We start from the raw sequence: 72089 nt of genomic DNA, 5'->3' as shown, positions 1-72089 counted from the left end.
ACCCCGGTCCCTATATGATGAAATCAAAGATGAGATTCCACCTGCTGAGTTAGAACCCATTGATGTCACTATTACGCTAGCAAATAGAGACACTATCTGCCCTCTAGGAATTGTGAGAGACGTAGAAGTCTTGTGTGGTAAGACGAAGTATCATACTGATTTCCTCGTCCTTGCTACTTCACAAGATAGCTTTTGTCCCATCATATTTGGTAGACCCTTTCTCAACACTGCCAATGCTCACATTGATTGCATTAAACAGACTGTCATTGTTAGTTTCGAGGGTGTGTCTCATGAATTTAACTTCTCCAAGTTTGGAAGACAACCCCATGAAAAAGAGTCGTCTGGTAGGGATGAAATCATTGCTCTTGCCTCTATTGCCGTACCTCCTACGGATCCTTTAGAGAAATATCTGCTTGAACATGAAAATGATATGCATATGGATGAAAGAGATGAGATAGATAAAATTGTTTTAGAACAATATCCTATTCTCAAGAATAATCTACCTGTTGAACTGCTTGGGGATCCTCCCCCACCAAAGGGTGATCCTGTGTTCGAGCTAAAACAGTTACCAGATACTCTTAAGTATGCCTATCTTGATGAGAAGGAGATATATCCTATTATTATTAGTGCTCACGTCTCTAATCACGAAGAGAAGAAGTTATTAAAAACTTTGAGGAATCACCGTGCTGCTATTGGATATACTCTTGATGATCTTAAGGGTATTAGTCCCACTCTATGTCAGCACATGATTAAAACCGATCCTTATTCTAAGCCTGTTGCTGATCATCAACGGAGATTAAATCCGAGGATGAAAGAGATCGTGAGAAAAGAAATATTAAAGCTTCTGGAAGCAGGAATCATTTATCATGTTGCTCATAGTGATTGGGTAAGTCCAGTACATTGCGTACCTAAGAAGGGAGGTATCACTGTCGTTCCTAATGATAAGAATGAATTAATCTCACAAAGGATTATTACTGGCTATAGGATGGTGATAGACTTCTGGAAACTGAATAAGGCAACCAGGAAAGACCATTATCCTTTGCCGTTTATCGACCAAATGCTAGAAAGGCTATCTGAACACACACACTTATGCTTTCTAGACGGTTATTCAGGTTTCTCGCAAATACCTGTTGCACAATCTGGTGAGGAGAAAACCACTTTCACCTGCCCCTTCGGTACCTTTGCTTATAGACGTATGCCTTTTGGCTTGTGCAATGCACCTGCCACCTTTCAAAGATGTATGATGGCTATATTATTTGACTTTTGTGAAAAGATTGTTGAGGTTTTCATGGATGATTTCTCCGTTTACGGTTCTTCCTTTGACGATTGCCTCAGCAACCTTGATCGAGTCTTATAGAGATGCAAAGATACCAACCTCGTCTTGAACTGGGAGAAGTGCCACTTCATGGTTAATGAAGACATCGTCTTAGGACACAAAATCTCTAAGAAAGGCATTGAAGTTGATAAGGCTAAGGTTGATGCAATTGAGAAAATGCCTTGCTGCACTGATATCAGAGGTATACGAAGTTTCCTAGGTCATGCTGGTTTCTATAGAAGGTTCATTAAAGACTTCTCTAAGATTTTTAGGCCTCTTACCAACCTCTTGCAGAAGGATGTTCCTTTTGTTTTTGATGACGATTGTGAGGAAGCTTTCGAAATACTTAAGAAGGCCTTGATAACCGCACCTATTGTTCAACCACCTGATTGGAACATGCCCTTTGAAATCATGTGCGATGCTAGTGATTATGCAGTTGGTGTTGTTCTAGGACAAAGAGTTGACAAGAAGTTGAATGTCATTCACTACGCTAGTAAAACTCTAGACAGTGCCCAAAGAAACTATGCCACCACGGAGAAGGAGTTTTAAGCAGTCGTGTTTGCATCTGAAAAGTTCAGATCTTATATAGTTGACTCCAAAGTCACTATTCACTCTGATCATGCTGCTATTAAGTACCTTATGGAGAAGAAGGACGCTAAGCCTAGGCTAATCAGATGGGTTCTCCTGCTACAGGAATTTGATTTGCATCTTCTTGACCGAAAGGGTGCCGATAACCCTGTAGTAGATAACTTGTCTAGGCTAGAGAATGTCCTTGATGACCCACGACCGATTGATGCCAGCTTTCCTGATGAGCAATTGAATGTCATCCGCACGTCACATAGTGCACCTTGGTATGCTGATTACGCAAACTATATCGTAGCCAAATACATACCACCCAGTTTCACCTCCCAGCAAAAGAAGAAATTCTTCTTTGATTTGAGACACTACTTTTGGGATGATCCTCGCCTTTATAACGAAGGAGTAGATGGTGTTATTAGACATTGTGTGCCTGAACATGAACAGGGACAGATCCTGCAGAAGTGTCATTCTGAGGCCTACTGAGGACACCATGCTGGAGACAGAACTGCTCATAAGGTATTGCAATCAGGTTTCTATTTGCCCACTCTCTTCAAGGATGCCCGTAAGTTTGTCTTGTCTTGTGACGAATGCCAAAGAATAGGGAATATCAGTAAGCGTCGGGAAATGCCTATGAACTATTCACTTGTCATTGAACCATTTGATGTCTGGGGCTTTGATTATATGGGACCTTTCCCGAGTTCCAATGGGTATACTCACATCTTAGGTTCTGTGGATTATGTCACTAAGTGGGTAGAGGCTATCCCTACTAAAAAATGTTGATCACCACACCTCTATTAAGATGCTTAAAGAAGTCATTTTCCCAAGATTTGGAGTCCCTAGATATCTGATGACTGATGGTGGTTCACACTTCATTCATGGTGTTTTGCGTAAGATGCTCTCTAAGTATGATGTCAACCATAGAGTTGCATCTCCTTATCATCCTCAGTCTAGTGGTCAAGTGGAGTTGAGTAATAGGGAGATCAAATTGATCTTACAAAAGACCTTCAATAGATCTCGAAAGAATTGGTCTAGCAAACTTGATGATGCACTATGGGCTTATAGGACTGCTTATAAGAATCCCATGGGCATGTCGCCGATAAAATGGTTTACGGTAAGGCTTGTCATTTACCTCTTGAGCTGGAACACAAAGCTTATTAGGCAATCAAAGAGCTCAACTTTGATTTCAAACTTGCCGGTGAGAAGCGGTTGTTTGATATCAGCTCATTAGATGAATGGAGGGCCCATGCATATGAGAATGCCAAGTTGTTCAAGGAAAAGGTTAAGAGATGGCACGATAAAAGAATACAAAAACTAGAGTTCAATGTAGGTGATTATGTCCTGCTATACAATTCTCGTTTAAGATTCTTCGCATGCAAGCTTCTCTCTAAATGGGAAGGTCCCTACGTTGTCGAGGAAGTATATCATTCCGGTGCCATCAAAATCAATAACACGGAAGGTAATTTTCCTAGAGTGGTAAATGGGAAAAGAATCAAGCATTACATCTCTGGTACTCCCATAAATGTTGAGACCAATATCATCAATATCATAACTCCAGAGGAGTACATAAGGGATGTTTATCAGCCTGTTTCAGACCCATAAAACGAAGAGGTATGTGTTTCGGTAAGTAATTGGACTCCGGAACTTTTCCAATAGGAAATTTCCTCCGTTTTGGAATTTATGGAAATTAGGAAAATAAAAAGCAGTCCGGAGAGCGCACGAGGCGGCCACAAGCTTGGTTGCCGCGGCCTCCCCCCTGGCCGCGGCAACAGGGCTTGTGGGCACCTCTTGTGCATCTCGGACCCCGTTTTCTTGCGGAGAACTCCTTCTGGTCCAGAAAAAATCATTATATATACGCCCGAGGGTTTTGATCTCCGTATCACGCAGTTTTCCTCTGTTTTCGTTTCGAGCCTGTTGTGTGCCGCAGATTTAGGTCAAGATGTCTTCTCAAGATTCAGAAGAAGAGATCTATGTGGCCGATGACCGTGCTAACTCCAGGATTAATGGGGACTTAGAGCCTTATGGTTGGACCATAGATGAGGAAGAGGACCATGAACCAAAGGGGAAGGAGCAAACAAGCTCTAACGAGGAGGAGGCTCCTCTACCTCAACCTGCAAACACCCATGTGGAGTTCAATAAGTCAAGACTCCCCAACTCCAGGAAGAAGCCTAAGACCATGTTTATCCCTTCTCGTTTCTTGCAGGAGAGTAAGCAGGAACTTTGCCATAGAGTGTTGAAGCTTGAAGAGGAAAATGACGATCTGAGGGAGCAGAACTTTATGCTCAAGTGGAAATTAGACAAGCTCAAGACTGCAGCAACAACCCCACCACCATCACCACCAAAGGAAGACAACTAAGCATTGGTATGGCAACTCCCTTGGCTTAAGCCAAGCTTGGGGGAGTTGCCCTGGTATCGTATCACCTTTATATCTTTTTCTTTTACCTTTGTTTTAGTTCTTTCCTTTTCAGTTTTTATTTCTTCTCTTAGTGGAATAAGTCTTTAGTGTTTAGTTTGAGTCTTTTGCCTTGTGTCTCCCCCGATGTATTCGAGCTTGTGAGCTATATAATAAAGAGTATCTTTGTCAAGGGCTTTGTTTTGTGTCGTGATCAAAAGTATGAAAAGAAAGATAGCATGAAAGATCATGAGATGATCTTATGAAAAGTGATAGCTTCACATATAACAAGTATGATGATTGAAATTTGTTGAGAGTAGACCAACATAGACCTCAGTCATTGTTGCAATTAATAAGAAGTAATAAGGAAAGATAGGTTCACATATAAATATATCATCTTAGACACTTTCTATATTGTGAGCACTCATCAAACTATTACATGCTTAGAAGTAGATGTTGGACAAGGAAGATAACATAATGAATTGTGTTTGCTTGGTTCCAAACAATGTTATATGATTAGAGATCCCTTAGCATGTGACTATTGCTTCCACCTCACATTAGCCAAAACTCCCGCACCAAGTAGAGATACTACTTGTGCATCCATAAACCTTCAACCCAGTTTTGCCATGAGTGTCCATCATACCTACCTATGGATTGAATAAGATCCCTCAAGTAAGTTGTCATCGGTGCAAGCAATAAAAATTGCTCTCTAATATGTATGATCTATTAGTGTGTGGAAAATAAGCTTTGTACGAACCTGTGATGAGGAAGACATAAAAGCGATGGACTGCATAATAAAGTTCTTTGTCACACGAGGCAATATAAAGTGACGTTCCTCCGCACTAAGAGGACACGCATCCAAACCTCAAAAGCGCATGACAACCTCTGCTTCCCTCCGCGAAGGGCCTATCTTGTACCTTTACTTTTTTCCCTTGTAAGAGTCATGTTGATCTTCATCAATTTCTTATTTCGCCTTTATCTTGGCTACCGTCATATGCTTGGGAAAGATCTATATTCATATATCAACTTGGAGATGAGTACTTATGCTTTATTATTGTTGACTTTACCCTTGAGGTAAATGGTTGGGAGGCAAAACTATAAGCCCCTATCTTTCTCTGTGTCCAACTGAAACTTTGATATCATGAGTACCACGTGAGTTGTAACAATTGTGGAAAACAAAAGAGATGATTCAGTATGTGGATTTGCCTTACAAGCTCTTATTTGACTCTTTCTGATGTTATGATAAATTTCCATTGCTTCAATGACTATGGACTGTTGTTGGCTACTTCTCGGTAAGGTTTTTGTTTCATACTTTGCTTTGTGAAGGAATTGTTACTTTCCCATAAGAATCTCTATGATGTATTGTTGTTCTATGTGTGATCATGATGCCCGCTTTATGGACTGTTATTATACTTTGTGGAACCATACTTATGCCTTTTCTATCTTATTTTGCAAGGTTTATTTGAAGAGGGAGAATACCGGCAGCTGGAATTTTGGACTGGAAAAGGAGCAAGTCTGAGTCCTCTATTCTGCGCAACTCCAAATGCCCTGAAAATCAACGTGGATTTTTTTGGGAATATATAAAAAATACTGGGCGAAAGAAGCATCAAAGGGGAGCAGCCAGGGGCCCACAAGCCTGGTTGTCGCGGCCTACCCCCCTTGCCGCGGCAACCGGGCTTGTGGGCACCCTCGTAGCCCACTGGCCCCCCTCTTTTGCTATATGCAGGGTTTCGTCCGAGAAAAAATCAGGGTGGAGCTTTTTCGTGGATTCGCCACCGCCACCAGTCGAAACTTGAGCAGATCCAATCTAGAGCTCCGGCACGACGATCCTGCAGGGGAAACTTCCCTCCCAAAGGGGGAAATCTTCGCCATCGTCATCACCAACACTCCTCTCGTCGGAGGGGAGTCATCTCCATCAACATCTTCATCAGCACCATCTCCTCTCCAAACCCTAGTTCATCTCTTGTAACCAATCTCCGTCTCGCGACTCTGATTGGTACTTGTAAGGTTGCTAGTAGTGTTGATTACTCTTTGTAGTTGATGCTAATTGGATTACTTGGTGGAAGAGTTTATGTTCAGATCCTTGATGCTACTCATTACACCTCTGATCATGATTATGATTATGCTTTGTGAGTAGTTACTTTTGTTCCTGAGGACATGGGATAAGTCATGCTGATAATAGTCATGTGAATTTGGTATTCGTTCGGTATTTTGATATGTTGTATGTTGTATTTTCCTCTAGTGGTGTTATGTGAACGTAGACTACATAACACTTCACCATATTTGGGTCTAGAGGAAGGCATTGGGGAGTAGTAAGTAGATGATGGGTTGCTAGAGTGACAGAAGCTTAAACCCGAGTCTATGCGTTGCTTCGTAAGGGGCTGATTTGGATCCATTAGTTTAATGCTATGGTTAGACGTTGTCTTAATTCTTCTTTCGTAGTTGCGGATGCTTGCGAGAGGGGTTAATCATAAGTGGGATACTTGTCCAAGTAAGGGCAGTACCCAAGCGCCGGTCCACCCACATATCGAACTATCAAAGTAACGAACGCGAATCATATGAACATGATGAAACTAGCATGACAGAAATTCCCGTGTGTCCCCGGGAGCGTTTTTCCTCTTATAAGAATTTGTTCAGGCTTGTCCCTTGCTACAAAAGGGAGGGCCACTTTGCTGCACCGTTGCTGCTACTTGTTACTTGTTACTTTTCGCTTGCTACGTTTCACCTCACTACACCATCACTTGTTACCGCTACTTTCAGTGCTTGCAGTTATTACCTTGCTGAAAACCGTTTATCAGAGCCTTCTTCTTCTCGTTGGGTTCGACACTCTTACTTATCGAAAGGACTACGATTGATCCCCTATACTTGTGAGTCTTCAATGGGCAACGCGCGCGTTCGTCTCATGCGTGCGCCCATGCAAATGAGGCTCAAATTTGGGAAGAATAAGTCGGTAAGTGGACGAAAAGCGGACACACGTCCGTTTATGTTGGTGTGTTAGGTCGCCTTTTGTGTGTGTGTTAACTGAAAAGGGATACAAATGGATGAAATGGGTCGTTGGAGTTGCTCTCTCGTGAGCTTCATATCTCTACCTTATAATAAAACAAATATTGTTTATGTTCGTACGTCGCTGACGTTTTTGCAAACAAGTCCTTGTCTTCTCAAGTAATTAACCCGCAGTCCTTCTGTAAGTCAGGTCAAACCGTTTGTTTTTTACATTTTATGCAAAACCCCCTATATTTAATCCGAACTAACCCGCAGTCCCTCTTTTAAGTGACTATGAACCATTTTTTCAGTTTTACGTAAAACCCCCTAATGTATGTGTTAATCATGCCGCATCTACTAACAATTAATATATATTCAAATAAACATATCTCTTAAACCATAACTCAATTTTTGCAAGTTACATATAAAATTTGATTAGAAAAATGTGTAAAATTTGAATATGGCATTATTTTACATGTTCATTATTTTAAAAATGTAATTTAGGATGCAACTTAATAGATGATACATGATACATCTTTATTTCGTACCGACGTTGGTTGGCAAGGAGCGAGCGAAGGAAAAAAAATATAGTCCTTGACAATGCTATATTTGCATGAGGTTCTCTATTTATACATGTTAGGCGATCTAAGACCGTACGTATATATCTTATTTTTGCGAAATACATGCGTACTTACCATCAGACTATACTATCTTTTTGTAGTGAATATATAAGCAATTTTGTGATGTACATACACTTATAAATTTATGAACATTATAAGTACATGATGGTTTATTTTAAAAATGTTTGAACTATTTGTCTGATAGTCATGGACGCTAATATTAGACCGATAAGTACGATCTTAATTTATGTTTCATTCGGTGTATGTGAAAATAATACATATAGACTTTCTTAAATAAAGTTAGTTTATAGGTCGGCCTCGTTAATATAATCATAAGTGCACGCCATTAATTTGATGAGTCAAAATCAAAATTAAATCAAAATTAAAATAATAGCTTAAATAAAATATATGTGTTAATCACCCCGCATCTCTTAAACCGCAATTTCAACTTTAACATGTTATATATGAAATTTGATTAAAAAATGTGTAAAATTTGAATATGGCGTTATTTTACATGTTCATTATTTTTAAAATGTAATTTAGGGTGCAACTTAATAGATGATACACCATACGTCTTTATTTCGTACCGGCGTTGGTTGGCAAGGAGCGAGCGAAGGAAAAAATATAGTCCTTGGCAATGCTATATTTGCATGAGATTCTCTCATTATGTATATACCTTATTTTTGTGAAATCCATTATATTCATGAACATTATGATTTATTTTTAAAATGTTTGAACTATTTGTGTGGCAGTCATGAACGTTAACATTGAACTGATAAGTACTATCTTAATTTGTGTTCTATTTTGTGTATGTGAAAGTGATATATATAAGCTTTTTTAAATAAAGTTAATTTATAGATCGCCTCATTAGTATAATCGTAAATGCACGCCATTAATATGCCGAGTCAAAATCAAAAGTGAATTGAAATTAAAATAACAATTTAAATAAAATAAAATGTTTACTCTCTGTTGCAACCTACAGGCATTTTTGCTAGTATTTAATAAAAAATGAAAATACGTGCTCCTACACCAGACTTGTAAGGCCAACTCAACCGCGCGACCCCATCTTGTCCGCGCGCGTCCGATTGGAATAGAACGGACGAATACCGCGGCCCAACGCGCAGACCCAAACGGACAAATGTTCGGATTTCGTCCGTTTTCGACCCATCCCCGGCCCAAACATGCTCCAAGTTTGGGAGAAACGGACGTCACGCGGACGCGCTCGCGCACGCCCTTGTCCGTCGGTAGCCCGCGTGTCGGGGCCACAAGTACTCCGAGAAATTCCAACGCCTCCATCCCCTCTCCCGCCCCGCCCCGCCAACGGCGCCGTCGCTGTTCTCCGGCCACCTCATCCCCCGGCCGTCCATAGAAAACCACGTCTCGCCATGGCCGCCACCATGCCCGCGCTTTCGACGTAGTTTTGGCGTCGATTGGAGAAGGTTTGGCCGTCGTCGTCGTAGCCGGCGGCATAGTGGATACTGTTGGGGAACGTGGTACGGGAAACAAAAAATTTCCTACGCACACACAATACCTATCTTGGTGATGTCCATCTACGAGAGGGGATTTCCGATCTACGTACCCTTTTAGATGGCATAGCAGAAAGCGTTAAGAAACGCGGTTGATGTAGTGGAACGTCCTCACATCCCTCAATCCGCCCCGCGAACCGTCCCATGAACCGTCTCGCGATCCGTCCCACGATTCGCTCCGATCTAGTGCCGAACGGACGGCACCTCCGCGTTCCGCACACGTACAGCGCGACGATGATCTCGGCCATCTTGATCCAGCAAGAGAGACAAAGAGGTAGATGAGTTCTCCGGCAGCGTGACGGCGCTCCGGAGGTTGGTGGTGATCTATCCCAGCAGGGCTCCTCCTGAGCTCCGCAGAAATACGATCTAGAGGAAAAACCGTGAAGGTATGTGGTCGGGCTGCCGTGGCAAAGTTGTCTCAAATCAGCCCTAATACCTCAGTATATATAGGAGGGAGGGGGAGGGCCTTGCCTTGAGGCTCAAGAGAGCCCCAAGGGGTCGGCCGAAGCAAGGGGGGGAGGAATCCTCCTCCAATCCTATTCCAACTAGGATTGGAAGGTGGAGTCCTTCCCTTCCTTCCCACTTCCCTTTTTTCTTTTTCTCTGATTTCTTTATCTTCTGCGCAAGGGCCCTCTTGGGCTTGCCCACCAGCCCACTAAGGGCTGGTGTGCCCCCAAAAAACCTTTGGGCTTCTTCCCGGGTGGGCTGGCCCCTCCCGGTAGAACTCCGGAACCCATTCGTCATTCCCGTTACATTCCCGGTAATGCCCGAAAACCTTCCGGTAACCAAATGAGACAAACCTATATATCAATCTTCGTCTCCGGATCATTCCGGAAACCCTCGTGACGTCTGTGATCTCATCCGGGACTCTGAACAACATTCGGTAACCAACCATATAACTCAAATATGCATAAAACATCGTTGAACCTTAAGTGTGCAAACCGTGCGGGTTCGAGAACTATGTAGACATGACCCGAGGGACTCCTCGGTCAATATCCAATAGCGGGACCTGGATGCCCATATTTGATCCTACATATTCTACGAAGATCTTATCGATTGAACCTCAGTGCCAAGGATTCATATAATCCCGTATGTCATTCCCTTTATCCTTCGGTATGTTACTTGCCCGAGATTCGATCGTCAGTATCCGCATACCTATTTCAATCTCGTTTACCCGCAAGTCTCTTTACTCGTTGTGTAATACAAGATCCCGTGACTTACACTAAGTCACATTGCTTGCAAGGCTTGTGTGTGATGTTGCATTACCGAGTGGGCCCCGAGATACCTCTCCTCACACGGAGTGACAAATCCCAGTCTTGATCCATACTAACTCAACGGACACCTTCGGAGATACCTCTAGAGCATCTTTATAGTCACCCAGTTACATTGTGACGTTTGATACACACAAGGCATTCCTCCGGTGCCAGTTAGTTATATGATCTCATGGTCATAGGAATAAATACTTGACACGCAGAAAGTAGTAGCAACAAAATGACACGATCAACATGTGAGTCCATTGAAGGCAAAGGAAAATCTGTGATTGAAGAAGGCAGTAGGCCCCTTGATGGCCAGTTCAGAGAGCCAGAAGCTTATTCTTCATGGGATGATACTGAGACTCGTCCGGCAAGCCCCGTTCCTCCTCGCGTGATGAATACGAGAGAGCTCCTCCTCAGTCTTCACCAGATGGTGGATCGCAACCACAAATGGGTCAAACGCCAGTTTGGTGCCATTGTGAAAACCCTCACTGAAACACAGAACTCTGTGAAGCTCAACCATCACTATCTGCATGAGGTTTTTGATCGCACCTGGGCTACACTTGCACATCTGAACACTCAGACTGAGCTTGAAGAAATGGACTTTGAGCGAGACTTTGACTGGTCGTGGCCTCCCAAGAAGAAGTTCAGGCCCATTCCAGTGCCAGACCTTGAAGACAGCTCCTTTTCTTCATTTTGCACTGCTAAATCTGATGAACAACAGCTCGACACTGCTACCGGTCCAAGGAAGAAGACTACTCCCAAGAAGCATCACGGCTCTTCCTCAACCGCCAAGGAGTGAAGTCTTCACGGGCGTTAGTCCTCAGTTTGTCCCTTTTTGTGACTTGATGACAAAGGGGGAGAAACTTGAGAGTTAGTAATCAAGCGGGATATTTTTGGGGCTTATAAACTATATTTAAGTTACAAACTCTTGGATCTTCTGAAGTTTTTTTTGTAATGAGTTGTAACTTAAGCCCGATGGTACTCTGACGCTTTTGAACGTTTTTCTTCGCATGCTTATTCCTCAAGTTTTAATGCACGCATGCTGGAATTCGTTAGATACCATTTGTCATCATGCATCTTCATTTTCTTCATATGATATATTACATGTATGCATGATTTACAAGACTCAGGGGGAGATCTCCATGATATAAATCATCAATGTGCATTTGGTGTAAAAATCAAAATCCTCAAGATATGCACATCTGCAGGGGGAGTCTCTCTGAATCTTGATTTCAAATTCCTAAAATGAGTATTTACACTCCATATTTTCTATCCCTGTTGAAGACTTAACCTAATTGTCATCATCCACCAAAAAGGGGGAGATTGTAAGTGCATCTAGTGCCCCTTAGTGATTTTGGTGGTTTGAAGACTTATAGGTTAAGTATCTAATGTGTTTGTGAGTATACACGGGATCTATAAGTCATTGAGGAGTTTGAGATATTTGAAGAATATCGACCCCTAAAAATATATGTCTTCAGTTGAAGAAATTGGTCTGAAGTTGAAGAAATGAATCGCGAGGTATCTCCGATGAAATTGATATTCCTCATGAAGATACTGATATTGAGAAGTCCGGTGGTTCCTGAAAAAAATCACTCTGAAGAATTTGAAGCAAGAAGATTTACACTTTCTGTTTTACTTTCTTCGCATTTGAGTAATAGGAACACCGTACTGTTAAAGGGGGTCGAAGTTACACTATGGAATGAATTTCCTCATGATGCTCAACCTAAGCCTAATCCTACCAAAAGCCTCAAGTGAGGAATATGAGTGACATGTGGACTCTCACAGTTGAGGGTTCCGACCGTTTCGATAGCCACGCCAAGTCACTGGTCTTATCCACTCCAACGGTTATATTATTTAAGGGCTTTAGTGTCAAATCATGTCGGGATGCTCCCAGGCTATAAATAGCCACCCCCCACAACCACTAGCTGGTTGGCTGCTCCGTTAGAAACTGACACTTGTCATAAGAGCAACCCAATTCCTGAGAGCCTTCGAGAGTAATTCATCAGTTGGCTGCTCCGTTAGAAACTGTGTGTCCCGGGACTGGGTGGCCTTTGGTTTCAATACCAAGCCGCTCCAAACCAGATGTACGACTGTCACAGGAGTTGGAACTGGGTCATCAACGACTGTCTTCACTCAAAAACGGGTTCTAATTCCTCAACTCCTTACTTTCATCGTATTATGTGTTGATGACTTTCACTGCGACTGTTTGAAGAAGTTGTTGAAGACTTTCTCTGAATTTCCTCAACCCCAAATTCTTCACGTCAGTTAATCCTCATCTGTATTCCGCGTGCCTGCTCACAGTGCAATCTGTTTTCACATTCTTCACTCTGTAAGACTGCTGTTGTGAAACTTTGCACTTCTGATCCTTTACTGTTTCCGCCGTAAGTTAGTCATCAGTGAGGAATTTCCTCAAAAGGAATTTCCTCAGTGATGAAATTCTAAAAATCTCCTATTCACCCCCCTCTAGTCGATATAACGCACTTTCAATTGGTATCAGAGCAAGGTACTCCCTTGTTCTGTGTGATTTTGGTTTAACCACCTGGAGTTTTAGTTATGTCGACTGCAGGCATGTTTAAGGTGACTGCAGCATGTCCTACCTACGAAGGAAAGAACTTTCCCTACTGGAAGAACAAAATGCAAATGCATCTACAAGCTATTGATAATGATCTCTGGTATATTATGGAAAATGGCGTCCCCATCATCTCTGCCAGTGTCACTCTGGCTGATGTGAAGAAATTCAAGCAACTCGATTCTCAAGCGAAGAACATCATCTGTGGCCATCTGAGCCCAAGCCAGTTTGGAAGATTAAGTGCTTTGGGCTCTGCAACACTAATCTGGGAGAGACTGTGCAAGGTAAATGAAGGAGTATCAACCCAGCGTGACTCTCGTGTTGATATTCTTCGCAATCTCTTCAATCGCTTCAAGAGACAAGACAATCAATGCTTCCAAGACACCTTTGATCGCCTCACTGACATATCAAATGAACTGCAAGCACTGGGAGCTCGAGACATCACTGATCACGATGTTGTGAAGAAACTGCTGAGATCTTTGGATTCTTCATTTGATACTTTAGTTCTGATGATTCAAGAAAGACCAGACTACAAGATGCTTGATGCAGCTGATATACTTGAAAGGCTAAATACTCATGAATTACAGCTAGAAGAAAAGAGAGATCTATATGGACCAAGCTATTCCAGAACACGTGCACTGAAGGCTAGAGCAATTTCTTCATCTGAAGAAGAAGACACAGATGACACCATTTGTGACCCTGAAGAATTTGGACAGGAGCTTGCAATGCTCGTGAGGAAATTCCAGAGATTTACACGACGTGGCTAGTTCGGTAAATCTTCAAGAAGAGACATGAGGAAATCAGAATCTTCATCTGAGGACTACAAGAAACGAACCTCTCACAAGTGCAAGAAATCAGGTCATTACATCGCTGATTGTCCCCGTTGGGGAAAGGAATCAAAGAAGAAGAAATACAAGGATGACAGTTCTGATGACTCGAAGAAGAAGAACAAATCTTCAAAATCCTCATCTTCAAAGCCCTCATCACACAAGAAGACTAGTTTCAGAAAGGCTCGGACACTTATTGGCAAGGAAATGGACTCCGAGGCAGAATCAGAGGAATGTGATGAAGAAGAGGGTTCTGATGAAGACTCAGAATCCGGACAGGCTAGTCTTGCACGAGCAACCACCTTCGTCGGCAAGTCAATCTTCAATCTTGAAGAAAATGATTACACCATCCATACTGATGACCATGCTGATGGCTTCGCTCCAACCTATTGCTTCATGGCAAAAGGTTCAAAGGTACCAAATAATGCCTCCTCCTATGATTCAAGTGACTGTGAACCGAATGATTATAAGAAACCCAGTTACAGTAAACTTGCTATCATTGCCACTAGACAACAAACTGCTCTGGAAAAGCTTCAGAAACTGCTACATAAAAGTGATGATCTGTTGAATGATGAAATGAACCTTACCCAAATCCTCACTGATGATGTGAAAAGTCTTCAGTCTAGATTTGATAATCTTCAGGATCGTTATGATACACTCCTCACTGATCATGAGAAGCTTTCCTATGAATTTCTTCAAAGGAAGCTTGATCTTGAGAAGCTGAGGATGTCTCATGATGATCTTCGTATGGAAAATGATTCATTACTAGCTCAACAGATCAGCGCTAGTCAAGTTGAATTTATTCCTCCATGTCTTAAATGCATTGAACGCGAAACTACTAATTCCTCACCAGAATCATCAAATGCTACCATTGCTACAAATTCTTCAACTGCACCTGTTGTGTCTATTTCCTCACTTGAGGAAAACACAAATGTTACTGATGAAAATGCAGGGTTGAAGGAATTGTACGTGGCAGGCATGTACAAAAGCCTCAAAGGACATCAAACCCTTTGTGATGTGCACAAAAAGCAGATCTTGAACAGGAACCCGAGGAAAGAAGGAATTGCCTTTGAGAGGAAATTAAATGCTGATGGATCTTATTGGAAACCTGAGCAGTATCCCAAAACCTCATGGGTTGCTGCTACTGGGCCTCCTTTTGATCCATCTAATCTAACTGGATTTTCATGTGAATTATCCTATTCCTCAGATGAGTCATTCGACTCCAACTATAAATTGTTCAAAAATCAATCTGGTGAAGTATTTGCTCGATATGTTGGAACTAACTACAGGAATAGCCCTCCTCTGAGGAAAATTTGGGTTCCCAAGAACTGTCTTGAAAATCTTCTGGTGAATGTCCTCATGACACCACCACTGAAGAATCTGAACCCCAGATCAAATTCCTCGGGAGGACCAAAGTCTTCAAGAGGATCAAAATCCTCAACTGGTCAAAACTATGCTCGTACCCGTGCTAATGCGTCTAACATGCAGGGAAACTACAAGGAATATGAATATGAGCGTTACTCCTCAAATCATTATGTTCATAAATCCTCAAACCAGTTCTCTGCATATTCATATGAGTACTTTAATCCCCCTACTGTTAAGAGAAGTGCATTGGCTTCAATGCCACCTTTCTCATATAGTGCTCGCAGGATGATGAATGCTTTGCCACCCCTTCAGATGTGAGTGGTGAAGAAATCGAACTAATCACTTCTGCAGGTCAGGTCTCCAGATGAAAATCATCATCTGACGAATTTGCTGGAGACCTGAGGAAATGCTTGATAGGACGCAAGCTAATGATTGATGAAATAGAAATATTTCACACGTCCTTACATTTCTGTTATGATGAAATTACTGATCTAATGAAATTAGTATCATATTCTTCAAATATGAAGCATATGAGATGGTAAGTTGTACTAATTCATCTGCAGGATGACAAACACAACAATACTGAGAGGGTTCTTGATAGTGGCTGCACACATCACATGACTGGTGATAAAAGCTTAGTGATGAATATGCCACTAACTCCATCACCTCTGAAGCAAATCACATATGCTGACAAAGGTAAAAGCAAGGTATTTGGACTTGGCAAAGTGGCTATTTCCAAGGATAGGCATATGGACAAAGTGATGCTTGTTGAATCCCTTGGTTTTAACCTTATGTCAGTCTTGATGCTTTGTGATCTTGATATGATTGTTATCTTTGGTAGATATAGATGTGTAGTCGTCATGGAATCTGACAGATCCAAAGTCTTCGAAGGTGTAAGAAGAGGGGATTTGTACATTGTTGATTTCTCTATAGGTCCTCAGCCAGCCACTTGCTTACTAGAAAAAACCTCAGAAGGATGGCTATGGCACCGAAGACTAGGTCATGCAGGCATGAGGAATTTCCACACGCTCGCGAATAAGAAGCATGTCATCGGCATCGAATCGGTCAAATTCCTCAAGGATCATCTCTGCGGTGCTTGTGAATCTGGGAAAATGACCAGATCCAAGCATCCCTCTAAGACTATCATGACCACTACACGTCCATTATAATTGCTTCATATGGATTTATTTGGACCTACTCACTATGCCACACTAACCAATGCAGCATCTTTATATGGCTTCGGCATAGTTGATGATTATTCCAGATATACTTGGGTGCATATCATAGTGTATAAAACTGAAGTGCAGGAAATCTTCAAACGATTTTCTTCAAGGGCCTCGACGAACTTTGGCATCAAGATCAAACATATCAGGAGTGATAATGGAACTGAGTTCAAAAACACTGGTCTTGATGATTATCTTGATGAACTTGGTATTACTCATGAATTATCTGCTCATTATACTCCTCAGCAGAATGATGTCGTCGAAAGGAAGAACAGGACTCTAGTTGAAGTGGCAAGAACTATGCTTGAAGAATATCAGACTCCTCGTTGCTTTTGGCCTGAAACAATCAACACTGCATGCCATATCATCAACAGGGTATATCTTCACAAATTCCTCAAGAAAACCTCATATGAACTCCTCACTAACAAGAAACCCAATGTAAGTTATTTCAAAGTCTCCGGTGCAAAATGCTGGATTAGAGATCCTCACCATAGCTCAAAATTTGCACTAAAGGCACATGAAGGTTTTATGGTCGGTTATGGAAAGGACTCGCACACTTACAGAGTCTTCAACAACTATCACAATAAAGTTGTTGAGACTATAGATGTGCGGTTCGATGAAACTAATGGCTCGCAAAGAGAGCAATTGCCTTCTGATCCAGATAAACTGTCTCCTGAGGAAGCAATAAAGCTCAAGCCTACTAAAGAGATTGTCCCCACTGAGGAAATTGGTGAAGAAACAATCCCCATCACTGATGAAAATCAAGAAGATGCTCCTGAGGAAATTGCACCAGCACCACTTCCTCAGCCCCGACAAAATCCTCAACCAGCTCATCCAAGGATTGCAAACGAAGTAGAACTTGACAAAATCCTCAACGACATCAACGCGCCAGGTCCTCTCACTCGCTCAAAAGCTTCACACTTAGTTAACTTTTGTGGGCATTTTTCCTTTGTATCCATCGCAGAACCCTCAAAAGTTGTTGAGGCTTTTCTGGAACCGGAGTGGATCCAAGCTATGCAAGACGAACTTCTTCAATTCAAGCTGAATGACGTATGGGAGCTCGTCAAACGACCAGATCCTCGCAAGCACAACATCATCGGCACCAAGTGGATTTTCCGAAACAAGCAAGATGAGGACGGTCAAGTGGTGAGGAACAAGGCACGACTTGTAGCCCAAGGCTACACCCAGGTTGAAGGAATAGATTTCGATGAAACTTTTGCACCTGTTGCTAGACTTGAAGCTATTCGAATACTACTTGCTTATGCTAATCATCATAACATCGTCTTATATCAAATGGATGTGAAAAGTGCATTCCGCAATGGTAAGCTTGAGGAATAAGTATATGTTGCTCAGCCCCCAGGTTTTGAGGATCCAAAGAATCCAGACAAAGTCTTCAGACTCAAAAAGGCTCTTTATGGTCTCAAGCAAGCCCCTCGGGCATGGTATGATACATTGAAGGAATTCCTCATGAAGAAAGGCTTCAAACCTGGTTCACTCGATCCAACTCTTTTCACAAAATCCTATGATAATGAGCTATTTGTATGTCAAATATATGTCGATGATATCATATTTGGCTGTACTCACAAACGATACAGTGATGAATTTGCCTACATGATGAGTGAAGAATATCAGATGTCTATGATGGGGTAGCTGAAATTCTTCTTAGGTCTTCAGATTCGTCAACAAAGCAATGGAATCTTCATATCACAGGAGAAATACCTCAAGGATGTTCTGAGGAAATTCGACATGCATGAATGCAAAGCTGCCAAGACTCCAATGCCTACCAACGGCCACCTCGGCACTGATGAAAATGGTAAAGACTTCGATCAGCAGGTATATCGTTCTATGATTGGCTCTCTATTGTATCTATGTGCATCTAGGACAGATATAATGCTTAGTGTTTGCATGTGTGCACGTTTTCAAGCAAAACCGAAGGAATCACACCATAAGGCTGTGAAACATATTCTTCGATACTTAGCTCACACACCAACACTAGGATTATGGTATCCCAAGGGCTCCAATCTTCATCTGGTAGGGTATTCTGATTCAGACTATGCTGGTGACCGTGTGGATCGCAAGTCAACTTCTGAGACATACCATTTCCTCGGAAGATCACTAGTTTGCTGGTCCTCAAAGAAGCAGAACTGCATATCACTCTTCATTGCCGAAGCTGAGTACATTGCTGCTGGTTCTTGCTATGCTCAATTGCTATGGATGAAGCAAACTGTAAGTGCATCTAGTGCCCCTTAGTGATTTTGGTGGTTTGAAGACTTATAGGTTAAGTATCTAATGTGTTTGTGAGTGTACACAGGATCTATAAGTCATTGAGGAGTTTGAGATATTTGAAGAATATCGACCCCTAAAAATGTATATCTTCAGTTAAAGAAATTGGTCTGAAGCTGAAGAAATGAATCGCGAGGAATCTGCGATGAAATTGATATTCCTCATGAAGATACTGATATTGAGAAGACCGGTGGTTCCTGAATAAAATCATTCTGAAGAAATTGAAGCGTGCAGATTTACGCTTTCTGTTTTACTTTCTTTGCATTTGAGTAATAGGAACACCGTACTGTTAAAGGGGGTCGAAGTTACACTTCGGAATGAATTTCCTCAAGATGCTCAACCCAAGCCTAATCCTACCAAAAGCCTCAAGTGAGGAATATGAGTGACATGAGGACTCTCACAGTTGAGGGTCCCGACCGTTTCGATAACCACGCCAAGTCACTGGTCTTATCCACTCCAATGGTCATATTATTTAAGGGCATTAGTGTCAAATCATGTCGGGATGCTCCCAGGCTATAAATAGCCACCCCCCACAACCACTAGCTGGTTGGCTGCTCCGTTAGAAACTGACACTTCTCATAAGAGCAACCCAATTCCTCAGAGCTTTCGAGAGTAATTCATCAGTGAGGAAATACACCACCCACCGAAACCACAAACCAAACCTAGTGATTGAGCATCACTAAAGAAGTTGTTCCTGTGTGGGACTGAAGCCTTTTACCTCTGAGGACTGTGCATCCTCCAGACGGTTAGGCGTCATGGTCTAGAGCAATCCAGCAGTCAATTGTGGATCGCCGAGTGAGCAAGCTTGTGAGGGTTTGGAAGTCTGCCCTGAAGACTTACCATGAGTGTTGGGCGAGGACTGTGTGTCCTTAGCTCAAGGAGAATACGGTAGGGACTGTGTGTCCCAGGACTGGGTGTCCTTTGGTTTCAATACTAAGCCGCTCCAAACCAGATGTACAACTGTCACAAGAATTGGAACTGGGTCATCAACGACTGTCTTCTCTGAGAATCGGGTTCTAATTCCTCAACTCTTTACTTTCTCTGTATTATGTGTTGATGACTTTCACTGTGACTGTTTGAAGAATTTGCTGAAGACTTTCTCTGAATTTCCTCAACCCCAAATTCTTCACAATAGTTAATCATCATCTGTATTCTGCGTGCCTGCTTACTGTGCAATCTGTTTTCACATTCTTCACTCTGAAATACTGCTGGTGTGAACGTTTGCACGTCTGATCCTTTACTGTTTCCGCTGTAAGTTAGTCATCAGTGTGGAATTTCCTCAAAAGGAAGTTCCTCAGTGATGAAATTCTAAAAATCTCCTGTTCACCCCCCCCCCTCTAGTCGATATAACGCACTTTCAATTGGTATCAGAGCAACGTACTCCCTTGTTCTGTGTGATTTTGGTTTAACCACCTGGAGTTTTAGTTATGTCGACTGCAGGCATGTTTAAGGTGACTGCAGCATGTCCTACCTACGAAGGGAAGAACTTTCCCTTCTGGAAGAACAAAATGCAAATGCATCTACAAGCTATTGATAATGATCTCTGGTATATTGTCGAAAATGGCGTCCCCATCATTTCTGCCAGTGTCACTGCAGCTAATGTGAATAAATTCAAGCAACTTGATTCTCAAGCGAAGAACAACATCTGTGGCCATCTGAGCCGTGGCCAGTTTGGAAGAGTAAGTGCTTTGGGCTCTGCAACACTGATCTCGGAGAGACTGTGCAAGGCAAACGAAGGAGTATCAACCTAGTGTGACTCTCGTGTTGATATTCTTCGCAATCTCTTCAATCGCTTCAAGAGACATGACAATGAATGCTGCCAAGACACCTATGATCGCCTCACTGACATATCAAATGAACTGCAAGCACTGGGAGCTCGAGACATCACTGATCATGAAGTTGTGAAGAAACTGCTGAGATCTTTGGATTCTTAATTTGACACTCTAGTTCTGATGATTCAAGAAAGACCAGACTACAAGATGCTGGATCCAGCTGATATTCTTGAAAGGCTAAATACTCATGAATTCCAGCTAGAAGAAAAGAGAGATCTATATGGACAAAGCTATTCCAGACCACGTGCACTGAAGGCTAGAGCAATTTCCTCATCTGAAGAAGAAGACACAGATGACAACAGTTGTGACCCTGAAGAATTTGGACAGGAGCTTGCAATGCTTGTGAGGAAATTCCAGAGATTTACACGACGAGGCCAGTTCGGTAAATGATCAAGAAGAGACATGAGGAAGTCAGAATCTGCATCTGAGGACTACAAGAAATGAACCTGTCACAAGTGCAAGAAATCAGGTCATTACATTGCTGATTGTCCCCGCTGGGGAAAGGAATCAAAGAAGAAGAAATACAAGGATGACAGTTCTGATGACTCGAAGAAGAAGAATAAATCTTCAAAATCCTCATCTTCAAAGCCCTCATCACACAAGAAGACTAGCTTCACAAAGGCTCGGGCACTTATTGGCAAGGAAATGGACTCCGAGGCAGAATCAGAGAATGTGATGAAGAAGAAGGATCTGGAGAAGACTCGGAATCTGGACAGGCTAGTCTTGCACTAGCAACCACATTCGTCAGCAAGTCAATCTTCAATCTTGAAGAAAATGATTACACCATCCATACTGATGACCATGCTGATGACTTCGCTCCAACCTATTGCTTCATGGCAAAAGGTTCAAAGGTATCAAATAATGCCTCCTCCTCTGATTCAAGTGACTGTGAACATAATGATTATAAGAAACCCAGTTCCAGTAAACTTGCTATCATTGCCACCAAACAACAAACTGCTCTAGAAAAGCTTCAAAAACTGCTAGACAAAAGTGATGATCTGTTGAATGATGAAATGAACCTTAACCAAATCCTCACTGATGACATGAAAAGTCTTCAGTCTAGATTTGATAATCTTTAGGATCGTTATGATACACTCCTCACTGATCATGAGAAGCTTTCCTATGAATTTTTTCAAAGGAAGCTTGATCTTGAGAAGCTGAGGATGTCTCATGATGATCTTCATATGGAAAATGATTCATTGCTAGCTCAACAGATCAGCGCTAATCAAGTTGAATTTATTCCTCCATGTCTTAAATGCATTGAACGCGAAACTACTAATTCCTCACGAGAATCATCAAATGCTACCATTGCTACAAATTCTTCAACTGCACCTGTTGTGTCTATTTCCTCACTTGAGGAAAACACAAATGATACTCATAAAAATGCAGGGTTGAAGGAATTGTATGTGACAGGCTTGTACAAAAGCCTCAAAGGACATCAAACTCTTTGTGATGTGCTCGGAAAGCAGATCTTGAACAGGAACCCGAGGAAAGAAGGAATTGCCTTTGAGAGGAAATTAAATGCTGATGGATCTTATTGGAAACCTGAGCAGTATCCCAAAACCTCATGGGTTGTTGTTACTAGGCCTCCTTTTGATCCATCTAATCTAACTGGCTTCTCATGTGAATTATCTTATTCCTCGGATGAGTCATTTGATTCCAACTATAAACTGTTTAAAAATCAATCTGGTGAAGTATTTGCTCGATATGTTGGAACTAACTGCACGAATGGCCCTCCTCTGAGGAAAATCTGGGTTCCCAAAAGTTGTCTTGAAAATCTTCAGGTGAATGTCCTCATGACACCACCACTGAAGAATCTGAACCCCAGATCCAATTCCTCGGGAGGACCAAAGTCTTCAAGAGGATCAAAGTCCTCAACTGGTCGAAACTATGCTCGTACCCGTGCTTATGCATCTAACATGCAGGGAAACTACAAGGAATATGAATATGAGCGTTACTCCTCAAATCATTATGTTCATAAATCCTCAAACCAGTTCTCTGCATATTCATATGAGTACTTTAATCCCCCTACTGTTAAGAGAAGTGCATTAGCTTCAATGCCACCTTTCTCATATGGTGCTCGCAGGATGATGAACGCTTTGCCACCCCTTCAGATGTGGGTGGTGAAGAAATCGAACTAATCACTTCTGCAGGTCAGGTCTCCAGATGAAAATCATCATCTGAAGAATTTGTTGGAGACCTGAGGAAATGCTTGATAGGACGCAAGCTAATAATTTATGAAATAGAAATATTTCACACGTCCTTACATTTCTGTTATGATGAAATTACTGATGAAATTACTGATGAAATTAGTATCATATTCTTCAAATCTGAAGCATATGAGATGGTAAGCTGTACTAATTCATCTGCAGGATGACAAACCCAAAAATATTGAGTGGGTTCTCGATAGTGGTTGCACACATGACATGACTGGTGATAAAAGCTTACTGATGAATATGCCACTAACTCCATCACCTCTGAAGAAAATCACATATGCTGACAAAGGTAAAAGCAAGGTATTGGGACTTGGCAAAGTAGCTATTTCCAAGGATAGGCATATGGACAAAGTGATGCTTGTTGAATCCCTTGGTTTTAACCTGATGTCAGTCTTGATGCTTTGTGATCTTGATATGATTGTTATCTTTGGTAGATATAGATGTGTAGTCATCATGGAATCTGACAGATTCAAAGTCTTCGAAGGTGTAAGAAGAGGGGATTTGTACATTGTTGATTTCTCTACAGGTCCTCAACCAGCTACTTGCTTACTCGCAAAAACCTCAGAAGGATGGTTGTGGCACCGAAGACTAGGTCATGCAGGCATGAGGAATTTGCACACGTTTGCAAAGAAGAAGCATGTCATCGGCATCGAATCAGTCAAATTCCTCAAGGATCATCTCTACGATGCTTGTGTATCTGGGAAAATGACCAGATCCAAGCATCCCTCTAAAACCATCATGACCACTACACGTCCATTCGAATTGCTTCATATGGATTTATTTGGACCTACTCACTATGCCACATTAACCAATGCATCATCTTTATATGGCTTCGTCATAGTTGATGATTATTCCAGATATACTTGGGTGCATATCATAGTGTATAAAACTGAAGTGCGGGAAATCTTCAAACGATTTTCTTCAAGGGCCTCGACGAACTTTGGCATCAAGATCAAACACATCAGGAGTGATAATGGGACTGAGTTCAAAGGAAGAACATGATGATTATCTTGATGAACTTGGTATTACTCACGAATTGTCTGCTCCTTATACTCCTCAGCAGAATGGTGCCGTCGTAAGGATGAACATGACTCTGGTTGAAATGGCAAGAACTATGCTTGAAGAATATCAGACTCCTCGTCGCTTCTGGCCTGAAGCAATCAACACTGCATGTCATATCATCAACAGGGTATATCTTCACAAATTCCTCAAGAAAACCTCATATGAACTCCTCACTGACAAGAAACCCAATGTAAGTTATTTCAAAGTCTTCGGTGCAAAATGCTGGATTAGAGATCCTCACCATAGCTCAAAATTTGCACCTACGGCACATGAAGGTTTTATGCTCGGTTATGGAAAGGACTCGCACACTTACAGAGTCTTCAACAACTATCACAACAAAGTTGTTGAGACTGTAGATGTGCGGTTCGATGAAACTAATGGCTCGCAAAGAGAGCAATTCCCTTCTGATCCAGATAAGCTGTCTCGTGAGGAAGTGATAAAGCTTAAGCCTACTGAAGGCATTGTCCCAACTGAGGAAATTGGTGAAGAAACGATCCCCATCGCTGATAAAAAACAAGAAGATGCTCCTGAGGAAATTGCAACAGCACCACTTCCTCAGCCCAGACAAAATCCTCAACCAGCTCATCCGAGGATTGCAAACGAAGTAGAACTTGACAACATCCTCAACGACATCAACGCGCCAGTTCCTCTCACTCGCTCAAAAGCTTCACACTTGGTTAACTTTTGTGGGCATTTTTCCTTTGTATCCATCACAGAACCCTCAAAAGTTGTTGAGGCTTTTCTGGAACCGGAGTGGATCCAAGCTATGCAAGACGAACTTCTTCAATTCAAGCTGAATGACGTATGGGAGCTCGTCAAACGACCAGATCCTCGCAAGCACAACATCATCGGCACCAAGTGGATTTTCTGAAACAAGCAATATGAGGACGGTCAAGTGGTGAGGAACAAGGCACGACTTGTAGCCCAAGGCTACACCCAGGTTGAAGGAATAGATTTCGATGAAACTTTTGCACCTGTTGCTAGACTTGAAGCTATTCGAATACTACTTGCTTATGCTAATCATCATAACATCACCTTATATCAAATGGATGTGAAAAGTCCATTCCTCAATGGTAAGCTTGAGGAAGAAGTATATGTTGCTCAGCCCCCAGGTTTTGAGGATCCAAAGAATCCAGACAAAGTCTTCAGACTCAAAAAGGCTCTGTATGGTCTCAAGCAAGCCCCTCGGGCATGGTATGATACATTGAAGGAATTCCTCATGAAGAAAGGCTTCAAACCTGGTTCACTCGATCCAACTCTTTTCACAAAATCCTATGATAATGAGCTGTTTGTATGTCAAATATATGTTGATGATATCATATTTGGTTGTACTGACAAAAGATACAGTGATAAATTTGCCTACATGATGAGTGAAGAATATCATATGTCCATGATGGGGGAGCTGAAATTCTTCTTAGGTCTTCAAATTCGTCAACAAAGCAATGGAATCTTCATATCACAGGAGAAGTACCTCAAGGATGTTCTGAGTAAATTCGACATGCACGAATGTAAAGGTGCCAAGACTCCAATGCCTACCAACGGCCACCTCGGCACTGATGAAAATGGTAAAGATTTCGATCAGCAGGTATACCGTTCTATGATTGGCTCTTTATTGTATCTATGTGCATCTAGGCCAGATATAATGCTTAGTGTTTGCATGTGTGCATGTTTTCAAGCAAAACCGAAGGAATCACACCATAAGGCTGTGAAACATATTCTTCGATACTTAGCTCACACACCAACACTAGGATTATGGTATCCCAAGGGCTCCAATCTTCATCTGGTAGGGTATTCTGATTTAGACTATGCTGGTGACCGTGTGGATCGCAAGTCAACTTCTGGCACATGCCATTTCCTCAGAAGATCACTAGTTTGCTGGTCCTTAAAGAAGCAGAACTGCGTATCACTCTCCACTGCCGAAGCTGAGTACATTGTTGCTGGTTCTTGCTGTGCTCAATTGTTGTGGATGAAGCAAACCCTCAAGGACTACGGCATCAACATGAAGGATGTGCCTCTCTACTGTGACAATGAGAGTGCTATCAAGATTGCATACAACCCAGTACAGCACTCGAAGACCAAGCACATCCAGATTCGTCATCATTTTCTTTGGGACCATGTCCTCAAGGGCAATATCCTCATCGACCATGTGAAGACTGATGATCAACTGGCAGATATCTTCACTAAGCCCTTTGATGAGAAAAGGTTTTGCAAGTTGCGGTGTGAGCTAAATATCTTAGAGTCTTCAAATGTTTTGTAAAAACATGCACACATCCTAACACTTATGCAAAGTTGATGACTTAGATGTGCAACACATGATGAAATGATTTTCTTCAACTGATGAAGAAAGTCACGCTGAATGTGAAGAAATTAACGAAGAAATTGATTCTCAGGGCCCTATGACAATTGTACGCGGCGTCTGTAATCAACATTCTTATATGGTGGGTAACGGCACCGCCCAATGTGAAATTCCTCAAGTTGATTTTCTTCAAATGATCAATTTCCTCATAATGCATTTTTCTTCAAAAACAGTTGTTCTTCATTGTGATGATCTATTACAAAATCTTCAAAAACACTTGATGACTTTCATTTGCCTAGGTAGACTGTGATTTCTAGTCCTCAACAGCATTCACTTATTGCTATTTCTTCAAGTTGATGTTTCTGCTAAGTGAATGTGATCGGACCCTACTTTCCCTCTATGCTATACTTATCGAGTCTATTCAATTCTTCATATGCGTTCTACTTGAAACTTTGTTCAGAATCCTCACTGCATCCTTGTGAGCTGATGATTTTGTAACGAAAATCCTCAAATCTTCAAAATTTGTTTTCTTTAAAGGCACAGTAACTGAACCCCCACTTCCCACGATCGGATAACCACGATCTCCACTATCTCCACCGCATCGTACGGGAGCTACACGTGCCCTGCGGAGACGTAGAGGCAGGGGCTATTTGGTCCGAAACTTTCGCGCCAAACAGTAACTTTGGGGCTATAGATATGTCCTTATCCCCCTCGGTATCCTCTTCTTCGCCTCATCGCACTCCACCGAACCCTAGTGCCACCGCTGGTAGTCTTGTCACCGGTGAGGAAGAGATTCACTGCCTCGACCTTTTCGTCGCCAGAATCACGCCGGAGTCGGACCATCTTCGTCCGCCGCCGCCGTAGACGTCCTCTGCCGCCAAGTTAGGGTGCATTGGACACTCGAACGAAGAGCCTCTCCAACACTACTTTCTGTGTTCTTCGTACGCACCTTCCAGGGTAAATATATCCCATTTTTACACCAGATTAGATCTGAAATTTTACATCTTCTATGTGAAATCAGTTTTTCCTCAATATACGATGCGCACATGATTCCTCAAACACTACCTATCACCACAATCATTGATGAACTAGCTAAGCATCTAAGATTTTCACGAGATTCCTCAATTGTGTGAATTTTCGGATCTGTACAACTCTGGAACCCAAGAACAGTATGCTTAGGCAAATTCCTCAACCACTGGTTATATTCCTCAAACTGTCAAACTTTTTCATTTTCTTCAAATCTGAGAACGCATATGACCTCTCCAAATTCCTCGCAACTATACTCTGTTCACAGGTACACACATGTCAGCTGATGAATCTCTCGGTTCTCATCACATTAACTCATTTACAGCATTTCTGGAAGAAACTCTTCAAGGCTCATCAGAATCCTCAAGAGTTCAAAATCATCAGCAAATTCCTCAAATGAAGAAAATGGAGGAAGAGAGAAAACAAAAGGGAGGAAAGAAACTGGAGCAGAACACAGCTGCTGATATCCCTGAGGACATATACTTGGACTATTGTACGCCTAATGAACATGAGACAATGGCCGAGAAAAAGATAAGGCTGCAGAAGATTGAACGCCGATGGGCGAAGGAATGGAAGGAGTACAGGTTTGTGACTCCCAAATATGCGAAGAAATTCGCTTTGAAGCCTCCTGACAGAAGGGACCCACTTGAGGATCATCAAGTAGCTCATCCATCAAGCCTCAAGACCATTGATGATTGCCCAGATGAGAAAGAAAAACATCTGGGGAAGCTAAAGAAGCAAGCAGAAGCTGCAGTGAGGAAATTTAATGAATCCTCAGCTCCTGCCTCCGGTGCTGCTAATTCCTCAGCGGCAGAAACCTCAGGCTCAGAAATTCCTCACACGCAGTCTGTGCCATCAAAGCAAAGGGCTCCAAAGCCTCAAGAGAAGTCTGCTCAGGCTTCTGTCACAAAATCCTCAGCTCCTAAACCCTCAGCTCCAAAACCCTCATTACCAAAACCTTCAACACCAAAACCATCAGCGCCAAAACCCTCTGCACCAATCTCCTCAGCACCAAAATCCTCAGCTCCACCTCCGAAGCCTCAAGAAAAACCAGTACAGAAGCATGTCGTGAAACCTACGACCGCCAGCTCCAGCTCCTCACTCCCAGCTGCAACTAGCTCGGAGACAAAGTCTTCAACACCACTTATGAAGACTTTGACAACTGCTGAACGTGCACCTCTACCCAGCCCCAGCAAAATCATCGCAGTCCCATCTGCATCAGAGGGGAGTGATGAATATGATGATGAAACCCTGCAAGCCATCATCAGAAACAAGCAAGAAAGGGTTGCTCAAGCATCAGGCAGTGCTATTCCTCTGGCCATGGACCCCAAGGTCCTCCTTGAGTACATCAATATCTGGTATGAGGATCCAAACACTCCCATTGATGATTTGAAACTTCCTCCTGGCATCAGCCACATGGTGGCCACCTTCGTAAATGAAGCCAAGTGGAAAGAACAGAAGGCCCGGCAGGCAAAGGTTGCAAAGGCCAAAAAGAAGAAATTCCTCAGGCAGAATCTCCTCAAGCTGACTCCTGATGCACTGGTGTCAACCCACGCAGAGCTGCAAGTATTGACTGACAAGTGACAAGCTGTCAGATCACAAAAGCATCAAGAGAAATTTCATCAAGCTAGCCACTAGTGATGTTGATGACTACAACAAGAGAACCGCACCACCAGCACCAACTCCTCAGCCCTTGGTTGAGCAGCCAGCAGATGCATCTCCTAATGAGGAGGATACTCCTCAAGCTGAGTAAGAACACCAAGAGCGCCGTGTTGATGAACCGGCCATTGAAGAAATCATCACGGAAACTGCAACTGATGAAATAGCAACCACTGATGAGACTGCTCCTGATCCAACTGCTTCATCAAAGGAGGCTGATGACTCTGTTGCAGCTGGTTCCTCACTACCAGCTGAAGAATCTGCAGAAAGAACACCTTCACCTAAAGCTTCAAGGGTGAAGAAGATAATTCCGTCTGCATCAGACGTGAAGAAAACAAGGGCTGCTGAAAAAGAAGCAAAGAAGAGAAAAAGCCTCCTCAGCAATAGAAGAGACAGAGGCTAAGCACCTCAAAGAAACTAAAGAAACTACTCCTCTGGACCCAGTGCCTCTAAATGTCGCCCCTTCATATGAGATGGTCGTCATTGATGACCCAGCTACAAGGGCACATGAGGAAATGAAGGATGTCGCCTCTGAGGAACACACTGATGAGGAAATCCAGATTGATGACAGTCCTCAACCTCTTATTCCTCAGAGACTGCTCAAGCATCAGCTGCACCAGCTGATCAAACTGCTTCTGCCATAAAGCCAGCTGAAGAAAAACAAGCTGAGGAAAATGCACACTCTGAGCAGACTCCTCATTCTGAACAGGCTGACCCAACTCCTCAAACTGAGAAAGAAGCGGAAATTCCTCAGCCTGAAGCTCAGCCAGAGCAAGCATCATCTCCCCAGCAAGAAGTACCAGCTGATCAAATTCCTCAACTTGAGGAAAATGCTGAAGAAAATGTACCCGCCCAAGACAATGAATTCATTGTGCTCAACCCAGAGACTGTCATGGTTGTCTCCTCCCCCATTCCTCAGCAAAATCTCAAGCCAGTTCAGCGCCAACCATTCTCCAAGCGTCCAAAGTTTCAGAAAGAAGATTTCTTTGAAGAACGCATGTATTTCATTGGAGAGAACCCTTATGACAAGCCTCAAATGAGGCATCTGAAGTTTTGGACAAGGACTCAGATGAACTACTATTCCTCTGTGCTCTATGGTCGCAACAAGATATTCCAGCACAGGCACATTCCTCATGTTGAGCTTGAAGCAATACCCTGCCTGGAACCAGTCCTCAATGTACTCCACGATGCAGGTTTGCTCCCTATGTGCTCAGACATATCAGACTGGAATAGCGAGCTCATTCTTCAGTTCTATGCCACTCTGCACATATCTGGCAACGCTGATGACATCAACACTTGGGTGTTTGACTGGATGTCCCAAATTACTCACTACAAAGCTCCTGCTTCTGAACTCCTCACAGAACTGCCCGTACCAATTCCCTCAGATGGGGCAGTGAAGCTTTATGGTGAGCGTGAGCTGCCAAATGGAATGATGGAAGTCCTCATGAAGCCTTTGGCTGCAGGAAAACCCTCAAGAACAACATTCCTCGTCCATGAGCTCAAGCACACACCCCGGTCTGTCTACAGAATCCTCTGTAGTGTGCTCGCCCCAATCAAAGCCCATGACGATGAAGAAGATGTTGTAGGCCTCATGAAGAATATCCTCTTCAACATCATTCACGGTATTCCTATTAATATCCATGATTTATTCTTGAGGACTTTGGCCGACAATGCCAGGTGCCCCTATGATCACAAGATTTATGCCCCGTGGATCATGAGATTCATCAGGATAAGGACAGGCATCAACTTCCATGCTGATTGTCAAAACCATGTTGGGTATATGCCTCCTATCCGGGTCAACAAGAAGACTTTTGAGCCCATTGAAGGAAAAGGAAAATCTGTGATTGAAGAAGGCAGTAGGCCCCTTGATGGCCAGTTCAGAGAGCCAGAAGCATATTCTTCATGGGATGATACTGAGACTCGTCCAGCAAGCCCTGTTCCTCCTCGCGTGCTCAACACCAGAGAGCTCCTCCTCAGTCTTCACCAGAAGGTGGATCACAACCACAAATGGGTCAAACGCCAGTTTGGTGCCATTGTGAAAACCCTCACAGAAACTCAGAACTCTGTGAAGATTAATCATCACTATCTGCATGAGGTTTTCGATCGCACCTGGGCTACACTTGCACATCTGAAGACTCAAACTAAGCTTGAAGAAATGAACTTTGAGCAGGACTTTGATTGGTCGTGGCCTCCCAAGAGGAAGTTCAGGCCCATTCCAGTGCCAGACCTTGAAGACAGCTCCTTTTCTTCATTCCGCACTGTTGAATCTGATGAGGAACAACTCGACATAGCAACCGGCCCAAGGAAGAAGACTACTCCCAAGAAGCATCGCGGCTCTTCCTCAACCGCCAAGAAATGAAGTCTTCACGGGCGTTAGTCCTCAGTTTGTCCCTTTTTGTCACTTGATGACAAAGGGGGAGAAACTCGACCGTTAGTCTTCAAGCAGGATATTTTTGGGGCTTATAAACTATATTAAGTTACAAACTCTTGGCTCTTCTAAAGTTTTTATGTAATGAGTTGTAACTTAAGCCCGATGGTACTCTGACGCTTTTGTACGTTTTTCTTCGCATGCTTATTCCTCAAAGTTTTAATGCACGCATGCTGGAATTCGTCAGATACCATTTGCCATCATGCATCTTCATGATATGTTATATGTATGCATGATTTACAAGACTCACGGGGAGATATCCATGATATAAATCATCAATGTGCATATGCTATAAAAGCAAAATCCTCAAGGTATGTACATCTTCAGGGGGAGTCTCTCTGAATCTTGTTCTCAAATTCTTCAAATGAGTATTTACACTTCATATTTTTGATCCCTGTTGAAGACTTAACCTAATTGTCATCAACCACCAAAAAGTGGGAGATTCTAAGTGCATCTAGTGCCCCTTAGTGATTTTGGTGGTTTGAAGACTTATAGGTTAAGTATCTAATGTGTTTGTGAGTATACACAGGATCTATAAGTCATTGAGGAGTTTGAGATATTTGAAGAATATCGACCCTAAAAATATATGTCTTCAGTTGAAGAAATTGGTCTGAAGTTGAAGAAATGAATCGTGAGGAATCGGCGATGAAATTGATATTCCTCATGAAGATACTGATATTGAGAAGACCGGTGGTTCCTGAAGAAAATCATTCTGAAGAAATTGAAGCATGAAGATTTACGCTTTCTGTTTTACTTTCTTCACATTTGAGTAATAGGAACATCGTACTGTTAAAGGGGGTCGAAGTTACACTTTGGAATGAATTTCCTCATGATGCTCAACCCAAGCCTCATCCTACCAAAAGCCTCAAGTGACGAATATGAGTGACATGAGGACTCTCACAGTTGAGGGTCCCGAACGTTTCGATAACCACGCTAAGTCACTGGTCTTATCCACTCCAACGGTCATATTATTTAAGGGCATTAGTGTCAAATCATGTCGAGATGCTCCCAGACTATAAATAGCCACCCCCCACAACCACTAGCTGGTTGGCTGCTCCGTTAGAAACTGACACTTATCATAAGAGCAACCCAATTCCTCAGAGCTTTCGAGAGTAATTCATTAGTGAGGAAATACACCACCCACCGAAACCACAAACCAAACCTAGTGATTGAGCATCACTGAAGAACTTGTTCCTGTGTGGGACTGAAGCCTTTTACCTTTGAGGACTGTGCATCCTCAAGACGGTTAGGCGTCATGGTCTAGAGCAATCCAGCAGTCAATTGTGGATCGCCGAGTGACCAAGTTTGTGAGGGTTTGGAAGTCTGCCCTGAAGACTTACCACGAGTGTTGGGCGAGGATTGTGTGTCCTTAGCTCAAGGAGAGTACGGTAGGGACTGGGTGTCCTTTGGTTTCAATACCAAGCCGCTCCAAACCAGATGTACAACTGTCACAGCAGTTGGAACTGGGTCATCAGCGACTGTCTTCTCTGAGAATCGGGTTCTAATTTCTCAACTCTTTACTTTCTTTGTATTATGTGTTGATGACTTGCACTGTGACTGTTTGAAGAATTTGCTGAAGACTTTCTTTAAATTTCCTCAACCCCAAATTCTTCACAATAGTTAATCATCATCTGTATTCTGCGTGCCTGCTTACTGTGCAATCTGTTTTCACATTCTTCACTCTAAAATATTGCTGGTGTGAACGTTTGCACGTCTGATCCTTTACTGTTTCCGCTGTAAGTTAGTCATCAGTGAGGAATTTCCTCAAAAGGAATTTCCTCAGTGATGAAATTCTAAAAATCTCCTATTCACCCCCCCCCCCCTCTAGTCGATATAACGCACTTTCACAAACCCTCAAGGACTACGGCATCAACATGAAGAATCTGCATCTCTACTGTGACAATGAGAGTGCTATCAAGATTGCATACAACCCAGTACAGCACTCGAAGACCAAGCACATCCAGATTCGTCATCATTTTCTTCGGGACCATGTCCTCAAGGGAATATCCTCATCGACCATGTGAAGACTGATGATCAACTCGCAGATATCTTCACTAAGCCCTTGGATGAGAAAAGGTATTGCAAGTTGCGGTGTGAGCTAAATATCTTAGAATCTTCGAATGTTTTGTAAAAACATGCACACATCCGAACACTTATGCAAAGTTGATGACTTAGATGTGCAACACATGATGAATCGATTTTCTTTAACTAATGAAGAATGTCACTCTGAATGTGAAGAAATTAATGCAGAAATTGATTCTCACGGCCCTACGAAAATTGTACGCGGCGTCTGTAATCAACATTCTTATATGGTGGGTCACGCCACCGCCCAATGTGAAATTCCTCAAGTTGATTTTCTTCAAATGATCAATTTCCTCACAATGTGTTTTTCTTCAAAACAGTTGTTCTTCATTGTGATGATTTATCAGAAAATCTTCAAAAACACTTGATGACTTTCATTTGACTAGATAGACTGTGATTTCAAGTCCTCAACAGCATTCACTTATTTCTATTTCTTCAAGTTGATATTTCTGCTAATTGAATGTGATCGGACCCTACTTTCCCTCTATGCTATACTTCATATGCGTTCTACTTGAAACTTTGTTCAAAATCCTCACTGTGTCCTTCTCAGCTGATGATTTTGTAACGAAAATCCTCAAATCTTCAAAAATTGTTTCTTTAAGACACAGTAACTGAACCCCACTTCCCACGATCGGATAACCACGATCTCCACTATCTCCACCGCATCGTACGGGAACTACACGTGTCCTGCGGAGACGTAGAGGCAGGGGCTATTTGGTCTGAAATACTCGCGCCAACAGTAACTTTTGGCTATATATGTCCTTATCCCCCTCGGCGTACTCTTCTTCGCTCCATCGCTCTCCTTCCACAGCATACACCACCGAACCCTAGCGCCATCGCTGGTAGTCTCGTCGCCGGTGAGGAAGAGCTTCACTGCCTCGACTTCTCCGTCGCCGGAACCACGCCGGAGTCAAACCATCTTCGTCCGCCGCCGCCGTAGACGTCCTCTGTCGCCGGGTTAGGGTGTATTGGACACGCAACCGAATAGCTTCTCCACACACACCTTTCTGTGTTCTTCGTGCGCACCTTCCAGGGTAAATAAATCCCATTTTTACAGCAAGTTAGATCTAAAATTTTACATCTTCTATGTGAAATCTGTTTTTCCTCAAGAAACGATAAGCACTTGATTCCTCAAACACTGCCTATCACAACATCATTGATGAACTATGCTAACCATCTAAGATTTTTACGAGATTCCTCAATTGTGCGAATTTTCGGATCTATACAACTCTGGAACCCAAGAACAATATGCTTAGGCAAATTCCTCAACCACTGGTTATATTCCTCAAATTGTCAAACTTTTTCATTTTCTTCAAATCTGAGAACGCATATGACCTCTCCAAATTCCTCGCAACTATACTCTGTTCACAGGTACACACATGTGAGCTGATGAATCTCTCGATTCTCATCACATTAACTCATTTCCAGCGTTTCTGGAAGAAAATCTTCACGTCTCATCAGAATCCTCAAGAGTTCAATCTCATCAGCAAAATCCTCAACTGAAGAAAATGGAGGATGACAGAAAACAGAAGGGAGGAAAAAAACTTGAGCAAAACACAGCTGTGGATATCCTTTAGGATATTTACTTGGACTATTGTACGCGTGATGAAAATGAGACAATGGCCAAGAGAAAAATTCGGCTGCAGAAGATAGAACGCCGATGGGCGAAGGAATGGAAGGAATACAGGTTTGTGACTCCAAAATATGCGAAGAAATTCGCTCTGAAGCCCCCTGGCAGAAGGGCCCCACTTGAGGAACATCAAGTAGCACATCCCTCCAGCCTCATGACTATTGATGACTATCCAGATGAGAAGGAAAAGCATCTGGCTAAGCTCAAAAAGGAGGCAGAAGCTGCAGTGAGGAAATTCAATGAATCCTCAACTGCTGCTACTTCCTCTGCCGCAGAAACCTCTGGCTCAGAAATTCCTCAAATGCAGTCTGTGCCATCAAAGCCAAGGGCTCCAAAGCCTCAAGAGAAGTCTGCTCAGGCTTCAGTCACAAAACCTTTAGCACCAAAACCTTCAGCACCAAAACCTTCAACGCCAAAACCATCAGTGCCAAAGACCTCAGCTCCAAAATCCTCAGCTCCACCTCAAAGCCTCAAGAGAAACCAGTACGGAAGCAGGTCATGAAGCCTACGACCGCCAGCTCCAGCTCCTCACTCCCAGCTGCAACCAGCTCGGAGACAAAGTCTTCAACACCTCCTGCGAAGACTTTGGTAACTGCTGAACATGCAACTCTGCCAAGCCCCATCAAAATCATCACCGTCCCGTCTGCATCAGAGGACAGTGATGAATATGATGATCAAACCCTGCAAGCCATCATCAGAAACAAGCAGGAAAGAGTAGCTCAAGCATCAGGCAGTGCTATTCCTCTGGCAATGGACCCCAAGGTCCTCCTCGACTACATCAACGTCTGGTATGAGGACGCAAACACTCGAATTGATGATTTGAAACTTCCCCCTGGCATCAGCCACATGGTGGCCACTTTCATCAATGAAGCCAAGTGGAAAGAACAGCAGGCCAGGCAGGCCAAAGTTGCAAAGATTAAAAAGGAGAAATTCCTCAAGCAGAATCTCCTCAAATTGACTCCTGATGCACTGGTGTCAACACAAGCAGAGTTGAAGAAATTGATTGACAAGTACTCCAAGCTGTCAGATCGTAAAAGCCTCAAGAGCAATTTATCAAGCTGGCCACTGGTGTTGTTGATGACTACAATAAGAAGGTCGCAACCCCAGCACCAACTCCTCAGCCCTTGATTGAGGAGCCAGCAGATGAATCTCCTCATGATGAGGAAACTCCTCAAGCTGAGGAAGTACTCCAAGAGCGCCGTGTTGATGAACCGGCTATTGAAGAAATCATCATGGAAACTCCAGCTGATGAATTTGCTGCCACTGATGAGACTGCCCCTGATCCAGCTGCTTCATCAAAGCAGGCTGATGACTCTGTCCCAGCTGGTTCCTCAATACCAGCTGAAGAATTTGTAGAGAGAATCCCTTCACCAAAAGCTTCAAAGGTGAAGAAGATGACTCCGTCTGCATCAGACGTGAAGAAAACCAGGGCTGCTGAAAAGGAAGCCAAGAAGAGAAATGCCTCCTCAGCAGAAGAAGAAACAGAGGCAAAGCGCCTCAAAGAAATTGAAGAAAAACTGCTCCTCTGGACCCTGTTCCCCTGAATGTCGCTCCTTCCTATGAAATGGTCATCATTGATGATCCAGCAAAAAAGGCAGATGAAGAAATGAAAGATGTCGCCTCTGAGGAATACACTGATGAGGAAATTCAGATAGAGGACAGTCCTCAACCTTTCATTCCTCAAACAGACAATGTTCAAGCATCAGCTGCACCAGTTGATGAAACTGCCTCTGCCACCAAGCCAGCTGAGGAGGAACACATTGAAAATCCTCAAGCTGATGAAATTCAACACTCTGAGCAGAATCCTCAAGATGAGGAACAGGCTGATCCAACTCCTCTAACTGAGAAAGAAGCAGAAATTCCTCAGCCCGAAGCACAGCCAGAGCAAGCTCCTCAGCCTGACGCCCAGCAAGTACCATCTCCTCAGCCTGAAGTACCAGCTGCTGAAATTCCTCACCGTGAGGAAAATGCTGAAGAGAATGCACCTGCCCAAGACAATGCATTCGTTGTGCTCAACCCAGAGACTGCTATTGTTGTCTCCGCTCCTATTACTCAGCAAAATCTGAAGCCAGTTCAGCGTCAGCCCTTCTCCAAGCGTCCAAAGTTTCAAAAGGAAAATTTCTTTGAAGAACGCATGTACTTCATTGGAGAGAACCCCTATGATAAGCCTCAAATGAGGCATCTGAAGTTCTGGACAAGGACTCAGATGAATTACTATGCCTCTGTGCTATGTGGACGAAACAAGATATTCCAGCACAGGCATATTCCTCATGTTGAACTTGAAGCAATACCGTGCCTGGAGCCAGTCCTTAGTGTACTCCATGATGCAGGCTTACTCCCAATGTGCTCCGACATCTCTGACTGGAACACCGAGTTAATTCTTCAGTTCTATGCCACTCTTCACATATCTGGCAACCCTGAAGACATTAACACTTGGGTGTTTGATTGGATGACCCAAAACACTCACTACAAGACTCCCGCTACTGAACTCCTCAGAGAACTGCCTGTACCAATTCCCTCAGAAGAGGCTGTGAAACTTTATGGTGAGCGATAGCTGCCAAATGGAATGATGGAAGTCCTCATGAAACCTTTGGCTGAAGGAAAATCTTCAAGATCAACCTTCCTCGTCCACGAGCTCAAGTACACACACATGTCTCTCTACAGAATCCTCTGTAGTGTGCTCGCACCGATCAAAGGCCATGACGATGAAGAAGATGTTGTAGCCTCATGAAGAATATCCTCTTCAACATCATTCATGGTATTCCTATCAACATCCATGATTTCTTCTTGAGGACTTTGGCCGACAATGCTATATGTCCTTTTGATCACAAAATATATGCCCCATGGATCATGAGATTCATCAGGACAAGGACAGGCATCAACTTTCTCGCTGAGTGCCAAAACCATGTTGGTTATATGCCTCCTATCCGGGTCAACAAGAAGACTTTCTAGTCCATTGAAGGCAAAGGAAAATCTGTGATTGAAGAAGGCAGTATGCCTCTTGATGGCCAGTTCAGAGAGCCAGAAGTTTATTCTTCATGGGATGATACTGAGACTCGTCCGGCAAGCCCCGTTCCTCCTCGCGTGATGAATACCAGAGAGATCCTCCTCAGTCTTCACCAGAAGGTGGATCGCAACCATTGTGAAAACCCTCACTGAAACACAGAACTCTGTGAAGCTGAACCATCACTATCTGCATGAGGTTTTTGATAGCACCTGGGCTACACTTGCACATCTGAAGACTCATACTGAGCTTGAAGAAATGGACTTTGAGCGAGACTTTGACTGGTCGTGGCCTCCCAAGAAGAAGTTCAGGCCCATTCCAGTGCGAGACCTTGAATATAGCTCCTTTTCTTCATTCCGCATTGCTGAATCTGATGAAGAACAGCTCGACACTACTACCGGTCCAAGGAAGAAGACTATTCCCAAGAAGCATCACGGCTCTTCCTCAACCGCCAAGGAGTGAAGTCTTCACGGGCGTTAGTCCTCAGTTTGTCCCTTTTTGTCACTTGATGACAAAGGGGGAGAAACTTGAGAGTTAGTCTTCAAGCGGGATATTTTTGGGGCTTATAAACTATATTTAAGTTACAAACTCTTGGCTCTTCTGAAGTTTTTTTTGTAATGAGTTGTAACTTAAGCCCGATGGTACTCTGATGCTTTCGAACGTTTTTCTTCGCATGCTGGAATTCGTCAGATACCATTTGTCATCATGCATCTTCATTTTCTTCATATGATATGTTACATGTATGCATGATTTACAAGACTCACGGGGAGATATCCATGATATAAATCATTAATGTGCATTTGCTGTAAAAAGCAAAATCCTCAAGATATGCACATCTTCACGGGGAATCTCTCTGAATCTTGATTTCAAATTCCTAAAATGAGTATTTACACTCCATATTTTTTATCTCTGTTGAAGACTTAACCTAATTGTCATCAACCACCAAAAAGGGGGAGATTGTAAGTGCATCTAGTGCCCCTTAGTGATTTTGGTGGTTTGAAGACTTATAGGTTAAGTATCTAATGTGTTTGTGAGTATACACAGGATCTATAAGTCATTGAGGAGTTTGAGATATTTGAAGAATATCGACCCTAAAAATATATGTCTTCAGTTGAAGAAATTGGTCTGAAGCTGAAGAAATGAATCGCGAGGAATCTGTGATGAAATTGATATTCCTCATGAAGATACTCATATTGAGAAGTCCGGTGGTTCCTGAAGAAAATCACTCTGAAAAATTTGAAGCATGAAGATTTACACTTTCTGTTTTACTTTCTTCGCATTTGAGTAATAGGAACACCGTACTGTTAAAGGGGGTCGAAGTTACACTATGGAATGAATTTCCTCATGATTCTCAACCTAAGCCTAATCCTAACAAAAGCCTCAAGTGAGGAATATGAGTGACATGAGGACTCTCACAGTTGAGGGTTCCGACCGTTTCGATAGCCACGCCAAGTCACTGGTCTTATCCACTCCAACGGTTATATTATTTAAGGGCTTTAGTGTCAAATCATGTCGGGATGCTCCCAGGCTATAAATAGCCACCCCCCACAACCACTAGCTGGTTGGCTGCTCCGTTAGAAACTGACACTTGTCATAAGAGCAACCCAATTCCTCAGAGCCTTCAAGAGTAATTCATCAGTGAGGAAATACACCATACACCGAAACCACAAACCAAACCTAGTGATTGAGCATCACTGAAGAAGTTGTTCCTGTGTGGGACTGAAGCCTTTTACCTTTGAGGATTGTGCATCCTCCAGACGGTTAGGAGTCATGGTCTAGAGCTTTCCAGCAGTCAATTGTGGATCCTCGGGTGACCAAGTTTGTGAGGGTTTGGAAGTCTGCCCTGAAGACTTACCACGAGTGTTGGGCGAGGACTGTGTGTCCTTAGCTCAAGGAGAATACGGTAGGGACTGTGTGTCCCGGGACTGGGTGTCCTTTGGTTTCAATACCAAGCCGCTCCAAACCAGATGTACGACTGTCACAGCAGCTGGAACTGGGTCATCAACGACTGTCTTCACTGAGAAATGGGTTCTAAATCCTCAACTCCTTACTTTCATCGTATTATGTGTTGATGACTTTCACTGCGACTGTTTTAAGAACTTGTTGAAGACTTTCTCTGAATTTCCTCAACCCCAAATTCTTCACGTCAGTTAATCCTCATCTGTATTCTGCGTGCCTGCTCACAGTGCAATCTGTTTTCACATTCTTCACTCTGTAAAACTGCTGTTGTGAAACTTTGCATTTCTGATCCTTTACTGTTTCCGCTGTAAGTTAGTCATCAGTGAGGAATTTCCTCAAAAGGAATTTCCTCAATGATGAAATTCTAAAAATCTCCTATTCCCCCCCCCCCTCTAGTCGATATAACGCACTTTCAATGATGTGATCGAGTTATCAAGCAACAACACCTTGTACATAGTCAAAAGACCTTGACTATTCTTGATCAACTGGCTAGCCAACTAGAGGCTTGCTAGGGACAGTGTTTTGTCTATGTATCCACACATGTATCTAAGTCTTCATTCAACACAATTATAGCATGGATAATAAATGATTATCTTGATACAAGAATTATAATAATAACTTATTTATCATTGCCTCTAGGGCATAATTCCAATAGATACGGCCGCAGGCGACGTACCAAGGCGGCCACGGCACCTTTCGATGAGTGCTCCAGAGCGGCCAGTAGCCGACCACCGACCACCCCTGCATCGAGGTAATCATCGCGGCCTCTTTGCCACCACGAGCGCAAGGTGTTCGACACTTTGCCCGCAAAGGTATAGACAGTGGTGATGAGTTTTTCTTCCACCACTTTACTTATTCATCGGACGATTCGTCGTCCGATGTAGTTCACGACCACATTCAACGGCAGCTTCCTCGGTACAGAGGGTCACTCCCTGGCTGTGCTCCAAACCTGAACCGCAACAGGGAGAGAGGCCAGGCCCTGCTCTATGCCGATTACTTTGCGAACACACCGCTCTTCAAGCCGGATAAATTCCGTCACCATTTTCATATGGCAAGGCATGTGTTCAATTGTATCCGAGAGTGAGTGGTTGCTCATGACCCATACTTACAGTGCAAGACGGATGCCCTTGGCAAGCTAGGATTCTCCTCTTATCAGGAATGCACCGCGACCATCTACATGCTTCCATATGGAATTCCAAGCGATCTGGTGGATGAGTATGTGCGTATGAGTGAGACAACATGTCTAATGTCAATATACAAGTTCTGCCAGGCTGTGATCGAGGTGTTTGGCCCTGAGTACTTGAGGCAGCCAACTGCCGCTGATACAGAGAGATTATTGGCAACCAACGCAGCTAGAGGTTTTTCAGGCATGCTTGGCAGCATAGATTGTATGCACTCGGAGTGGAAGAACTGTCCATTTGTTTGGCAGGCCAGTACAAGGGGCATTTCAAAGCGTGCACTGTCATATTCGAAGCGGTGGCTTCGCAAGATCTTTGGATATGGCATTCTTTCTTCAGCATGGCAGGTTTTCACAATGATATCAACGTGCTGCAGCGTTCTCTAGTCTTCGCAAGGCTTGCAGAAGGCCACTCCCCCCTCTGTCAACTTTCAGATCAACGGCCACCAGTACAACAAGGGATACTGTCTAGCTGATGGTATATATCCTCAGTGGTCAACTTTTGTGAAGACAATTTCGGACCCCCAAGATGAGAAGAGAAAGAAATTTACCCAAATGCAAGAGAGTGCTAGAAAGGATGTGGAACGTGCTTTTGGTGTGCTTCAATCCCGATGGGGTATCGTTCGAAACCCTGCACTGTCATGGGATGAAAGGAAGCTTTGGGAGGTGATGACTGCTTGTGTGATCATGCACAACATGATCGTCGAGGACGAGCGTGATGACAGTATCTTTGACCAAGGTTGATTATCAAGGTGAAAATGTTGAGCCCGTGCACCAAGAATCGGTCATGTTTCAACAATTTGTTCAGTTCCATCGTGAGATGCGTGATTGACACACTCATTTGAATCTTTAAAATGACTTGGTTGAGCACATGTGGGAACATATTGGCAACCAATAGATGTATTGGTTCATTTTATGTTCATTCAAGACAATTTCGATTTGGTTATAAAACTATTTTATTTAAAGATAATTTTGATTGGGTTGATGTGCAAACTTGTTTTGATACGAAAATATGAACATTTTAGGCCATGGCGGACAGAATGGGGCAAAAGGATGCGGCCGCGCGCTGGGCGCAGGTCCAATGCATCCAAGAATAGGGCCGGACACGATTTCATCTCCCTATCCAAACGGACAGAATACAAACAAAACGGATGTCCGTTTGGGGTCGCGCGATGAAGTTAGCCTAAGGCGACCATGCTCGATCGGATGGCCACCGGCCGCACAGCGAGATTGATCGCCCGCATGCACGCACGGCGTGCGCCCGGGGGATGCAGCAGCGACAGCGATCGGCTCAGCCTGCTCCGACGTACGCGGCGGCGCGGCGCCCTCTGCGCGTCCGCTCGGTCCCGTCCCCTGGTCTTCCTCTCCGACTTTCTATTTCTGATGCACCACCGCCTCCCACATATCCCTCCTTAATTTCCTCCCTGCCACAACAACGAATTACCACCCCTTTCCACTGCTCATACATCATTCGATCACCCCACCCATTCGACCCAGAGCAGCAAAACTCTCTGTCGGGACCGCGACCGCGAGAGGGATAAAATGGCGAAGATCCTGCTGCATGGGACGATGCATGTCACCGTGTTCGAGGGCGAGGGGATCACCAACAACAGCAGGCCCAGCAGCCAGGCGCCGCAGTTCCTCCGCAAGGTCTCTGTCTCTCCTCCCCTCTCTCTCTAACTTTGAAGCCATCAACGTCGATGCAAACGATCCACTAGTAACGACCAAACATAAACATAGCAATGTATGGCCGCCAGACCTCCCAAAACGTGATTCCAGTTTCGTAGCTAGCTCCACTTCTGGACTATGCGTGTGTGTGACTGCAACGAGGTTGTGCCAGCATAGATCGACGTTGGATAGGTAGTGCTTTTGAGTGTGAGGTCTCAAGTTTGAGGGTGAAAACTCTAGGTCCGATTTTCGTTGTTTGAACCTAGCAATGTTCTGTTAATCTCTCTTCTTGAAGGCATTACATGGAGTTTGAAGATATTTCTCTTCAGCGTGAAAACTCATGATCCGACTAAAATGGTTGAGTCCAGCGATGGCAACGTTCATGCACCGTCCTTGTGCACCCTTTTCCGTCGTGTTTGTTCCGTCGGTCATTTTTTTTCTTTTCTTTTATTTTTATGTGCGTGGCCTTGATTCCTTGAGTGGCTTTTGTGATCGTGTGTAGAGACGGGATGTAAGAGCATCTATAGTTGGACCCTTTATATCTGTTCTAAACTATCGTCCAGTCCGTCCAATCACTGACAGGTCATAAAAAATAGATCCAGACGGACCCATCATAGTCATCTCAAACATCCGGACTAATCGACATCCTTCATATTCATCTTAAATATAAAGATAATATGAGGATTCGCGAACGCGTCCGGACATGCCCGATCAGTCCGTCACATAGGACACGACCTCACCCTGAATCATCTTTTCTCTTTCTTTATTCATTTTTTTCTCTCTATTCTTGTTCACCAGGACATATGAAGAAAAAAATGAATGCGCGAACGAAAAAGTAAGGGCTTAAAATGAAGACGTCTGAAGGGCCAGATTTACAAGTCCCAGTTATAGATGCTTTAAAGGATTTAGGGTGCAATGACATTTCAAATGAGATCCCAAAACGGACATGATATCCGTTCATGGACACTGATAGGGAGCCAGCCATCTAACCGTTCCGTAAACATTTTAACCGGGTCTAAAACAAACTGGATGATTTTTATATAAACCGAATGATCTTCGTATAATACAAGGCAAAACCGTTACATTCTTCTTACATATTTTGACTAAACAAAAAGGCAGACAAGACTCTTTTAACAGTCTAAATGATCACCGTTGTGTTTGTATCCACGTCATATCTTTCCATGTCCAGCAAGCTGTGAGAGCATCTTAAACCGTTTGGTGCCCTCAGGGAATGAAATAGGTATGGTCTGGGGGCGTGTTGATGAAAAATTAGGTGTGGGGGGCTCGAGTTTTCAGCCGGCCCTAAGGTCGCCCATACGCCTTTTTTTTAAACCAAACTCGGTTAAAATTCGATCAAACACAACACAAATTTAAAGTAAATTCAGGTGTTTTTATTGATATTTCCATAAACTAAACTAAAAACATAATTTTAAACAAAAAATAAAAATTACGCTCTTGCCGCCTTCTACATGCCGATAAGCCTGTAGAAGTCGGTGTAGTCGCCGTCATCGCCGTCGTCGTCCTGCACTCTACCACCGTCCTTGCCGCACCGATTGTAGAGGAGGCGGGCCGCGGACTCGTGCAGGTGGCGACGGCTGAAGCCGTTTGCCGTAGCTCCGTTGTCGGGGTAGTGCTCAGCCATGGTGATGGAGAGAGGGGGCATCAGCAGCGAAGGAGGAGAGGGGCATCGGCGGCAAGAGAGCGAGAAGGGCTGTGGTGAGAGGTGTGCGGCCACCGGCGAGGGAGGGACGACTTATATAGCCGCGAGTGGGTGGCGAGCGGGCAGCAGCCGTGTGTACGCGTGGCGGGAAGGGGCGGGACGCGCGTCGGCGTGCCTTCACTGCGCCGCCCGTGAGGAATCAATGGAAGGTTGACCGGCGGCAGGCTTCGCATTGATTCCCCGTCGGAAAATGAGGCGATGAGAACGATGATCATGCCTAGTCGCTGGCTCGATGGGTCCACGAAGAGTTCAAGCCAAAAATGTTTTCCCCGGTGCCCCCGGACGACCCCCAGCGCATCGAGTTCGGTCTTGGTCCGCCGACGGCAAAATCGTCCCTAACCGGCAAAAAACAGGCTTCTGAGGGCGTGACTCGGCCCTTTTTTTAGTGTCGCGATAAAAAAGGGCATTGGGGCCTGTTGGGGGCGCGGCTGGAGATGCTCTGAGCCCCTAGAAACAAGTTGAGCAACGGGAAGAATAAGACATGGGGTGTGGCCCTCCTACGACCGAAGCCGTGAAGGTGTCCCATTTGTACCCTTCCTTGCCGCATTATTTTGTGCCGCCGTCGTCGAACATGGATGGACTGGCCCCATGGTCATTTCAGTGGGGCGCGAAGCGCGGTGGTGGCGTGGCCGATGCGCGGTTGGCGATTTCTGCGGTCGCATGTGCCTCCTTTTTGTTCGCCTTCGCGTCGAGCTCCGCGAATAGGGTGTCTCTCTCCGCCCGCAAGACGCATAGCCATCATCGTCAGTGGCGGATGTCGCAGGAGCTGCGCAAGGAATGGTATGGCGCTCGCAGCTCATCCTGGAAAGCTAAATCTTCCCCGACCATGGCAACGACGACAACGACGTTCGTCTTCCAAACGATGATTTGCCCTTTCATGAGCCAGTGCTTGTCGAGGAGCCGGAGGTTGTAATGTTGCACTTCATGTGTATGTCGAAACACCTACAAAGACGGTGCCGACTAGTCTTTCGCGACTGCAGAGGCGGGGGCGTCGCTTGTCATTGGATCGTCCTCCTCGTTGATCTTCGCGAGCTCGTTAGCAAACCGTCCTCGCTCGGTCGCGCACGATGAGCCAGCCAGCCGCAATGTCAGCCAACTCCTACTTCCTCTCTATCAAGAGTCTCTGCCACATCGCTCTAGGGCTCGCTGTCATGGCGGGCGTGTTAGAGCATCTCTAGTGGATGGTGCAAATTTGAACGTGTATATCTTCATTTACACGTTGTTAAATTATACACGTCCCAGTTTTTCAGTGGAACGTGTAAATTAGGACGTGTATATTCCAACGGCTATATTTTCAAACGACAATGGACAGCTATTTTAGACATCAAATTGACAGCAATGGACAGCAACAATGGACAAATACAAATACAAATTTTAGACAGCTATTTTAGACATCAAATTGACAGCAATGGACAGCAATGAACAGCAATTGACAGCAATGGACATCAAATATTGATAGATTTACCATGTATCTTCAGAGTGCAGAGGAGGAGGAACAACGGCATCACGGGAGACAGCAGAGGGGGAGCTCGAGGAGAAACAGTAGTGGGAGCTTGAGGAGAACCAGTGACCGGAGCTCAAGGAGAAAATGTAGCCAGAGATCAAGGAGAAGCAGCAACTGGAGCTCCAGGACATGCGGGAGAGCAGTTTTCGGCAGCAGCGCACGTCTGGGCGGCTGCGGCGGAGCAGTTCTAGGCGACGGCAACACCAATCCCGCGGCATCCCGCACAGCAACCCCGCGGCATCCCGCCCGCAGCGCCGCCCCACACCCCGCCGCCCGCAGCGCACCCCGCCCCGCACCCCGCCCCGCGGCGCCGCACGCACCCCGCCCCGCACAGCGCCGCCCCCTCCTCTGCCCAGGCCGCCGGCCCCTCCTCTGCCCAGGCCGCCGGCCTGCCCCTCCCGTCGCCAGATCTGGCTGCAGGGCGTGCGGCACCTCGTCCCCGCCCTCCCGCTCGTGAGCTCGGCCAGGGAGGAGTAGTTACCTTGAGCGGCGGCCGGAGAAAACGTGACGACGATCTGGGGCGAGGCAGGGGCCGCGGGACGAAGCAGCCGAGCTCACGAGCCTGGCTTCGTCGTGGTTGTTTCCACGCCTCGTACCGTCGTGGCTTCGTCGTGGTTGTTTCCACCCCCATTTACACGAGCCGTTGGGAGTCCTTTGGCAGTAAAAAACTGTCCAGATCTTATATATTTACTATACACGTCCATATAGAGGATCCACTGGAGATGCTCTTAGAGCATGGTTAATAGAGCAGTCGGCTGCTGGCTATAGTACTCTGCCATGTCATCTAAGCATTCCCTCATATAATGGCTTAGCTTTTGGGTTAGCTATAAGAGTGGCCCCATTCATTTAAATGCTTGCATGTGCACAACAGGTGCAGGATCCATCATACAATACATCTTTGTGGCCATTTCATCAAACAACATTCATATATATATGCTCTTACATAACAAACAAATTACTATTACTATGAAGGACCCAATAGCAGATCAACTTGCAAGCATCAATGGTCATCATAATGCCCAAATAACACAATTCTTTCTAGCAACATTGCCCTCCTTACCTGGTCGCACACAACACACCAGGACAACAACAATTAAGCATTACACTCTTTCTGATACAAGCATTAACCAAAATTACTTCAAATAAGTCTTTCAAACAAAAACATTAACCAAATAGACTGCCAAACAAGCCATTATCTATTGATCTTGGTAGAAAGAAGCTTTGAACCAGTTTGCACCTGCAGCAATCACCACATCATAGCATAGTCCTGAAATAAAATGCATGTAAGATATCATGGTCATCCTCAATGTAATAATAAGAATAAAAAAGAATATGAACATGCAGACATAAAAAACCTACCGTGACTAATTATGAAACCTATGCCAAATATGCTCGACCAAATCATTTTTAAGTTAAGTATGTTGTGGACGAGCACGAATAGTAGCTTTTCTACGCAACACATCAGCGAAGCACAGATTTCCACCAACATTCACTTCAGGGGGTAGAGCCAATGAAGCCCCTGAAATCTCATTCAAGTCAATATGAATGGTAGCCTGCTCTCTCTCATCTTCGATTATCATATTGTGAAGAATCACACAAGCTCGCATGATCCTTCCAACACTTTTTCTTTGCCATAGTCATGCAGGCCGACGAACAATGGTAAAACGGGATTGCAATACCCCAAAAGCACGCTCCACATCTTTCCTTTCTCCTTCTTGCTGCTTGGCAAACAACTTATGCTTCTCTGTTTGGGGAAGTGGTATGGTCTTCATGAAGGCAACCCATTCTGGGTATATACCATCAGCAAGGTAATAACCTGTGTTATACTCATTTCCATTGACAGAAAACTGAACCTGGGGGGCTTCTCCTTTTAATGCATAAAAAAACACTGGGGATTGGTTGAGCACATTAAGGTCATTATTTGACCCAGCAATACCAAAGAAAGCATGCCAAATACGAAGGTCGTGGGAAGCAACAGCTTCTAGGACCATTGTTGGCACTCCATAATCACCACGTGTGAATTGCCCCCTCGATGCTAAAGGACACTTCTCCCATCGCCAATGCATGCAATCGATACTTCCTAACATTCCAGGAAAACCACGAGCCTCATTAACCTGAAGTAAACGCTCGACATCCTCCCTAGTGGGGCATCGCAAGTACTCCCCACCAAACACCTCAATAACCCCTCGTGCAAACTTGTCCAAGCACTCCAATGCTGTGCACTTCCCAATCTTTAAATACTCATCCAGCGCATCTGCAGGAGTGCCATATGCTAGCATGCGCATAGCTGCTGTACACTTTTGCAATGGTGAGAGCCCTATTCGACCAGCACAATTTGCCCTATAAGTGAAATAGGGAGACCACTGACCAAGGGCATTCACAATGCGGATGAAGAGATGTTTATTCATGCGGAATCTTGTACGAAACATACTCTCGGGGTAGAGTGGTTCTTCAGCGAAATAGTCCTCCACTAGACGCTGATGAGCACCTTCATGATCCCTCCGAATTCTCTTCCTTGGACCACTTCTTCCATGAGATAAGCTAGCTGTGAGCTTAGCCTTGATCTTCGTCATGAGGCTCTCAGCAAAGGGGTCTAGGATGGTTTGCTCAGAAACATACGCTTCCATGATTCTGGATGGGGCAAGTTCATCGGAATCATCGGAGTATGGAGATGAATCTCGCATGGTTGGTGAGGGAGATGGGTGTCTATGCTGATTAGGATGAGATGGCATGATGTGAGTCTGAGGATGAGATGGTGTATTATATAGATGTGCCATGTTCTCTTTGGGTCTGTATTAATTACTGCATTGTTATCTGGAATGCCTTGTAGTTAAGTGCATTCAGCATGGTTATATGGACTGCATTGCAGTTAAGTCAAATTTGACTCTTGACTACAATTTCAACTTAGTTATCTGGACTACAATTTCAACATGGTTATCTGGACTGCATGGTTATCTGGACTGCATGCAGTTAATTGAAATTTGACTCTCAACTACAACTTCTATTTGTACTCTATTAATATTTCTAGCAGAGAATAATGTAACTTGTATGTTACCAAAAAGTAGGCAATACATTAGTCAGTTTTTTCAAACAGCTTCTCCCTGAAACACTTCAGTGCCAACACATGCTCAGATCTCACGTCTTCGGACATCCCAGTCATGTCTTGCATCATCAATGAGCGATACGTTTCTAGCATGACTGACTCCTTGTGATCTTTTGCCGCAAGGCATGCAAGCTTCCGAGCTTCCAGATTCTCACTCGACACACGCCTTTGTGTCTCTAACATTTCTTTGCGGCCTTCATTTGCTGCAGTCTGAGCTTCTACAAACTTGCTAAGCTCATCTTCAAGATCTATTATACAACCTTCATCATTTCTTTTCCGTTTCGGTTTCCCCTTAGCTTGCTTGCCACCTGGTGGTCGTTCATCTTGAACATCATCGAGAGTGAAATGCTTTCCCACTTCATCATCAACAGCAAACTTCCTCTTGCCCGACTCCAAATCTTCTAGGCGTTCCAAATACGTGTCCCATTTTGGTTGCTTTTTAAGAACCTCCCAACAATGCTCGAACATAAATGGACCATCATCTTTGTGATCCTCCTCATAAGTTTGGATCGCTCTCTTCTTTAAATCTGCATCATTTTCACCATTAGCATACAAAGCCTCAGCCTCCCTATAGCTCCCACAAAACCATGCAACCTTTTTCTTTATTTTAGCAAATCGATCCTTCACTTGCTTTACTTGTCTTTCTCTGTTTTTTGGGGTGGTACTGTTGTAGACGGCAGCAACATCTTTCCAATACTGGTCGTTCTTCCTATAATTTGATTGGATTGGATCATTTGAATTTTGCAACCAAGCACTGACCTACAGTATTAGCAGCAGAGGATTATTGTTATGCAATTAATATAAATAATAGAGGCCAGTATGAGAAAAAACATACCAATCTTAGATCCTCTTGTTTTGTCCATGTCAAACGCTTTTCAGTTCTAGTGCAATCGCCACCACTGTTTTCATTGCTACCATTGATTGGCTGCAATGAACTCCAATTATTTCTGGCTTTTGCATGGCTTGATGTATTATTAATCAAATTAAGGAAACCACCATGTGGATGAAAATCGAATCCCCTGCTCCAGAAAAAAATTATCAAGCCTAAACACCCCATATATGAATACTAAAATGTACTCTGAATACTAATACTAAAATGCACTCTGAATCTATAGGGTTCAGTATTCTGAATGTCCTCTGAATACTAATACTAAAATATACTTGAACAAATTATTCTTGAACTAAAATGTACTCTGAATACTAATACTAATATCTACTTGATCAGATTATTCTTGAACTAAAATGTACTCTGAATACTAGTATTAAAATGTACTTGAACAAATTATTTTTAAACTAAACTGTACTCTGAATACTAGTATTAAAATGTACTTGAATAAATTATTCTTGAACTAAACTGTACTGTCTCTGAATACTAATACTACTTGTGTATATATGGTTCAGTATATGCTACCATTCTTGAACAAATTAACAATCACACAAACAGAAAACGCTTACCATGCTTGCAGATCATTATCCTCAAGATTCTCAGCCATGGGTTCAGTCCACACGAGAACTTGAGTCTTCGAACCAGTCGTACTTGGTGGCTGTACCCCAGCGATCCGGCATGGTGGGGAGGAGTCCGCCATGGACTGTGGTGGTCGTGGGGGTAACCAGGCTCCAGGAACAAACATGGGCGGCAGCGGAACCATATGAGCTGTTGGTGGGGGGACGATTTGAGCAGCCGTGGGTCGCGGGAACTCCATAGGCGCTGGTGCTTTCGTCCGCTTGGACTGTCCCGCCATCTCGCTGTGGTCGCCGGCGCCGGTGTGTTGAGATCGACGGCGGCGGCGGCTTGCGTCTAGGGTTAGGGATGTGAAGATTTGGGGGCGATTTTGGATGGCTTAGGAGCTGATTTACGCGGGAGGAGCGATTTGTGGTGGAAGAGAGGAACGAATTTGGCACGAGGAGCCGGATTTGGCGCGAAGGCGACGCGGGAGAGCGGGCGGGACGCGGGAGGGCGCAGGGGATCTAGAGGAAGGAGGAAGCGCCGGCTGTAGCGCTGGTACGGGCTGCAAACGGGCTCTAATTTTTCGTTCGGTGTGTTGTAGTCGGGCGACAGATGAAGCGCCCGCTCGGTTCTCTTTCCTCTTTTCTCTTTCTTCCACATAGGATTTTTGTGACATGGCACATACTATAGCCAGCTGACTAGGCCTTATTAGAGTTGCTCTTAGTGCGTTGATCATGTCGGGCGATAAGGATGCGTTTGAATAGTGTGTGTTGTCCAACTCAAACAGTGGATTGTGTCAATCCGGGCGCTAGAGTAGGTTTCTCAGCCATCGTGCCTATTTAATGCCCAAAAATGATAGGACATGCAACCGTTTTGCATGCAGTACAGAATTATAGTATAGTCATGTTTCTATAATACTGAAACATGCACGGAGGTCAGCGCGCCATTTCAATGCCAACTCCAGTTCAAGGTCATATCAGTTGTGAGCCGGTCTGAATGCGGCGCATGCTCTATAGCAGTGCTTGGTGACATAAATGCGTGGCAACCTTTTTCACGGGAAAATGTGTGAGTGCAAAATGGTTCTTAGGGTTGAATCTTAGTGGTGGATTTGGACATATATGTGACGGCAGTCCGTACACATATATGTTTTACGTTCGATTAGAGGTAAAACGGGCGTACGAACCAATTCACAAACACGGATGAGGTATGTTTGGACCTATGCAAGGATATTAAGTGTTCGTGTCTTTTTTGAAGCAACCATATATTACACATATATTCATCATACAAGACACAAATACTTGTCAAGCAACTTTACACAAAAAAATCCACAAGTAAAACAACCATTTCACCCTTGCAGAAAATAGTGTCTTGCCGAAACGTAGTCCACAAATGTCCTTCACCATCATCATGGCAACACCGAAAAATAAATAAAAACAATAGTCACACCAAGATATGGGAGAGCATCATGGCACACGAAGATGCTTTTTAAGCCAATGAAGCGGGTCGCCGCAAGCAACAAGACCGATTCTTTGTGACATGTAGGCCGGGGATCTTCCCCATGGTCACCAGATCTCAACGTCGTCAACTTTATTCGATGTAGTCGAAGAATAGAAATATCGTCGCCTGTCGTCATCCATATGCCCAACTGCAAGACAATAAACACAACTACAACAACCGACACGACCATGACCCGCATGAGCGGCAACGGCCGACTACCAGACACGAACCTCGCCAGATCCAAAGATCAACGAGATCCCCAGGCCACATGCTCCCTCACGCTACTAGTTACAGCAAGGTCGAGATGAAGGAAAAGCAGACTCAAATTATTTCAACGATGCGCTGTCTTTTCCATGAAAACAACGTTCCAAAAAAGTACTAGGCCAACCCTAACTATAGACCTAAACTGAAGCATCAGGGCCCCACCCCCTTCCATCGCCGGAGCGGCAGACGAAGGAGCCAGGGACCGACCACAGCGGCATGGAGGCCGGTGAGGTAGGGGGCAGATGGGATCGCTCCCGATCCGCTTTTCTCGAGGGAGGCGGTTCGAGTTGAGATGCTAAGGACGTAACTGATATTATCTTCGTATTAATAAATTATTACTCCCTTCGTCTAATAATATAAGAAAGTTTTTGACATTAGTGTAATGTTAAAAATGTTTTTATATGAGAAAAGATAATGCATACACGTGTGGGCATTTGTAAATCGTTCACACGCATGGATCTACGTCCGTTTGTGGTTTGCACTAATCTTGGCATTTTTGAAAGATTTTTTGTGTCAAGTTGGAAGGGGCTGGTGTGTGGGCATTTATCAATTCACCCACACGTCTATTTCGCGCATGCTGGGCTCGTGGCTGCCAACCCGACGTATGGTGGAATTCACGTCGCGCCCACACGCCCGCATGCCTGTCAGTTGTCATGTCTTCCCAGTGTTACATGGTAACTGAGTGGAACTGTCGTGCCCACATGTCTGTCAGTTGCCATGTCTTCCTAGTGTTACATGGCAACTAAGTGGAATTGTCGTGCCCGCATGCCTGTCAGTTGTCATGTCTTTCCAGTGTTACATGGCAACTGAGTGGAACTGTCGTGCATGCATGCCTGTCAGTTGTCATGTCTTCCCAGTGTTACATGGCAACTGAGTGGGACTGTCGTGCCTGCATGCCGGTTAATTGTCATGTCTTCACAGTGTTACATGGCAACTGAGTGGAACTGTCGTGCCCTCATGCCTGTCAGTTGTCATGTTCCTAGAGTTACATGGCAACTGAGTGAAACTGCCGTGCATGCATGTCTATCAGTTGCCATATCTTCTGAGTGTTACATGGCAACTGAGTGGAATTGTCGTGCCCGAATGCCTATCAGTTGTCATGTCTTTCCAGTGTTACATGGCAACTGATTAAAATTGTCGTGTCCACATGCCTGTCAGTTGCCATGTCTATCCAGTGTTACATGATAACTGAGTGGAACTGTCACGCGGGGGACGCGGGACCGCGAGGTGGCAGGCCGGATGTGCGGATCGCGAGGACAAGAGACCGGATGTGTGGGCGTTAGTTGTTTTGCCCATACGTCCCGCGTGTGGGCTATTTCCTTATACATCATACAGAACGTGTGGGCAACACCCCTTAATATCCACACGTATTGGGTTATCGCAACCTTTTATATTATGAGACGGAGGGAGTGCTTTTTTATTTATTTTATTGTCAACGTGCATTGTGTATGAGAATGGGCCGAGGTAAGGATCGTCGTGTCAGCGAATGTTTCGATGATTTCTCAAATGCTGGTAGCGTGCTTTGACCGAGCGCTCACATACGAGTTGTTTGCGACATGGTACTGAGATTTCTGTTGATGGTGAGCAACAGCTGGTGGAGGGGATCGAGGACACGGTGGGCGTCGGCAAAGGCGCGAGCAAGCTCTACGCCACCGTCGGCCTTGGCAAGGCCCGCATCGGCCGCACCCGCACGCTGAACGACGAGTCGTCGACCCCGCGCTGGTTCGAGTCCTTCCACATCTACTGCGCGCACCTCGCCTCCGACGTGCTCTTCACCATCAAGGGCAAGAGCACCATCGGCGCTGTCGTCGTGGGCACGGGCTACCTCCCCGTCCGCGACATCTACGGCGGCGACGAGGTCGAGCGGTGGCTCCCGCTCTGCGACGACAGCCGCAACCCCGTCGAAGGCGGCGGCAAGATCCACGTCAAGCTCCAGTACTTCGACATTTCCAAGGACCGGGGCTGGGGCCACGGCATCCGCTCCGGGAAGCACCCCGGCGTGCCCTACACCTTCTTCTCGCAGCGGCAGGGGTGCAAGGTGACGCTGTACCAGGACGCCCACATTCCCGACGGCTTCATCCCCAGGATCCCGCTCGACGACGGCCGGTGCTACGAGCCGCACCGCTGCTGGGAGGACATCTTCGCCGCCATTAGCAATGCCAAGCACCTCATCTACATCACGGGATGGTCCGTGTACACGGAGATCACGCTGCTCAGAGACGCGAACCGGCCCAAGCCGGCCGGCGGCGGCGTCACGCTCGGGGAGCTGCTCAAGAAGAAGGCCGGCGAGGGCGTCAGGGTCCTCATGCTGGTCTGGGACGACCGGACCTCGGTTGGGGTGCTCAAGAAGGACGGCCTCATGGCGACGCACGATGAGGAGACGATGAACTACTTCCAGGACACCGACGTGCACTGCGTGCTCTGTCCCCGGGATCCCGACGACTCCGGCAGCATCGTCCAGGACCTGCAGATCTCCACCATGTTCACGCACCACCAGAAGACCGTCATCGTGGACCACGACATGCCCCAGAGCGGCGGCGGCCGGCGCCGGCGGATCCTCAGCTTCGTGGGCGGGCTTGACCTCTGCGACGGCCGCTACGACACGCCGTTCCACTCCCTGTTCGGGACGCTGGACGGGCCCCACCACGACGACTTCCACCAGCCCAACTTCACGACGGCTGCGATCGCCAAGGGCGGGCCGAGGGAGCCGTGGCACGACATCCACTGCCGCCTCGAGGGCCCCGTGGCGTGGGACGTGCTCTACAACTTCGAGCAGCGGTGGCGCAAGCAGGGCGGCAAGGACCTGCTCGTCCAGCTCAGGGACCTCGCCGATGACATTATCCCGCCGTCGCCGGTGATGCACGCCGAGGACAGGGAGACGTGGAACGTGCAGCTGTTCCGGTCCATCGATGGCGGCGCCGCCTTCGGGTTCCCGGACACCCCCGAGGACGCGGCGAGGGCGGGGCTCGTCAGCGGTAAGGACCAGATCATCGACCGGAGCATCCAGGACGCGTACATCTGCGCCATCCGGAGGGCCAAGAGCTTCATCTACATCGAGAACCAGTACTTCCTGGGGAGCTCCTACTGCTGGAAGCCCGACGGCATCAACCCCGACGACGTCGGCGCGCTGCACCTCCTCCCCAAGGAGCTTTCAATGAAGGTGGTGAGCAAGATCGAGGCCGGGGAGCGGTTCACCGTGTACGTCGTGGTGCCCATGTGGCCGGAGGGCATCCCGGCGAGCGGGTCCGTGCAGGCGATCCTCGACTGGCAGAGGAGGACCATGGAGATGATGTACACCGACATCGCGCAGGCCATCCAGGCCAAGGGGATCGACGCCAAGCCCAAGGACTACCTCACCTTCTTCTGCCTCGGCAACCGGGAGGCCAAGAAGTCCGGCGAGTACCAGCCGCCGGAGCAGGCCGAGCCCGACAGCGATTACCTCAAGGCGCAGCAGAACCGCCGGTTCATGATCTACGTCCACACCAAGATGATGATCGGTACGTACCTTCCATTTGTTCTGCATTTTGGTTGGTAGACCTTGTTCTTGATCGATGGTTTGTGTGTTCGATTGTCAGTGGACGACGAGTACATCATCGTGGGGTCGGCCAACATCAACCAGAGGTCCATGGACGGGGCGCGCGACTCGGAGATTGCCATGGGCGCGTACCAGCCGTGCCACCTGGCGACGAGCCGGCCGGCGAGGGGGCAGGTGCACGGGTTCAGGATGGCGCTGTGGTACGAGCACCTCGGCATGGTCGACGAGGCGTTCCAGCGGCCGGAGAGCCTCGAGTGCGTGCACAAGGTGAACGCCATGGCCGACAGGTACTGGGACCTCTACGCCGGCGACGGCCCCGAGCGCGACCTCCCCGGCCACCTCCTCACCTACCCCGTCAGCGTCACCGGCGATGGCTCAGTGACACAGCTGCCCGGGGTGGAGTTCTTCCCGGACACCGAGGCGCGGATCCTCGGCGCCAAGTCCGACTACCTCCCGCCCATCCTTACCACATAGATAGAGACACCTCTGCATCTCGTTGCACTGATCAAATTATTTCTTATGTTTGCTTTTTCCTCTCAAGATTTGGTGTTTCTTCTGAAAATCCTGAATAAGAACAGCCCTAGATTGTGGTTTTCCTTGCTTCTTCTTTTTTAGCGAATATAAGAAATGCACTAGTTGCATGGTGCATGGTGCATAGTGATGGGTTTATTGTGATTGTAGATTAATTTGTTAGCGCTACATATTGATGAACTTAACTTGGTTTAATTCGTGCATTAGTGCCTGTCTGTTTTCTTGCACTGTTCAGTGTTTGTGCTACAGCTTGTCAGAGAACTAACCACTTCACGCCTATATGAGATCATGGGAATTACTACTAGCTAGCAACACTCTGGTACAGCTACTCTGTTTTCTGCTAGATTTTACTGTCGTATCTTCAAAAATATGGACTCTCAAATATCACGAATTAGGAGAAGAAAAATACATTTTCCCTAATGGTTCAACACTTCTTTTCAGACTATGCAAATATGTCAATACTTCGGAAAACACTCACAAAAATCACACAAGTACTACAAGTTTAGGTGGATTGATATCGCAGGTTTTTATGTCAAGGACCGTCACCAACCGTTTCTATCTCCAAAGCTATAGGTGGTGTAAGGTAAATTTCATTGGATGGTTGGAGTATGAGCTAATCTATTGAAGTTCTTTCTCGCTAGGGAACAGATCCACTCCGAATTCACATACATTTCCTGTGATCTGTAAAATTTCTCTTGTTTTTTATGGTGAATGTGTTCTCAACTCCTCATCCACAGGTTAGTATGGTTATGAGTTTGTCACCTGTCAATACCATATGTTTCACTTTCACCCGGTCTATCCAGAATGTTCTACTCTTTTAATCAAACAGAAAGAAATGGTTTTTTTTTTGTTTCTATTTGGTGAGGAACACCTTGAACTATTTATTTTTGTAGTGAACAAAATCCCCTCGTAAGTGAGAAGGGAATCTAAAAAAAAATTCAAGTTTTCCAAAAGATACACGGTTTTTTAATGTATATTTGCCTAAAGGAAACAACTTATGCACGTGCAGATGATTAATCTATCTTGAAAAGTTCATGTCATTTCCTGAACTATTTCACTCCATTGATAGTGGTCTTTGGGACTAAATTAGAAGTTCAGAAACTAGATCTGCTCTTTTTGCAAATGATAAGAGATTTAATATTTATTTTTTTCACTATGGAAGTTAGAATCTTGAACGTTATAGCACTACGGTGCTTAAACAATATTTGGCAGAAGTCATGCAATTAATTTAAAAAAAATGTATACTCGAGGCTGACCAATAATGCATCTGGATGCACTTGACTTGAAAACAACAGCGACCTTGCATGCAGTGTGCACCAGAGATATAAGTTTCATCAACATGTCAAGAGAATCACTGCAAAAAGGCTAATATTCTGTATCAGAACTTTCAGGAGTACATGCCAAATTCTTATTCTCTTGAAAAGAGTTTTGACAGTGCTATTTCTTTGTCGGTCCACCACAACCTTCAGAAAAATCTTCTAGACAAGGTAGGAACAGCCAAATAAGAAGATGAGATAACATGGTGGAGACAAACTGGGGGAAAGCCAAGTGTATGCTACCGGTGAAAGCAGTCCATTCCCCTGATCCTGATCCTTCTGAACCTAATTGTTGCTATATAAGCGGCCTTTATGCAGCCTTTGCCTTTGGTTTTGCCTTCTTGAATCTAGAGTACAGGAAAACACCGAGCAGAGCCAGACCAGTTCCTACAGGCAAGATAAGAATATATTTCAGAGAAACAAATCGGAGAGTGAATTGTTAGAAGTTGCTGGTAAAATAGGATTGGTTAGTCATGAAGTTACCAAGGGCATTTATAGGTGAAATTGGGGTTCTGAAGAAGATAACGGATGACACGATGACAACAACTCGCTTGACAGAGTTTGCAACAGAATGGGTCACAGGTGAAATTCTGGCCAATAAGCTATATGAAACCTGCCTCGGAAACGAACAAAAACTTTGTTACAGATAATTAAAGAAAAACTTGAATAGAATTCATGGTAAATACCAAACAGAAAAGTGGTAGAAGTTGAATTTCAGGTCATGAAACTTATTATGCCGGCCCACTCGTCCAACATCGCTGAACATAGAAAGCGGTTCACCATAGTAATATAAAGTGGCCAAAGCCCAGCCCCTAGAGCTACTAAGGGATAATCCTATTTATAGAACCTCCAAAACCTTTTAAAATATATTTCTGATGGGAACTGATTCTCAGGTTAAGATAAGCACACCTGTTGGTAAAAATGGAAACAAGTGCCAGCAATGGCCGCTTTCACGCATAGTTCTTGAAGATTTACGCCCTACATAAAAGGTAAAATGTTCAGAAAAAATATGATTAGCCAAAAAAAGGAGGCAAACCAATCCATTTCTACTTTTGCAAACTGGCAATACTCACAGTGCTCTGTAGGTACGATGGGCTAAACTTGATGCCCTCTAAATATAGCATTAATGGGACCGACAATAAAAATGACATGACAGTCATAATTGAGAAGAGATTTATATCGTCCAAAGTTTCCTGTAAGAAAAAGAAATGTGTAAGGGGAAAGTGTTACAGGATAGTTATCATGTTTGTACGAGGTGAATGTCCAATGGAACAAAATAAAGTAGTAAATCACCTCTTTGTCAGCAAGAAGTTTCTTGCTGAAAACATTTCGCGACTGATTTGTAACATTAGAAGCCATGGCACTCCAAAATCCAATCCTGTTTCCCCAAAGTACATATGCAGTCAGTATACATGATGGCAGATGGTTCCAAACAAGACCACAGGAAATATACCAGTTGGGGGAGCCTGAAGTACAACCAATGTTTTGGATTGCAAAATAAAATAAAATAAATTTAGCTGCATTATTCTAGCTAAAATAACTAGAAAACAATTGGTAGGAACCACTAGGGTTCTACCGGGTCTAGGGCGGAGGTTGTAGGGGATGAAGCGAAGTTGGCAAGGGCTGGCGCGCGGCGGCCGGCAGCGGGACGCCGTTGCGCGCGAGAGGGAGGCGGCGGCGGTGGAAGGCAGCGGCGCAGCTAGGGTTCCGACTCCTCTGGGAGCCAGGCATTAGAGTTATGACTATATTGCTTAATTCTAAAAGAGTTGTTTACATCGGTTTATATAATCTCACGGCTGACTAAGATAACTTGGGCTAAGCCCGTAACTAATCCTGCCCATTGGGCCTCCTCCTTTGTTATGTAGTACCGGTCATAACATCTCTCCCCGCCTGCGCAAACAGCTCGTCCTCGAGCTGGAAGTCTGGATAGTGCTGGCTGAATTCGTCACGCTGCTCCCAAGTCGCGTCCTCCTCTGGAAGGCCTTCCCACTGGATCAACAGGTACCACACCCCGCGACGTAGTTGGGCCCGCAACACCTTTGCTGGCCCGGGAAGGAGACGCCCGTCGGAGGTCGGGGGTAGCGCCGGCATGGCCGCCGGTGGCTGCCCAGGGAAAGGCTTCAGGAGCCCCACATAGAAGACGTCGTGGATGCGAGCACCGTCCGGAAGCTGAAGGCGGTAGGCCACCTTTCCTATGCGCTCCAGCACGGAAAATGGCCCGATCGCCGGGGATGTAAAAGTCGGCGCGGAGACGGTGGAGGGTCTTCTGCACACCCTCGTGGCCCGCCGAGTGGGCCAGCAGCAACACCTGATGACGGAGGTCGCCGTGATCCGGCACAAAGAGGCGTCGCCCATGCAGGAGCAGGCCCTCCGCCAAACGCCACGGCTCCTCCAGGTCGCCGGCATCAAGGCGCTGTCGAAGTAACTGTCGAGCGCGTCCATGGTGGCCCGGCGCATTGGGCCTCCTCCTTTGTTATGTAGTACCGGTCATAACATCTCTCCCCGCCTGCGCAAACAGCTCGTCCTCGAGCTGGAAGTCTGGATAGTGCTGGCTGAATTCGTCACGCTGCTCCCAAGTCGCGTCCTCCTCTGGAAGGCCTTCCCACTGGATCAACAGGTACCACACCCCGCGACGTAGTTGGGCCCGCAACACCTTTGCTGGCCCGGGAAGGAGACGCCCGTCGGAGGTCGGGGGTAGCGCCGGCATGGCCGCCGGTGGCTGCCCAGGGAAAGGCTTCAGGAGCCCCACATAGAAGACGTCGTGGATGCGAGCACCGTCCGGAAGCTGAAGGCGGTAGGCCACCTTTCCTATGCGCTCCAGCACGGAAAATGGCCCGATCGCCGGGGATGTAAAAGTCGGCGCGGAGACGGTGGAGGGTCTTCTGCACACCCTCGTGGCCCGCCGAGTGGGCCAGCAGCAACACCTGATGACGGAGGTCGCCGTGATCCGGCACAAAGAGGCGTCGCCCATGCAGGAGCAGGCCCTCCGCCAAACGCCACGGCTCCTCCAGGTCGCCGGCATCAAGGCGCTGTCGAAGTAACTGTCGAGCGCGTCCATGGTGGCCCGGCGGATGTCGTCGAAGAGGGCGAACGAGGGCCCAGAGCGGATGCAGAGCCCCCCCCCCCCCCCCCCCCGTCCCCCCGTCGGAGTCGCCCGCGTCGTGGTCGTCGCGGCGGGACTGGGCGTCGACTATGGTGTTAAGGCGGCGGCGCAGCTAGGGTTTCGGCTCCTCTGGGAGCCGGGCAATAGAGTTATGACTATATTGCTTAATTCCAAAAGAGTTGTTTACATCGGTTTATATAATCTCACGGCTGACTAAGATAACTTGGAAACTAAGATAACTTGAAAACTAAGATAACTTGGGCTATGCCCGTAACTAATCCTGCCCATTGGGCCTCCTCCTTTAGTACGTAGTACTGGTCATAACAACAGTATTATTATTATTTACATTTTTAGTAATGTATACAGTTGTAACCTAACCAGAGTCTATTCAAAATTGACACCTCACTTCCCATTTTAGTAATTTTGAGTGATACAAGCATATAAGACTAACTGGATTGCCAACAATGTGAACTACTAATTTCTTTCTTTCCAGAGTGGTAGTGATAAGCTTGACTGAACTAATGGATAGTGTGATACATTCCATATTTATATAGCTTAGAGCATCTACAGCTGGGCTCCTCAAACGCCCCCTATACGTCCGGGTAGACGATCTGGTCAGTGACCAGTCACAATAATATGACCCAGCCGGGCTCCTCAAACTGGCCCTATACGTCCAGGCTGACCGGCACCCCTCATATCGAGCCCAAGTTTGGGGCGGATATGAGGAGGCCCAAATGCACATGGACACGTCCACCACATCGGATTGACGTGTGGGACCCACACAGACACCTATTAAAACCCAATAGTCCGAAGAGAACGCCGCTCCAGCACACTGCCCGAGGGGTCAAATCTGGCTATTTAAGCCGGATGGTGACCCCCAACCCTAACTGCACTCACATTTCCCTCCCTTTCATGTCGCCACTCCCCATTCACTCGCAGCTCAAAGCTCGCCCTCCGTCTGTAGCCATGGTTCGGCAGCGGATCACCACTTATGCAATACTCACTCCGAAGCATCGGTTAGAGCTCCTTGAGGAGATCCGGGCCCGACACGAAGCTCGAATTGCAGCCGGCCTGCCTCCGGACTCACTACAGCAGCAACAGAAGGAGGAGGCAGAGCGGCAGGTGCTGGACGCAGCCATGGAGGACACGGAGCCGGAGGAGGAGGAAGACGAGGAAGGCAAGGCAGATCCGGCGCCTCCGGCTGCCGAATTCGTCATGGTCGACACGCTAGGTGAACTTGGGGTCGCCCAAGCGAAGGAGGCGACTAAGGAGCAGGCCATCCTCGACTCCATCTGCTAGGAGGCAGAGGTGGAGACAAACCTCCGCAAGGAACGGGCGGAGGTGGATATACTCTTCGCAGACATGGAGTCCAACGAGGAGCCGGAGCAGCGGGAGGCGGCCATCCACCAGGAGGCAGGTCCCTCCAGCACTCCCGGCACGGAGGTCGCCTACATCTCCGACGACGAGTAGTAGGCTAGGTTTCGAAAAGACTCCTTTGCATCCATGCGTTGGAACACTTGATCTAGCATCACACATTGGGCGTTGTCGGCTAGGGCAGAGGGCCCACCCACATGTGCGCAACATCCAAAAAACTTTGCCCCGTTAATTCAATTTGTGGGGCCCAGAGTCTCCTTCCTAAACCCTCCCCCCCAACTGATGGGGCCCCGGTATGTCTTTTAATTAGCCCTAACCTGGTTTGTTTAGGAGGAAACTTGACTTTGTAGTCGTCGTCGAGAATCGAGCGTTGTAACGTGTGCGTGCTATATAACGGCAGAGGTGGACGCACTCTTCTCGGACTTACAAGGAGCCAGAGCAACGGGAGATTGCCATCCATCAAGAGGCAGGTCCATCCGGCACTGCAACACGGATGTCGTCTACATCTCTGACGACGAGTAGAAGTATGCTAGGTTTCGAAAAGATTCCTTCGCAGCTGCGTGTTGGAACGCTCGATCTGGTGTCACGCATGGGGCGCTGTCGGCTAGGACGGAGGGCCCACCCACATGTGCGCAACATCCAAAAAACTCTGCCCCGTGAATTCGATTGGTGGAGCCTAGAGTCTCCTTCCTAAACCTCTCTCCTCCCATGAATTCAAACGGTGGGGGCCCCGGTGTGTCTTTTAGTTAGACCTCAACCTTGTTTGTTAGAAGGAAACTTGACTTTGTAGGCTGTTGTCGGAAATCGAGCGTTGTAACGCCCGCGCGCTAAATAACGGCGGAGGTGGACGCAATCTTCACGGATATGGAGTTCGAGAAGCGAGGGAAGCGGGAGGAGGCCATCCACCAGGAGGCACTGCTGGCACGAAGGTCGTCTACATCTCCGACGATGCGTAGAAGTAGGCTAGATTTATCTACGTGGTACTACGTAGCTTTTGTGTTGCATGTGTAGTATGGATTTGAGGTATGATAATTGAGGTACTTGGTTGCAGAGGACGCAAAATGAGGTGATCGGGCCCTCTCTCCGGACACGCATAGACGCCGTCCATGGACGTATGAGGGGCTGGATTTGCTATATCCGGCTGTAGATGCTCTTACAAATATGTGAAGAGGGTAATAAAAAAGTCCATGTTTCCCCAATCCTTTGACATTTGGAATATTAACCAATGGCAATATTACAACTAACCAGTTGAAAGAAACTTCAGTCATAGATGCCAACACAACTCCACCGACAACCGGTACGAGAGAACCTACTACCAGTAAAGAAGGTGTCTGCAAGAACAACACAATTAAGAACAACATATTCATCTCTTTCTGCGCATTTCATTTGTCAGGACGGACCACTTAAGAAAGCCTGAAATAAAATACCTGCCCGAGGAGCAAGACTGAGAACAGAACAGAGAAGAAGGGCTCCATTGCCTTGATGGTGTGCGTGAAGGAGACAGCCACCTTGCCCAAACTCATGTTGGTGAAGACGTTGCCCATCATGTGTATTAAGGCCAAAGGCAGGATCTTTGCGTACTGCATCGATAATTAAAAGATTGATCCATGCATCTCAAAATTGAATTGCTATACAATTTCACATGAATCATGAACGTGTTACCAAAAAGGAAACAATTCATTTTTTAGACGATCAGGGTATTAATAAGAACTTTGCTTCGGGACAACCCTTAGAAAAGCTTACAGATTCCGATGCAGATTAAAAGTGAGGGTTCCCTTCAATCAAAAATGGTAATAAAGTCTTTTTTATCCAATTCAATCGATCAATACGTTTGATCTGCAGGCTAATATGGCGATAGCTTTTTAAGTAACTTTAAGATTCGCACAAACTTTTAATAAGGGTAATAAAAGGCCAGTGTTTATCCTTGTTGTTACCTGTTGAAGGGAGAGCCTTGGCTTGGGATGCAGATTGAGCAGCCACATGAGAGTGATGAAGAAGGAGCCGGATGCAAACTGGAAGGTGGTGATGGTGTACGGGAAGGGCACTGCTTTCAGAACCTGTGTAGTAGTAGCATCATCAATCACCATCAGTCACATGCAAACGAAGATTGGATTAGGAGGATCAAGAAACGATTTGTATTTATGAAATCTTATTAATTCCTAAAGGAAGAAAGGGGAAATAAATGTTGACTAGGACTGACCAGCTTGTTGCAGATGTTGAAGTAGATGTTGAGGAGGTACCAGACGAGGATCATCGCGCCGAGCTGCAGCGTCCGCGGAATGCCAGCGGCCTCCAGCTTCCCGTCTCCCTCCGCCGACGGCGACGCCGCGGCAGCGGTCGCCGTCGTCCTTCTCGCCGACGAGCCGTTCTTGCCGCCGGCCGGGAGCAGGGGGCAGGGGAGCAGCAGGCGGCCCCCGCGAATGCCGAGCGGCAGCACGGGCGCGCCGGCGCCCGCGACGGGGCAGCGGGAAGAGGACGAGGAGGAGAAGGCGACATGCCGCGCGGGCAGGGAAGGGGAGGGACAACGGCGCGCCGCCGCCCAGCCTCTCGAAGCGGAGTAGGACGCCGCCATGCTCTGCATCTCGCTGCCGGTTCTTGGATTCCCACACACGGGCGCCGCGCTAACGGACCGCGGCCAGGAAAATCTACTCGCGCGGCGGATCTCCCCGTGCCGTCGTTGGAAATGCGGAGGGAAGGAAGGTGGTAGAGGCAGGCGCCGGCGCTGCCTGCCAAGCCGGCGCTATTTATGGAGTGGGGGGAGGAGCCCGCAACCGCGCGGCTGGCGTGCTCCCCTCGCTGCGCGACTGCACGACGACAGAAACGGAAGGCAATCAAAGCAGGCGCTGGTGGAAGGAGCGGGGTAAAGACGAGGAGAGCCAGCCGCCATCTCCCTCTCCCTCTCGTCGAGGAGCGGCGGCGCTTTTGTTTCGTGCGGGCAAAGGGGCAGAATTAAACGGTACACTCGCTTTTTCTGGCCATCGTCGCTCGGGTTTTCTCCCCGACGACGACAGCCATTTCTTGGAACTTTCTATACTCCTTCTTGATAAAAACTGAAATCCACCATGGAAAAGCCACATCTGGCCGCACATCGGACATCGGAGGAGAGCATGTCAGGCGTCCTCTTCCGCATGTTTTCGTCCACTCCTTGGTCACGTGGAGTGTTAATCAACAATCGGATTACATGTGCAAAGTGCAAACACACACGGCAACTTTTTTCTTTGCGCCCTAAACCCTAAACACACACGGCAACTCCTAAAAGAAACTAGGGGTTAACACATGCCTGAAAACTATGTAGAGAAGACCCTAAAACATAGAAAAATACAAAAAGGTCTATAAAATCCTTGTGTACCCTCAAACTAACGATTGCAGACTTGCAGCCAATATCCAAAGCCGCTGAGGTGTTTCTCGAAAAAGAAGCACGACCTTCACCATTGCCCAATTGAGAGGGGCCTGCTCCAAGCAGCAAGGCACATGTCGTTGTGGTGCGTCGATCGGTGAACATCCTTATGCTAACCTGGATTCCAATAGCAAGCGACGAAGAAAGAAAGAAAACCTAATCTCACAGCCTCGACCGAACGGTAAGAAGATGAGGCCATCGGCTTCTCGATGTCGCCATGAAGAGTGTCATCATGGTAAGGAGGAGGCCAAAGCAACTTCATTCGACGCGGCGCCATCCTCATCTTTCCAAAGCCACCACACGAGAGACTAACTCCACCTATGAAAAAGCACATGAAAGAAAGAGAACCCCTCCACCTCCACCCGTCACTCGAGCAGCAAGGAGAGGCGGAGGAAACTGCAACCTCGTCGACTTCCAACTAGAGGACAAACCGCCTGACCACAGGCCTTATTTTCCCGGAGAAGACAAGGTACGAGGAACTGACGCGATCACGTGGAGTGTTACGCAATCTCAAATCTACTAAACAAACTTTATGATCCACATGTGTTAATGTTTAGTTATGCTAGTATTAGAATTAGCACGTGTGATTTTGTTAATACGTGTTAATTAAGAACCGTCATTAGGATAATGAGTGTGTCCAACACTAAATGTCGTCTCGTACGGACACATCTCTTTGTACGGCGCGCATCTGCAATATTTGTAACTGACGTCCCTCCAAGATGCATCTTCATCATGTATACATAAATCCGTCAATCAACGAATTTGGTCAAGGATTCATTCATCTATCTCTCTTTACTTTTGCTTGTAACAAATTACACGAGAGCACGTCAGTCGAAGATCTAGGGGTGGGTGGTGGGGCCATGGCCCCCACAAACAATTTGCAAAAAAATTACTAGTGTATTCATATGTATATAGGATAATTTATTAGTTATTTGTAATGTGTTTTGACAAAAAATGCTACCCTTTGTAATGTTGTTCCCACATTGATCAAGTTCTAGATCCGCCATTGGAGCACACCAATCAGGCCCAATCAAAGAGCAACATGGACTTATAGGGGCATGAATTATGCTACACCCATGGACAGTTGCACCATAGATCCATATCAAAAAAATGTTGACGTGGAAGAGAGAGAGAGAGAGAGAGAGAGAGAGAGAGAGGGAGGGAGTGAGAGAGAGAGGAGGGAGGGAGGGAGGGAGGGAGAGAGAGAGGGAGAGAATCTAGTGTTGGAGAGTGAAACGGCCTCTTGCACGGGAGGCAACTGCCACATCCAAAAGTAAAGGAAGAGATGTATTGCAAATTTGAAGCCCCACTCAAAAAGTAACAGAGAAAACTAGGAAAGAAAGATGAAGTGTGGTCCGATGATGCAGTGTTGGCAGCTCGGCAGCACCAAGGTGTTGTCGCCATAGCTCATATGTCACGAAAAGGTACATAAGGATACATGCACACGCCGAAACTAACGGTTGTAGTCAATATCCAATGTCGCTGAGGCGCTCAGCGAAGAAGAAGCGCAACCTCCACGGATACCAAATCCAGGGGAACACCATCGCCATAAAGGCTTATTGAGTGCTTGCTGCAAGCGGCAATGCACATGTCGATGTGGTGCGTCGACCGGGGAACACCCTCATGCTAACCCGGATCCAAATATGTCGTATCCCATCGATGTAGTCGAGGAAGAGTGCCAAATCCGCAGTCGCCAAACCACCAATACCGCTTCAGAAAATACAACTCCCCGGGCACCAGTGCAAAAAATAGCAACCGCCAGACAGAAAAAAAACAAGACCTAATCTCAAGGCCCCGACCCAGCGATGACAAGACAAGGCCATCAACTTCTCAATGACATCATGAAGAACGTGTGGTGGCGAGAAGGAAGCCAAGGCAACTTTATTCGACAGGGCAGTCCTCATCCTCACAAAGCCACAACACTAAAGACTAACTCCACCTATGAATAAGAACAGAAAAGAAATGAGACTCCCCCCTCAAAGGATCGATATGATTGACTAGAGGAACCAAATTTTAGCTTTTCTTATCAAATTAGGTTTAGCAACAAATAGGTTGTCTAGATATGCAACTAGGTGAGCAACCTATATGATGCTAACAACAATAACAACAAGCAAGTAATGGGTACAAAGTAAAGGTAAGTAGTAACCACAAGTGGAAACGATGAAGACGAGGATGTGTTACCGAAGTTCCTTCCCTTTGAGGGAAGTACGTCTCCGTTGGAGCGGTGTGGAGGCACAATGCTCCCCAAGATGCCACTAAGGCTACCGTATTCTCCACATGCTCTCACACAATGCGAGATGTCGTGATTCCACTAGTGGTGCACTTGAAGGCGGTGACCAAACCTTTACAAACAAGGTTGGGGCAATCTCCACAACATAATTGGAGACTCCCAACAACACCATGAAGCTTCACCACAATAGAATATGGCTTCAAGGTGACCTCTTCCGTCTAGTGTGCTCAAACACCCAAAGAGTACCAAGATCCACAAGGGATTAGTGAGGGAAATCAATTTTCTCTTGGTGGAAGTGTAGATCGAGGTCTTCTCCTCCAAACCCTAGATCTTCAACAAGAATCGATGGCTAGGGAGAGAGATCGGGCAAGAATAAGCTTAGGAGCAACAATGGAGCTTTGCGGGAAAAGAGGTGAGGTCTCTTGGAGAAGAAGACCCACTTATATAGGAGAAGGAAATCTGACCGTTTTCTGCCCACAAGTCGTGCATAAGCGGTAGCACCGCTCGGGGGAGTGATATGTCCGCTCCCACGGAAGTACCGGGCTTCACACACAGTTGACATAGTTAGGGAGGTGGTAGTTCCACCGGAGCGATATTGACGCTCCCACCATCAGTACTTCCACTTAGTACTGAAGAAAGCCCGGACTTAGCAGAGATGATGAGGGCAACACGGCAGTACCGCCCTGAGCGGTACTTTTGCTGATTACTGCGCTCAAAACTCCTCGAGAGCCGAAGACAACAGAGAGCACAAAATAAGTGGAAGTAGGACTGAAAGTGGAGGGCGGTAGTACCGTTTGAGCGGCACCATCGCTCCATCCCAGCAGTACTTCCACTAATTCTGGGCAACGACACCCGAAGGCTTGAGAGAAGAAAAATAAGCGGTAGTGACCTTAGTATTGCAGGGCGGCAGTACCTCTGGGGCGGTACTACCGCTCTGCAGGGCGGTACTTCCGCTTATATGCAACTTAGGAGCCTTTGGGCAAAATAGAAGCTCCAAAGCACCGGGAAATGGAAGGGGTGCAAATGTATGCGTGATAGTTCTTCTCAACCTTTCCAAATGTGGATCCCCTCTTGATAGTATGAAGTTTCCTACGACTCAAGTCCACCAACACTAAATCGACAGAAAAACATTGTCTTCTCTTTTCACCACTGAGGGGAAGTAAATTGTCTCGTGCCACCCGATAATCTCTGAAATCTTAATGCACACGGTTAGTCTGCAAAGGTCATTGTCATCAACCACCAAAACTACTTGAGGAAAATTATGCTCTTACAATCTCCCCCTTTTTGGTGGGTTTATGACAACACAGGATTTGTCGTTTTAAGATAAATAGTAAGGCTTAGGCAAACCTAGTGTCTACAAAATATAGACATGCTCTTCCTAGATGTGTGCTCTATTTGAATATGCTTTTGGAATGCAAATATCACAGACTAAGATCAACACGGCCCCTTCATTTTATTGATGAGGCCATATACTTGCATACTACAGAATATGAGTTATGAGAAAGCAAGCAAGCATAGGAAATAATCCCACAAACTAAATAATGTAGATATAACAGAGTAGGAGAGGTAGCATATGTCTTACACCATAATTCAGTACTCACAAGTATGGACAACATAAACCAAAGCAAGCAAATAAACATGTTCACAGGAGATAAAAATGTGCACATAAAATAAAACACTCATGACTCAGCAAATCCCTAAACACTCTATCCCCCTTTAGCATCAAGCAACCAAAAGGGGTACAGAGGACTAAAAGGTCCCACGATGATGGTAGGCTCATGAAAGCGATCAACCCTCAGACTCATTATCCTCCTCATCTATAGCAGCAGGCACATCCTCCTCTGACTCAGCCCATGGACAGTTCTCTTGGATCCACTCCTCCTCATCAATAATCCTCTCCTCGGACTCGTTGCAAACATCTATACCAATCTTCCTTATGATCATCTTATCACGACTGCGAGCCTTCTTGGCCTCCACATGTGCCTTGTACTATCCCTTGATCTGGAAGCAGAGAAGATTCTTCACCTTGGTTTTAAGCTTGGAAGACCATGATGGTTCAGTTTGAGAGGGTGGAGCATAAGTATAGTCAGGCTCTGTCTCATCATCAGAATTAGTGGTAGCAAATTTAGGGGGAAAGGTGCAATGCCCCAATCCTCCTTCACACGAAGCTCAAGAATACCGTGATTCATGATGTGTCCAGTCACAAGAGGCTCACGAGGGAATGAAGCAGCCTAAGTATCCTCAATAACACTATTGCGGGCTGGTCCAAACCCATCACTACAATTAGAGACCCTTCGACGAAACTGTATGCGATGCATTAATCCCAAACGATGATGTGGGAAAACTGTCAAAAAATATGCAAATTGTTTGCGATGGCAGAGACATCAAACATGGTTCAGATTAGAGTTGCGTATGCGATGCGTGGCATATGGTTCAATCCAATGAACTGTTTGCGATGAGGCAGAACAACAGAAACAGGCATCCAGATAAAGGTGTGTGCGATATACGACATACAATTCACTCGAATAAACTGTTTGCGTTGAGCCAAGAGAATATAAATGGTTCAACTTAACAAGATGTACTAATAACGAGATGATTGCACAGTCAAATTAAACATCAAATTACATAGGTGGCTAGTACATGATACATCTCTGTCGTATCTACTTTTCTCAACTCTTTTGCCCTTGTTTTGGACTCTAATTTGTATGATTTGAATGGAACTAACCCGGACTAACGATGTTTTTAGCAGAATTGCCATGGTGTTGTTTTTGTGCAGAAATAAAAGTTCTCGAAATGACCTGAAAATTTACGGAGAATTTTTCTGGAATTAATGAAAAATACCTGCGCAAAGATCCACCGGAGGAGGTGAGCCAGTGGGCCACAAGCCCAGGAGGCGCAGCCACCCCCCTGGCCTCGCCTGGCATGCTTGTGGGGCCCACGAGGCTCCACCGCCTCCAATCTCAGCTCTATATATTCCGTTTCGTCTGGAAAAAAATCAGGGAGAAGTATTCATCACGTTTTACGATACGGCGGCGCCGCCACCTCCTGTTCTTCATCTGGAGGGCAGATCTGGGGTCCGTTCTGGGCTCCGGGGAGGGGAGATCGTCGCCATCGTCATCATCAACCTTCCTCCATCGCCAATTCCATGATGCTCTTGACCGTTAGTGAGTAATCTCATCGTAGGCTTGTTAGACGGTGATGAGTTGGATGAGATCTATCATGTAATCGAGTTAGTTTTGACGGGGATTGATCCCTAGTATCCACTATGTTTTGAGATTGATGTTGCTACTACTTTGCCATGCTTAATGCTTGTCACTAGGGCCCGAGTGCCAATATATGTGTGTTTTAGATCCTCTCTTGAAAGTTGTAGTCACCTACTCTGTGTTATGACCCGGCAACCCTGGAGTGGCAATAGCCGGAACCACTCCCGGAGATGACCATAGTATGAGGAGTTCATGTATTCACCAAGTGTTAATGCGTTGGTCCGGTTCTTTATTAAAAGGAGAACCTTAATATCCCATAGTTTCCATTAGGACCCTGCTGCCACGGGAGGGATGGACAATAGATGTCATGCAAGTTCTTTTCCCTAAGCATGTATGACTACATACGGAATACATGCCTACATTAGATTGACGAACTGGAGCTAGTTACTTATCTCTCTGTGTTATAAATGTTGCTCGATGAATAACATCCAGCATAATCATCCATCACCGATCCAATGCCTACGAGTATTTTACTACTGGTCCTTGCTACGTTACTTTGCCGCTACTGCTGTCACTGCTGTTGTTGTTAGAGCATCTCTAGTAGAACCCTCAAACCCTTAAAATAAAAACCAGTTTTAAGGGTTGAGAATTGCACAATTTTGACACTTTTAAGGGTTGAAAAACAGGGGCAAAGACTAGAACCCTCAAACCCAACCCTTATAATGGAATATTCCGTTATAAGGGTTGGGTTTGAGGGTTCTAGTCTTTGCCCCAACCCCAAACCTTAAAACTGTCATTCATATATCACACATTTGACATAAAACAATAATCATTCTAGTTATTATTACAACACCGAATAAAAAAATAATCATCCAAATCATTACAACAATGT

The 72089-nt window shown here is 45.5% G+C and overlaps 3 protein-coding genes and 1 pseudogene across 3 annotated transcripts; 1 reads left to right on the top strand and 3 right to left on the bottom strand.

The window, feature by feature from the left end:
* Nucleotides 1-47609: 47609 nt before the first annotated feature.
* On the bottom strand, nt 47610-48881 carry LOC123397432 (annotated as a pseudogene).
* Nucleotides 48882-49084: 203 nt separating this feature from the next.
* Nucleotides 49085-51042, bottom strand: LOC123397421. The gene is made up of 3 exons (XM_045091961.1): nt 50756-51042; nt 50136-50319; nt 49085-50059 (listed from the first exon to the last, which is right to left on the bottom strand). Exons 1-3 carry the CDS (start codon nt 51040-51042, stop codon nt 49271-49273), a joined length of 1260 nt encoding a protein of 419 aa, XP_044947896.1. The 3' UTR covers nt 49085-49270.
* Nucleotides 51043-52724: 1682 nt separating this feature from the next.
* Nucleotides 52725-56642, top strand: LOC123397410 (phospholipase D alpha 1-like). The gene is made up of 3 exons (XM_045091959.1): nt 52725-52739; nt 54025-56005; nt 56084-56642. The coding sequence occupies exons 1-3, from the start codon at nt 52725-52727 to the stop codon at nt 56515-56517; spliced, it is 2430 nt and encodes an 809-aa protein (XP_044947894.1). The 3' UTR covers nt 56518-56642.
* A 1257-nt stretch (nt 56643-57899) lies between these two features.
* LOC123426727 (phosphoenolpyruvate/phosphate translocator 3, chloroplastic-like) lies at nt 57900-65324 on the bottom strand. Its single transcript, XM_045110605.1, has 9 exons — nt 64568-65324; nt 64302-64424; nt 63795-63947; nt 63613-63698; nt 59184-59268; nt 58964-59083; nt 58800-58868; nt 58374-58503; nt 57900-58277 (listed from the first exon to the last, which is right to left on the bottom strand). The coding sequence occupies exons 1-9, from the start codon at nt 64946-64948 to the stop codon at nt 58201-58203; spliced, it is 1224 nt and encodes a 407-aa protein (XP_044966540.1). The 5' UTR covers nt 64949-65324; the 3' UTR covers nt 57900-58200.
* Nucleotides 65325-72089: the final 6765 nt, after the last annotated feature.

This window comes from Hordeum vulgare, chromosome 1H (genome assembly GCF_904849725.1).
Source record: "Hordeum vulgare subsp. vulgare chromosome 1H, MorexV3_pseudomolecules_assembly, whole genome shotgun sequence".
Lineage (NCBI taxonomy): Eukaryota > Viridiplantae > Streptophyta > Magnoliopsida > Poales > Poaceae > Hordeum > Hordeum vulgare.
This window is presented reverse-complemented; position numbering and strand designations above follow the sequence as displayed.

Excerpts from the sequence above, each read along its gene's own strand:
- LOC123426727 (XM_045110605.1), bottom strand. The coding sequence starts at position 64,948 with ATGCAGAGCATGGCGGCGTCCTACTCCGCTTCGAGAGGCTGGGCGGCG. Across the intron at positions 59,269-63,612 it reads ACTGAAGTTTCTTTCAACTG|GATTGGATTTTGGAGTGCCA; the intron begins GTTAGTTGTAAT and ends TTGGGGAAACAG. Across the intron at positions 59,084-59,183 it reads AACTTCTTGCTGACAAAGAG|GAAACTTTGGACGATATAAA; the intron begins GTGATTTACTAC and ends TTTTTCTTACAG.
- LOC123397410 (XM_045091959.1), top strand. Across the intron at positions 56,006-56,083 it reads CCACACCAAGATGATGATCG|TGGACGACGAGTACATCATC; the intron begins GTACGTACCTTC and ends TTCGATTGTCAG.
- LOC123397421 (XM_045091961.1), bottom strand. The coding sequence starts at position 51,042 with ATGGCGGGACAGTCCAAGCGGACGAAAGCACCAGCGCCTATGGAGTTC. Across the intron at positions 50,320-50,755 it reads GATAATGATCTGCAAGCATG|GGGATTCGATTTTCATCCAC; the intron begins GTAAGCGTTTTC and ends TTTCTGGAGCAG. Across the intron at positions 50,060-50,135 it reads AACAAGAGGATCTAAGATTG|GTCAGTGCTTGGTTGCAAAA; the intron begins GTATGTTTTTTC and ends CTAATACTGTAG.